At 42.3% G+C, this 72,089-nt stretch overlaps 2 protein-coding genes across 2 annotated transcripts; one reads left to right on the forward strand and one right to left on the reverse strand.

The window, feature by feature from the left end:
* Positions 1–7,091: 7,091 nt before the first annotated feature.
* Positions 7,092–29,326, forward strand: LOC134528686 (putative uncharacterized protein DDB_G0286901). Its single transcript, XM_063362448.1, has 5 exons — positions 7,092–7,163; positions 15,939–18,917; positions 19,521–19,976; positions 23,002–23,140; positions 29,238–29,326. The coding sequence occupies exons 1-5, from the start codon at positions 7,152–7,154 to the stop codon at positions 29,324–29,326; spliced, it is 3,675 nt and encodes a 1,224-aa protein (XP_063218518.1). The 5' UTR covers positions 7,092–7,151.
* Positions 29,327–41,017: 11,691 nt separating this feature from the next.
* LOC134528702 (antifreeze protein Maxi-like) lies at positions 41,018–42,900 on the reverse strand. The gene is made up of 4 exons (XM_063362449.1): positions 42,653–42,900; positions 42,456–42,604; positions 41,868–41,968; positions 41,018–41,197 (listed from the first exon to the last, which is right to left on the reverse strand). The coding sequence occupies exons 1-4, from the start codon at positions 42,898–42,900 to the stop codon at positions 41,018–41,020; spliced, it is 678 nt and encodes a 225-aa protein (XP_063218519.1).
* Between the last annotated feature and the right edge of the window lie 29,189 nt (positions 42,901–72,089).

Genomic DNA, 72,089 nt, shown 5'->3' on the forward strand with positions numbered 1-72,089 from the left:
CTTCACAAAAAATATTAACTGCTCGCATTTGAAAATATCACAAGCGGGCTAAATGAGTGTATGGCTTATTGCGCTAAAATGAACCTCTATAAAATACGCACTACTGGTGAGGCCTTGCAATAATGAAATATTTGTTTACAGAATATATATTTTGACGTGACGTCTAATAAATCGATGAAAGCCGGCTTCACGCACGAAAAAGTTTCCCGTTACGCTGTGTCCCGTTACGCTCATTGTACGCTTGCGCCGCATCTATCTCTCTTCCACTCGATTGGAACAACCATCGAATTGACTTTTTCGAGGCACATTAAACTTGAAATACTCCCATTCGTTTCCTACTTTTCCTATCATCGTCCTATCCTTAACAGAACAACATAGATTGGAAGAAGTTAAATAGCAAACATGTATAAAAGTTATAGTTAAAATAATCTGTTCGTTAAAGTAATAAACATATTTGAATTAATGAGTGCAAATTTTGTTCATAAAAGTATGCATTCATTTCATCAATGTTTTGTTATGACGTTGTGACGTTAAACTATCGTCCGTAAACCGACTTTACAGACAACCAATGATTTTTGAACGTCTTGTTTCCAAATTTACAACTCAGCATGAGGATGCAGCATGACATGTGTGTTGTGGTGGAGCTGGACTCCATCCACCGCACCGGTGGCGGTTGTTACTGGAGACTTGACCCGCCTCAGTGGTTCGTGACGCACCAGAGACATCTGTGCGCGTAGCGGAACACTCGCGTCTGGCGCCGTGGGACAGCGGCCCGGCCGCTCCACTGCGGCGGTCCCGCCCGAGTCCTTGGGAAGCCTTCATTTCACAGACGAGAGAGACACACCCGAAGTTACCCCAAGTTCACGCTCGCTTTTTTTTCCCCGTACCACAACAGGTGTATTTATTTGGGATGAAGCTTACTCATAGGTCATACGCCGTTCTATCTCATTGTATAAACCGGTGTGGCATTAAATTTTGCTGTAGATTACGATAGGTTAGCTACATTATAAATACTTTAAAACATTGTGGATGGTTGGTTATATTAGGTTTTATATATATATATATATATATATATATATATATATATATATATCCACATTAAAAATAGTGTAAAATCATTTTATGGTTGCTTAGCAAATAACTTTTTAATATGTAGCTATCCAGCGCTAGGAAACCGTTTACATGATTTCACAGTATCTTAAATGTAGCTATCCTTACCAAATCAACAGTCCACAGTGTTTTAAAGTATTTATAATGTAGCTAACTTAACCTAATTGACCATCAGTTATCATTAGTTGTCCAAAATAAACATTCACGGACACACGGCAAACGAAAAATATGGCGGCGTACAAATAAATACCGTTTGCCTTGTTTATGGTCTTTCCTTTTATCAAAACCACCATATTTACTTACAAAGAACAAAAAAAAACCGAAGATGCACGATCGGTCGTTTGGCTCTCTCATCTGTGAAAAGAAGGCTTCCCCAAGTTCTTGGATACCGTAACTAGTGGACAGTGATGACACTTGTCACGCGCGTCTGTGCCGGGTTACTCGTTCAACTCCTGAAAACCAGTTTCTGTTGAACAGCTTCTTAAGGATTCTATGACAATGACTCCATAATTAATTGTAAAATCATTGGAAAAACACTGCAAAGTTAGTTGCATTTATACATAAATATGTTACAATGAACTCACTAAAAAACGTATTTTCCTTTTCTCACTCATGTATATGGAGCACTTTCATAAACGTAACATTCAAAGTCTTAATGGGAAAGGGCATCAACCCAGCAAACGACTCGTGGTACGCTTTCTCAATTTACAAGTCACTGTTACCAACTGTGACACATACTCCGCATTTTTTTATCAATGTACCAGTGTTCGTTAATGGCGATGGAACGCCGGAAGTAAAGTTCATGTTATTGTAGTATGTCGCCACACAACTGAAGTCTGCACAACAACCTCTTTCAGCACTCGCTTACTCGCTTTAATTTTACTAAGTTTGAAATCAGTATAGATTGCCGCTGTTTCCTGGACTATCTCCGTTCACATGTTATTAAAAGTTGTAGCTATGACTGTCTCGTTGGGCAAGACAACAAATTTTTGACGTGACAACGTCTGATAAATCGATAAACGCTTGCTGCACGCACAAAAAAGTGTCCAGTTACGCACATTGTTCCGTTAATCTGTGTCCCGTTACGCTCATTGTTCCGTTACGCTGTGTTCCGTTACGCTGTCGGCGAGTGCAGTAATAATAGGTTATGTTACAATTGACTAAAAAATTATGGTGATTCATATAATTGATGATAGATATTTTTTTACAGTTTATTTATATGAAAACATGTTCATAATTATATTTAAACTTTATAGCTAAACGCCAGTTTTTTAAAATAATTACAAGTCATATACGCGTGAACTGTTTCGTCGACTGTTTATAAAGTGAAGTGTTGTTATTACAACAACAATTTCGGCAATAAAGGTTAATTATTCTTGCATTTTAAAAATCTGATTACCAGTATAATTTCAAGTATTTATTCTTTTATTATTAAAATAAAAATGATTTAAATTTATTCATAAAAGTATGCAATAATTTCATCAATGTTTTGTTATGACGTTGTCACGTTAAACTATCGTCCGTAAACCGACTTTACAGACAACCAATTTTTTGGACGTGATTCAAGCGAGGTGGAGGGCTGGGCAATCTCCAAATTCCAAGTCGAGGCGGCTGCGCTGGTGGCTGCTGCAGCGGAGGAGATTCTTGACGGCCTAGCGCTGAGTTGTCTCGTGGTCTCCGGAGGTCAGCTGTCCCCCGTCCCGCCCCTGACTCCCTCTCGCCGAGTCGGGGGCCTTTACACCCGGGATGCCTTCTTTTCACAGACGAGAGAGCCAAACTCCCGATCGTGCATCTTCGGTTTTTTTTTTGTTCATTGTAACTCGTGATAACTAATGGTCAATTGGGTTAGGTTAGCTACATTATAAATATTTTAAAACATTGTGGTCGGGTTGATTTGGTTAGGATAGCTACATACATTAAAGATACTGTGAAATAGAAAAAAAAAAAAAAAAAGGCGAGCATGAACTTCGGGGAACTTCGGGTGTGGCTCTCTCGTCTGTGAACTAAAGGCTTCCATTTTACACCCCCAGACTCCCTACAAGTTGCGAGAACATATTATTCCGGGCAAAGACTCACCACGTCCTCCTGCTATATCTGAACCCGTGAGAGTATTCCAGTTGCACTACTTTGATCTTTCAACTTCCCAAAGCATCTATCCGCAAGACGAGATGACATTTGAAAGTTTTTGGCCTTAGTTGTTCCAATCTGCCTTATGAATGGTTAAAACCATTACCGAGAATAACATTTACCCATTCTGAAATCACCGCCGTGCCAAACAAACCATAATAAAGCCTTGTCGTAGTTTTATGGAATCCGTGTCCGTTTTTGTCCGGACAATAAAAACGGTGGTGGGTGAGATATTACCTTTGCTGACATTCCGCGTGGAATCTTATGTGTCATTTGTGTCAGGACGGTTGTCTGAGCTCGGCACAGCGACATGCAAGCACACTGATGTTGCGAGAACAGTCCGCATCGATCCAGTGACACGTGGAGAACCTGGAAGCCGCTCCGAGGCCGGCCGAGGTCAGCCCAGCCTGCAACCCACCCCCCCCCCCCCTTTTTTTTTTTGACCCATCATGAAGTTCCCGCGCGCGCCGAGTGCTGCGGGTTGCGTCCTCGCGTCGCCAGGAGCAAGCTTCGCAACCACATAACTCTGGTCAACGTAACCCCTGCTGCACCTTGCTGCTGCCACGTGTGTACTAGCAGGTTCTGCCTGGTCTCATTGCTGATTCACGCGGGCGAGTACGACTGTCGTGATACCCACGCCAGTCCACAAGTGTTCACTTCAGCAAGTGTCGACCCAAAACATTTACCACTGAAGATCTATCGCAAGAGATATGAAACTATTTGAATTTTTCAATATGGCGATGACTAATCTCCCCTTTAAAACAAACATTGTGTTCTGAAAAAAATATCTATAAAACCACACAGTTATTAAAATTTTAAACTTTCTATTTGTGTTAACTGTGGTGTTTGTTTAATAAAAAGTTGTGCAGAAAGCTATAATATAACATTTTTAAGAATTAATTTTAATCGGTTAAAGTATAACTTTGAAATTTATAATAACATTAATCAAAAAGAAGTTCTTATTACTATATGCAACCTATATTATCTATTTAATAGTGAAAATATGTAATAAACTTATTTTGGCACAGCCTACAGGCTATATTTTGAAGTAACTACTAATTCTGTTCTATTAAAGTCTACAATAATTTAAGGACTTAATGTATATGGCACATCATGTGTTGTCCAATATTCCAAAATTACAGATGATACATTTTCTCATATTCCATGCAGAGAATTTTATATTATGCCTACTAAGATAATTATGAATCTTTTTGACTTTCAGACACTATTTTTCATCTCTTGCACTCATACGTAGTCGTATAAATGTGTTCTCTCAAATGCGCGTTATTACTTATTAGGTAGATTTTGAAGAAATACCACCTATTGTACCATGGGGCGACTTCCGGAATTTTTTTTATATAGTATATGGTTTCATGGTCCATAGACGCCAAAACAATTGTCAACTCAAAAGTTTATATATATATATATATATATATATATATATATCACAATTTTATGGACACGATAACTGCATCAATTTTTCACATATTATTTCCAACTGATACATAAAATCTAGTAATAAAAAATCTCGGTCTATATCGTTAGTGGGCAATATCTGACCAAAAGGGGTAAAAAGGGGAAGAATTTTTAAAAACATAAAACTTGCTGTAACTCCTATAATATGGAAATTACCATTTTTTTTTGTTTTTTCCCTCACCGGTTTCGAACCAAGGTCATAGGGTTTTTAATAATTTATTTAAATGATTAAGATTTAATTTCATGATTTTTGGAATTTTTCCCGATTTTCTAGCATATAAATTACGCACTTTCAACATGGAGGACGTAACGATAAATGCAGCGATTTAGATACAATTTAAGATGGCGTGAGTGATGTAAGAAATTTTTATTAAGAATTATTTTTGTAGTTTTTTATTAATAAATTACATGTTTACTCTCGCCAGGAATTTAACCGAGGACCGAAATCGATTAAGTAACTAAAAAAATGGAAGTAAGCAATTTTTTGAATTTTTTCAGAAATTTTTCGGAATTTTTTGGTCTAAAATTGAATAATTTAAATTTTATGTTCAAGGTCAAGATCCTGACCTTGGTGGCTTAGAGGCGGGGTGGCCTCTTTTAGAAGTTGTAAGCCATTTTTAGGAATTTGTGTTCTTTCTAAGGCAAAACTCTTCTGAGGTTTTTCTAATTTTGAATTTATGAATTTTTGACGAATAAAACAGAAACTAAAGCGGGAATTATTTTTAGACATTTGAAGTCATTTAGGGTTATTTTTGAGTCAATTTTCAGGAAATTTGAGTCCAAGATGGCCGACGTGACGTGACAATTTAAGCTGGCAGTCAGACTCAAGCCTTGAAGCCAGTCGCTGGAGCCTTCTTTGTAAACTACTTTCTATGAACTGCAACTCTCAGACTAGTGCGCAAGATTTGGAAACAACCAGTACATCCATGGCACTATCTTGTAAAACGAATGAAACTTGTGTACGCAAACAGCACGTGATTTAAGCCAACGTTTAAAGCCAGTCAATTTCAACATAAGACTGTAAAGATAATGCGGTATTTAACCGCTGAATAAGCTTGAAGTGTTCGGGCGTGTCCTAGTCAGTGCATCAGTACTCACTGCTTCCATAGTATCCATTACTGAATAGTAAACCTGTATCGTGGACAGTGGCTAGACGTGTGCTTGTCATAAAGATGTACCTAATCAAATTTTTTGAAAACCTTATAACTTTTATTTTACCATAGACTCTCAAAGTTTCTGATGATTAGCAATTTTTATTTTTTTTTAAAAAAAGCCTAATGTTAAGAGACCGGAAAAATTCGCTCTTTCGATGACCTCTAGGATGGACTCCACAACACCCTACATACTCAGGCAAATGCCATCTGCTCATTGGCTACTGACTCGTGACACCTGTCAACTGGGACACTTGCGATTCGATACTATTTTTGGTTGAAGGTTTTCCATTGGCTCAAAGTCCTTCAGATAAACTGTAAGCCAATCATAGAAGCAATATAAAGGTACAGTTGTTTGGATTCTAGCACATCGTGAAATGAATACGCTAATTTTTCCGGTCTCTACTAACGTTATAAGATTCAGCTGACAAATATCATCATAACCAACATACCCCATTAAACAACTGACTTCCATGACTTCTCTGTAGTGATGCAGGTTACAGATGCGGGTACAGACCACACTGAATCCTTACATTAAGTAGGAAGCGCTCCATGAACCAGAAACCGAAGATTGAAGTGCTGAGTGCACAAGAAATTGTCGAGTGTGTTGCGAGTGCTCGCAGCCCGGGACTTGACACTAGGCCGCGCTCGCCCAAATGTGTACTAGCTTATTGCATAGCGTACATTCGCCCATCTGTGTGCTAGCCTAGTGCACAGTGCACACTCGCCCATCTGTGTGCTAGCCTAGTGCACAGTGCACTATCGCCCATCTGTGTGCTAGCTTAGTGAATTGTTCACACTCGCCCAGCTATGCTCTAGTCTAGCGCATAGTACACACTCGCCCTGCTGTGTACTAGCTTAATGCATATGCTAGACCAGTGCACAGTGCACACTCGCCCAGCTGTGTACTAGCTTAATGCATATTGCACACTCGCCCAGCGGTGTTCTAGCCTAGTGCAAACTCGCCCAGCTATTTGCTAGCCCAGTGCATAGTACACACTCGCCCAGCTGTGCTCTAAACCAGTGCACAGTGCACACTCGCCCTGCTGTGTGCTAGCATAGTACACAGTGCACACTCGCCCGGACTCGCCCGGAGAGCGGCTCGCGTGAGCCCAGGAATGCCTCGTGCCGAGATGAGCACGCACGCGGCAGTGTTTTGTGGAGCGTGGTCCAGCTGGAAAGCGCGACTGGTATATAAGCCCTGCTCTGCCGCGCAGACACGTGTGAGTTCTGCCAGTGCTGAGTGGCGAGTGCTTCGATCCAGCCAGCGACCCCCAGCCGTCCGCCATGAAGGCCGCAGTAAGTCGACACCTGGTGCTCCCGGCTCACGTCATTGGTGCTGGGGTTAGCCAATCAGCGCTCGACCTGGCTCACAGTCCAGACCAGCCTGGAGGTCCGCTCCGGTGTCTGCAGTTAGGGCTTAACGTCGCTCTGCAGCGAGGTCTCAGAGGCTGTGGCATGGACCACACAGGCCAGGGGCCATCCAGACGAGGTCCTCGGTGTCTTACCTCTCGACGCTTCCACCTGAAGACTGGGCTTTAAGCAGCTCGAGGTGTCTCGCCAGTAGTTCAGGATCCGTGCGTGTCCACTCAGTATCAAGACTCGGTAGTACGAGGCATCAGAGTTCTCATTTCGGAATCGCGACTGTTAGGAAACTAGCGGTAAGCTAAGCGACGCCGGCACCATGACGTCTGTGTGGACTCTCTTTAGCGAACCACTGTGGAGATCGTAACAAGCCTCGTTGACCTTCAAAAGGTTCCACGTAACAAACTTGCATAAATAGTACTTTTCTACATGATGACAAAGTTTATAGCCCATTGTGAATTTATTTAGCTTTGAAATATTTGTGCAATGGGAGTGCATGACTTGATGTAAGCTTTTGGACATACGCCATTGCTAAGCACTTTTTCTGTAGAAGATACTAAAAAATACCCAAAAGACAAAAATCACAAATTAAGCAAAAAATTGCTGTTGTCAACAGGATATAAACACCACATAATATTCCATAACAGGAATATGGTCAAAAAACAAAGAGAAACAAAGAAAAATGGACTAACAGAACGAAAAAAAAAACACAAATGATGACAGCACAAAAATATATAAATATATGAATATACAAAAATATATATATTTGTGCTGTCATCATTTGCAGGTGTTTTTTCGTTCTCTTAGTCCATTTTTTTTGTTTCTATTTGTTTGTTGACCATATTCCTGTTATGGAATATTATGTGGTGTTTATATCCTGTTGACAACAGCAATTTTTTGCTTAATTTGTAATTTTGTCTTTTGGGTATTTTTTAGTTTTCTTCTACAGAAAAAGTGCTTAGCAATGGCGTATGTCCAAAAGCTTACATCAAGTCGTGAATTTATTGAAAATCATGTGCAAAAACACAAATTATTACAAGCAAAACAATTTTGGATACTACCCACTTGAGTAATTGGTGTTTTGATTCTTTCTTATGACAACGTATTTTGTTTTAAAAATTATTTTTGCAATATATATAAAAAAAATTCAGGGTAGTATGTATCACGTACCTACACCATCAATGACTAATAAATGTTGTTAACTTATAATTAACTATTTGAAACCGATTGATTTCGAGCAACGCTGTGGTTAAACAATTATAATTACAATCCTAGTGTACAGAAGCTGGAGACTAGTTTTGCTGAAGCCACATTTAATAATTAAACTGTAATTATTTCCCCCTCCCCCCTTTTAGTAATAGGCACATTCCTTGTGTCCGCGCTCGCATGCTTCATTCCTGCCGTCGGCATGGCGAATAAAAACAAGCCAAAGTAACGTTTATGCACAATTATTGTCAAATTTGTTTTAATTCAGTAATAAGTAAATATATATTTTTTGTCATTTTCCACCGACGCCACACTAGGCATACAAACACTTTTTTTTCTTCTTGAAAACCCATTCATTATCTTCTACTGACTGGCGATTCGTCTGAATTCATGAGGGTAGGACTGTGTTTTAATCTAGGGGTCGACATTATTCTTATTTCGATTTGCGACGTTCAATTTATTGAACTTGACGTCTCGTTGAGAGCGAGGCCATTTAAGGCGGAGACCATCAACTAGTCAACTCAAAGAAACTGAGAAAGAACTCGGCCAGAGTTTTTTTTTGTAAGAATCCATTCCTTTATTACGCTGCAGTGTCGGCGAGACACGGAACTGCCTCCTCCTCGATGTGAGTGCGGTGTGTTACCACTGCACCACTTCGCTCGAGCACTTCGCGTTATTCCGCTACTTTGCAATACTGCCACTGCCTCTCTCAGCAGTTGTTCTGGCTCCGAAGGGCGACTCCTCGTAGCTTTAACTCAGTGACTTCAACGCACCATAGAAGAGAAAACTTGTGAAGACAGTTTACATGCGTGATATCAACTGGTGACCTAGAAATTTAAAAAAAAAAAAAAACAGGTCCCTTATATACATTTAAAGGTTAGATTCATAAGTAATATATTTCAAAAATGTATTCTGCTCACAAGTTATGTTTTCTATCTTCCCGCGCTTAATTGTCCCCGATAGACTCTGTGGTCGAACTGCGTGGTAATTAGAGACCGGAAAAATTCGCGTATTAATTTCACGATATCCTAGAATCCAAACAACTGTACCTTTATATTGCTTCTGTGATTGACTCACAGTTTATCTGAAGGACATTCAGCCAATGAAAAACCTTCAACCAAAAAAGTATCGAATCGCAAGCGTCCCAGTTGACAGGTGTCACGAGTCAGTAGCCAAATGGGCAGGTGGCATTAACCTGAGTGTGTAGGGGATTGTGGAGTCTATCCTGGAGGTCATCCAGAGCGCGAAATGTTTCCGGTCTCTAGTGGTAATGAATCACGGAGGACTCAGTCGCACGAGAGGCATGCTCGCGGCGTAGAAGCTGGCGGAGGTCAGACTTTGACCCGGGACGCGAGGTTGGTTGACCTCCCGCTGTCAAGGTCGCGCGCGGACCAATACTAGGGGGGTCGTTACCACAACGCAGAAATACCATAACGCCGAATTTCAAAATTGACCACAACGCCGACAGCTAGAAAACTGCCGTGTACCACAAACGCCGAAATAACAACTGATTGAATTTGTGTGTGTTTCTTAAATGTACTTTAACGCCGAAATACCGCAATCAAACATAACCTTACCTAACCTAACCTAGCCTATCCTAGCCTAGCCTAACCTAACCTAGTCTAACTTAACCTAGTCTAACCTAGTATAACCTAACCTAGTCTAACCTAACCTAACCTTTGTGGCAGTCCTGCAATGACATTTTTCGGCGTAAGTGTATTTCGGCGTTGTGGTAATTCGGCGTTGTGGTGTGCCGGAAATTAGGTATTTCGGAAAGTTTTTTATTGTTATCATAATTTTAAATTATTTTTGGAAATTTTATTTTCCATATAATTTGGTTACAATTGGGTGATTTACACTTTGTTAGGCTGGTGTACTCTACTTAGTTAAACTTTGCTATAGTGGCCCGAGGCACTTTTTCTCAGTTGTGGTCAGTTTGGCATTTCGGCGTTGTGGTGCGTCCCCGTACTTACTCTAGGGTCGCCGGCGCGGCTGAGTGTGTGGCACAGTGGTTCGCTCCCTGCCCGGCCTGCGACCCTAACGCCGCCTGTGCCATCGGCAGCAACTACTTGATCCCGTGTCCGCAGACATCACTTGGGAATAAACATCGCAGGCTTTCCACGGGCCATTGTCTGCAATTTTCTCGACTTCTGGGTGTAGGCCGTGTCAGGTGTAATTTTACCTTGCGACGTTCCGGCAGTCGTTGCAGCTGCCGTCGTCAGCCAGACCTGATGATGGCAGCTGCGATGACTACCGGAACGTCACGAGATAATTGAGTACCTGACACGGCCTACACCCAGAAGTCGAGAAAATGCATCACTTGGGAATTTCAGTGATCCTGGTTCCCTAGATATCACGAGTAGTTCGGAAGGGCGCTTCAAACCTGACCGATTGGCTAAGTTTAACGCCTTATTCATATGGACCGGAAAAATTCGCGGGTTCAATGACCTCTAGGTTGAACTCCATAGTTCTACGTACACTCGGTCAAATGTCACCCACTCATTGGCTGCTGTCTTGTGAGACGTCCCAACGTAGCAGCCTGTGATTCGATAAAGCTTTGGTCAGGTGTTTCTCTCTGGCCCAGAGTCATCCAGGTGAGTTGTGAGCCAATAGCAGAGGCAGCACTGAGGTATAACTATTTGTATTTTAGCCTATCGCGAAATGAATTCTCGAATTTTTCCGGTCTCTACTTATTCATCACTAGCTAATGCCCGACATGCGTTGCAATGCCTCAATCATTGTTTATGTTATTTTTGAAGTAGATACATACATACAGAGCATATATATAATATATATGTATCTGTCTCTAATCTATATATACATACATATCTACTTATATATATATATGTCTCTACAGCAATGAAAATATTGAATATATGGTTTATCTATCTATATTTTTTTATATTTTATGCCTATCACATGTGTGACATAGGTAAATAAAAACACGCCCGTATTCAAATACAATGTTGTGTCAAAATTGCAAAGCAATCGGTTAAGAACTTTCGGAGATTTAAGAGTTCGAACGAACGAACATTTACATTTTTATTTATATAATTTAACTCCTTACTTGAAATCCCTCGGTTGTAACTTGGCTGAGACAACTTTCCAAATATTTTACTCTAATGCGGGCTAGTACAGTCCACCGATGAAGTGAATAAGTAGCTTTAGAAAATAAAATCACTGCCAGAAGCGAACGCCATTTGGTTGTAAAATTGTTTATTTTTGTTCGAAACTTTCTTCGTAAACACGTTTCAATTTCACTGTCGAACGGCTATCCTAAAATTTGTCAGCCACTGTAAAAAAAAAAAAAAAAACCATTCGATAGACCGTTAGCTATAGGAATGTTTAGAAGGTTCCAAAGCAGTTAGCTGCCTCTTACCGCCTGCTTGATGAGTGAATGAGTGACTTTCTCTGCAGTGTTTTTCTGCCGTATCCGAGTGTTTTGCCGCTGGTGAAAGCATGCTTCCAGGACAGCTCCGCTGGTGAAGGCCACAAGGCGGACACTTCACAAGTCCCAGGTGCAAAGTGAGCTTAACTGACATGTGGCAGGTCGTGAGCCAGTTCCATCTAGAGACAACTAGTCATTGAAGTAGCTCGGCTTCTGGGTTGTAGCCGCGTCCTTGGCGAATAATCCACCGACGTTTCGGTTGACATTGCAGTCGCCATCATCAGTAGGTAACTGCTCCCTGATGTCGACCGAAACGTCGGTGAATTATTCGCCAAGGACGCGGCTACAACCCAGAAGCCAAGCTACTTCAGACAGTGGCCGTGAAAGCCTGCGAACCTAACTACATTAAATATAAAATTTACTGCCAATTAGGTTCGACCACCACTGCCTTACGTCAACTATGAATAAAATTTAAATACGAACTTCTACAATAATTTCTTGTTTGAATACTACTGAACCAAATGTTTGCCTGGCCACGAATAAAAATTCAGTAATTAAATTACCTTAATAAATAATATTAAATCATAGTTCACTCTTGCTTTCACCTGTGTAACATATTACTAGTAGACTTGTTTATTATAATAAAAATTGGTTGTCTGTAAAGTCGGTTTACGAAAGATAGTTGAACGTGACGTCATAACAAAACATTGATGAAATGATTGCATACTTTTATGAATAAAATTGAATCTTTTTTTTAATTATCACTATTTTGTATGGATACAAAGGAGTGAAAAGAAATCTTCAATTTAATTGATAAATTTACTTTTATTTGCACTCATTAATTCAAATATGTTTATTACTTTAACGAAGAGATTATTTTAACTATAACTTTTATATGCTATTTAACTTCAAGATCGTCGAGAATGTTTTACGCTTTTTCGCAATTACACATTTAACGACGAAGTTTGTTCGTCGTGAAATTAAACGTAGAATTTAATAAAAATGCCCTTGCAGTTAATAGAATAATTATTAGTAAGTTTAAGAAAGAAATTCGACTTTAATCTCCAGCCCAGAATATTTTACGTTTTTGTGTCTTCCAGTGCTCAAAATGATATTAAATTGTGGCCCCGGGCACGAAATTTTATTTATAATTCATTAATAATAACGCCCCTCTCGATAAACAAAGGAAAATAAGTATTAACGAGTGCCTGATTGCCGCGGAAGCGGCTAGGTACCGCGAATCGTTCTGTTCGCGTCCGTCACCGTAGTTGGCAGCACCGTAGGGGAATAATATATTTCGTTTTTATAATACGATTTTATAACAAATACGCATCCCAATTCACCAAACTTATTTATAATGTGTTACAATATTTTTTAAAAACATTTTGAAAAAGATCCCGGGTAAATTTGAATTATTATGTGTAACTGAAAAACACCATTGTTCGTACAAAAACTTATTTGAAAATTCAACATTACTTTTAAATAACCATACCGATTGTGCTGAAAATCGGTGAACGATCGTTAAATTACATGATATTAATAATTCAAATGACGAAAACATGATTGAAAAGTCAAATAGATGGTTGTTCCAATCGAGTGGAAGAGAGATGCGGCGCAAGCGTACAATGAGCGTAACGTGACACATCGTAGTGGGACAATGTGCGTTACGGGACAGTTTTTCGTGCGTGCAGCCGGCGTTCATCGATTTATTAGATGTTGTCACGTCAAAAATATGTATTATATCTTAAAAGAATAATCATACCTTTAAAACATCCCTTTCTGTAAATTATATTTTATTTTTCTGAAAATTAATCGTCTGGTTATAACTAGTTTCGTTTTTGTTTTAGTCGTCAAGAAAATTATTATTTCAAAACCATTTAATATTTTTGAGTGGCGTATTTTCACGGAGAGTATTTAGCAAATGGACGATCTGAAATGCAAGCTTGTCTGCAAGCTCGTGTTGTCCTGGGGGGGGGGGGGGGGGCGGGTGTGGTGGGTGTGAAATGTGCGGGACACAGATGCTGGTGCAGAGACTGTACCTCGACCATCTAACGAGCTTAGCTCCTCACGACGCGACTGTACGGAGCAAACCAATCACAGGCCAGCGTCGCCTATTGCCGAGCTCCGCGATGTACTGGACATGCTACAGTGTGAAAATTATGCTTTCACTTCCTACTTTGTTAAAACCCAAAAAATAATTTCCTCTTTCACTGGCTGGTAAAAAAAAATAATATATTTTAACGGAAACTTTTAATTCTAGTCTGTTATAGTAGTCACACCGCACAGATCATTCGCATTGTCTCACTGGTTCAAATGGGGGAACCTCTGTGCGCAGCCGTTGGCCTTCAGAACTGTGCCGCGTCTGAACAACTTATATATTCCAGGTCCCGTGGGACCCACGGTGAGGATGGGTGTTAAAGCTCACACCTGCCATGCAAAAGAACCACCATACGGAGTAAACTCGGATTCTGTCCATTAGGAAGTAGGTACTGAGCCCAGGTGCGCGCAGCTCGTAGATCTTGTGAAAAAAGAGGTTGAAATCGGGGAAGGCGCCAGCAAGTGCTGATAAAGTCTCAGGGCTCAGGACACAGCCAACTGTCTGGTCAGCTGAGCGAGGTACGGGGCTGAGGCGGTGACTATGCTGGGTTGATGGTCATTGCCGAAGCTCTAACACCCTCCCGATCAAACAACAGGGAGCGATCCCTCACAGTTCTGTTTTCTTAAAGGCTCTGGAATGTTTATCAAAGCGAACTGGAATGTTTCTCCCACCCTACCCTAATAGGGCGCATATGAGGGAGGGGAACGAGAGAACGCCGGCCGTAACGCAATGAGCCGGTAAGGAGAGGGGTTTCAGAGGCCTCCACGCAGATGGAAAGTGGACGACTGCGAGTGGCCGTGGTCTCCCAGCAGAGCCGACAAGCTCTGGTTGAGGCAGCAGACACGGAGGCTGCCCCCTGCTCTCTCCTGTATCACGCGATCTCCCCGACCAGTCGAGGGCATCAGCGTGGCTTCGTGAGCAGCGCGCACACAGCTCGTGAAATATAACGTTATTGTGACTTTACGAAATGTTCTTTAAGAATCCAAGTGAGTTTTTCCAAACATAGCTGTCCTGTGTAAGAGTCATAATAGTTACTGGATTTTTATTAAAATATCATTAAAAGATATATACTAATTTTAATATGGAGTAAAATAGCTGTTTGCAAAATGTCCTTGCAAGTTCCCGTGTGTTCAAAATCCTTCTAACTGTTTCCGGAATCTCGGATGACACCACCAACCTGCATGACCACAGTGTGAGCTCTGTCAGGACATGTCCCGCCTCGGGACGGTGTGCGTGAGCCGCCGTTTCTCCATATGCTCTAGTGGGAGCGTGTGACAGCGATACCGGGAACTATCATGTTCCCATAACTCGCTATGTGGGAAGTCAATACAAGATTGCGACCCCGTCACTTTGTTCGAATCATCAGAAACGACGGCGGGGCGCGAAGTGTGCGAATTTAAGATTAAAGGTGGCTCACGGTCCAGAAAGTAGTAAAATAGCTGTTTCTCTGTTGCTTGGCTCTAATTTAATTAGTGTAGATGTCAGGCGGTGGGAGGTCACCCTTACTCTTCAGTCAGTTGGCTAACTGATGCATGTGAGTGTCGTGATGTCTGTATTTAGAGGCTTGTAGTATTTTCTGTGTCAAAATGGCCTAGTTAAACTCGTTGTGTGTGTAGTGTAAAGCTCCAAGGCCGCTCTCGACAGTCAGGCTGTTTACATGACTTGTCATTTCTCTGACACGCCCAGCCGAGACCCGGCCAGTCGCACTCGGAGGCATATCATCGTGTAAGTTTTCCGATGTAGGAGAGAGCACAGGTTGGTTAGACATTAAATATCCAGAGTATACTATAGGCTTCGGTCTAATTTTGAATTAGCAGTAACAGTAGATTACGTAGAAATAAATTTATGCTCGGGGAAAACAACTAGCAAGGACTAGTGGAGGAGGTGGGAGAAGGAAAGATATGGGTAACGCCAAGGAATTTGTGTCTCTGGTCGAGCTGTCGCTTATATTAGAGCCCCGCTGGGCCAAAAGGAGTGTTGACGCAATTGGGAGTGAGACGAGGTGTTGTGTCCGCAGGCAGTGTTGGCAGCCCTGGTGGTCGTCGCGGCGGCCGTCCAGGAGCCGGGGGAGGCCACGGGAGACGCGCCCTCCTCCAGCTACAGCAGCGCGGTGGTGCACGACGAGTCCTCCGCCGCGCCGACCACGGAGGGCGAGGGAGTCCTGCCGCAGGACTGGGCCTACAGCCACGTGCACATACAGTTCCCCTCCAAGGACTCGGACAAGCCGCGCGCCCGGGGCAAGAAGCCGCGCAGACGCCCCGAGCAGTCCACGGCCCGGCCGGTCCCCAAGCAGCCAGAGGCCGCGGGCCAGAGCGATGAGTCCTCCCCGGCCACATCCAGGTCCCGGCAGGACGTGGGCGTGTCCTCGGTGAACCTGGGCTACAGCATCGGCGTGGCCCTCACGCCCGAGGACCTGCGGGTGACGTCCTCGAGCCAGACCGCTGGGGCCGGCGACCAGGCCCACCCGAGCGCGCACTCGTACTCCGTCAGCAACCTGGGTCTGGCGCAGCGTCCTCTGGGGGAGGTGATAACTGGGCGTCCTGCAGGGACCCAGGTGCAGGAAGGCTCTGCCAGAGCCGCGCAGCATCAAGGCCCCACCGGGCACCCGCCGGCCCAGCGCAGCGCCCACGACCAGGCCACCGGCCAGTTCAGCCTGAGGAACACCGCCGGCAGGCAGAACTCTGGGAGCAGTGTCAGCAGCGCGCCGTTCCGAAACGATCTTCAAGACGTCCAGCTCCACAGTCAACTCGCGCAGCAGAACCAGAACGGCAACAACAACGCGCTCGGTCACGGGCTTAACGGCGGCTACAATGGTCTGTTCGGCGGCGGCATCCCTGCACATTCTGGAGCTCCTCAAAGCAATGTGCACACCGCGAACAATGCGCCGAACAGTGGTCAAAGCACGCCACAGGCTAAAACTAACAATCATTTGCTCATTCACAATTACAAGAATTTCCAAAGTGGTGTATTAAGCAGAGGCAACCAACTTCAGAACAATTTAGCGCACGGCAAAACACTTTCACAGACCTACCCTAACAATGCAGACAAAATTAAAACTAACTTTCACGGTGTCCAACAGCCTCATAACCACAATAATGCCAATGTCCATAACTTCAGTAATGTCTACAACACTCTGGTCGGAAACAGCAACCATGCTCACAGCCTGAGTCCTAGCAAAACTGTCTACCCGGCGTTTGTTAACAACGTCGAAAACGTCCAGAGGAATGGTCAAAGCGCACAGCAGGTTCTGAACAATAACATTCAAGCACAGAGTGCGGTAAATAGCTACAGGCCGTTCGATGGCTATAGCAAACAAGTTCAAAGCCAAATTCTCGGCAACAAACAGTTGCAATATAACGATAACGGAGAGGCTAATAATCAGCATTCAAACACATTAAATAATTTTAATTCGAACAATTTTCATAATAGGAATCCTGTTAGCTCTGAGAGGTATTTAGAAAACGAGCGAAACCATGCAAACACCGAACATGTAAACAACCCTAACAGCGGGATATTTCATACGACTTTCAACATTCAAAAAAGTCAAGAAAGAAATCCTGACATCTCTACAAGTTCCACAAATGAACAGCTAGCCATCTCCATTCAAAGTAAGCCGGTGAGTTTTGGATCCATGAGTGGTGACAACAGGAACGTTGGCAATATTTCTTGGAGAGATATGGACAGTGGTATGGTTATGAACTCTGAAAATACAGCTCAAAGACACACTCCGTACAATGGTGGAATAATGTCGCTGAGTAGTTTGGCATCAAATCAGGCAATGTTTTATTTGGACAATGGCAAGCAAAACAATAATGTTGTGCATTATACAACTACACAAAACAAAGGATTTAATCATGAAAATGCTTTAGGTAATAGTAATATATTTGATCATAAAGATGCTATGGTAAGCCAAACGCAACAAACAAACAATATTCAACAAAGCACTCACAATCAAATCAATCATAACAGTGCTAGTTCTGGCAATGGTATAACATTACATCAAATCCCTCAATTTAGTAATTTTGATGGTAGATTCAGTGAGTTGACTCCAAATTTAAATTCAGACATCAGGCCACAAACGAATTTTGGCAGTGTGCATACCACAGTCCCACAAGCAACTAACAATCATAATAGTGCCTCTTCTTCGAATAAAGATATATCTGTGTTGAAAGCTACTGTTTTAGGTGTTCCGGGGCATGCAGTTCTCAAGCAAGGTGATGTTCCAGTTTTCAACATTAATGGTCTCCAGCCAAACCCAATATATCTAAACACCGGACTTCTTGGTTATCAAACGTCTCATGGGGGACAAAATTCAAACTCTCCCCAGAATAATGGAAATTTTGCTTCTCTTCCTGGTCTAATATTTCCATTTTCGGGAACATCAGGGTTGATTAATACTAATAGCAACAACATTTTGGCTGCAAGTAACTCTCAGCATCTGGCTTCTCATGTGGTTCCTCTCAGCACTCATGGATCTCAGTCATCTACATCAGTCAGTCACCCTGCAGGTCAGGTGGCTTTGGGTAGACACAACTTGCCACAATCGTATTCAACTGGACAATCATCTTACGTTAGTAACTTCCCGATAAAACTTATTCAAGTTCCACAGTTTGTGAACTCCGGAACCCCCAGTTCGCCAGGAGGAAATGCCAACACTGCAAATTTCCAATTTTTAAACTATCAAAACCTTCTACCAGGAATTGCACAGCAGCAACATATTCAACTAGAGAAGGGTCCGATTCAAGAGGTTCCGACTACCAATAACAATCAAGATTTAAACTCACAGGTCCAAGTAAACAGTCAAAGTCAACTACCAAATATCCAGCTTTTATTTCCACCGCCATTCCAGCAAATTTCCCCTGCTAACCACGACACTCAGAAGAATACAAATGGTGTGAACATTCATCCAAACAATTCGCAACTACGTCTTCAAGGTGTTAACAATCTGGAAGGTCAGCCCCACATTTACCAGGGCAGAGAAAACATTCCGAAGGATGTGAGTTCTCCTCAACATGGACATTTTGTGCAGACAAACCAGCACTTTATTCACAACCATCAGCACACAGCTGATGGAAATAAGCATGTGCATGTCAGCACAGAACAAAGTCACAGTAACCACGGTCAACATCAACCACAACACTCCCAAGAACTAACGTGGAATGACCCAACCCATCTGCAGACGAATCAGCCAACATCGCAACCTGCCCGACATCCCAATCACGAAACTCATAATCAGGGTCAAGACATATCTGGTGGTTCTCATCACGCGTTTACTGGGTTTGTCCCCGGGCACAGAAATGCAGCAGTCAACGGGAACGATGCATCAAGAATTCAGACTCCTCAGATCCATCAAACTACCTCACCAAGAGTATTGTTCGGGGGTTTTCCAAGCAATGCAGGAGTAGCTTCAAGCTTGTTGTCGTTCAATAGAAACGCTGGGTTTTTAAGAGGGTTCAATGGCAGAAGTCTTTTTTCTCTGAAGCCTCAAGCCAAAGATAACGCTAGCCAACAAAAGCTTGTTCATCTGTCTGGTAGCAACCAACCATTCCAACTAGCATCCAGCGATGGACTGAAGATAGAAAGCAGTATTTCACACCAGGTTCCTTTCAGCAACCTGGTGTATTCAGCTGGGGGCCAGCCCGGCTACAACACGGTGTCCGTCCAGAGCGGAGCTCAGACCCAGCAGTACGGTCCTGGTGGGAGCGTGCGGCTTGGCTCAGGGGACGAGTGGCGCGGAGCTGTGGACACTGCCAGCCAGGAGATCAGTTCGAGCAGGCACGTGTCCGGGGACTCCCTCCAGGGGCTGGGGCAGACCCCCGGGGCACTCAGGCACGGTTCCGGGGACTCCCACCAGGGGCTGGGTGAGCTCTACCTGGGGCAGACTCCCGGGGCACTCAGGCACGTGTCCGGGGACTCCCACCAGGGGCTGGGCGCGCTCTACGTGATGTCGCCCCCCGGCGCCCTCAGGCACGGCAGGGGCCGGGGGCAGAGGAAGCTCGGCTCCCAGGCCGTCAAGCCAGTGACGGAGCCCTCGGAGGAGATGGATGGATCCGAGGTCTCTGGGCGGTAGCCAGCTCCACGTGTTCCCCAGCAGTGACGTCTGTGCTCCATGGATCACTTCCACCCCGGGAGATCAACACTGGACATTGAACACAAGGCCTCTCGCCTATCAAATGTTTTATTGTTTTGTTATTACTATTGTTATTGTTTTGTTACTATTGTTATTGTTATCACTTCCTTACAGTTGATTTTAACTTTAAATGAATTCATACAATTTTATTGTTATGTAGTCTTTCTTCTACTGTGCAAAATGTGAGTCAAAGAAGAAATATATGAAGGCTGATTATTGTGTATTATGTCTGAAAGCCTACGACAATGATACCTATTGCATAAAGTAACATAGCAAGAAAATTTTTGTGAGGCTCTAAGTGACACATTGGTACATAACTCTGGATAGTTTTTGAATTTTTCATGTAAACATTTTATTTATTTATTCGCATATCATTTTCCAGAGAATTTTTGAATATATTGTTTGTGTAAATATTACTAGAAATGTGTGATTTACAAATTAATTTTTGTCTTGTGTCCTCATAAATGGCAGAATTAAATGTGTGTGTATATAAAATTCAGGAGGCCGTCTGCCAAAAGATTTTTTTTAATTAAGCCAAGTGGACTCGTAAGCTTTGTCTGGGGTTGCAATGTCCTTGTTGCGTGCCTCTGCTATGGTGAAGGCATAGTGTTTAGGTAAAAATTATTGCTTTAAAGATAATATATTAATTAAAATTTATTTTATATAATTTTATTGCTGATACATGGATATGAATTTTAAATATTAACGTCTAAAAAAAAGATATTAATATGTGATTAGAGGTGAAAGGAAACTTTGAAACTAAAGTTCACACAAGCACCCTGAAAAAAAAGCCAAAAGCACCCGACATAATATGTTTAATGCATAGTTCACATTTCAAAGAGCGCTCCTTCCCATTTGTTACGGTTGCATTGAACACTTTCTCAGTAGATGCAGACCGGTTGAAAGTTTCATCGTTATGTTTATTTTTGTGTTGTTTGTGTTGTTGCTGTTTCTGTTACTGTTAAAATGGAACGATTAAACACGCTATTGAGCTGAAGTGACGTACGTTTGTCTTCCCACAACCACCCCTGCCCATTTAGGGGCACGGCACCTGCAACCCGGCGCACCGCTATGTCATGCGGGTTGCGGGCGTCCAGGCGTCGAACCCGCCTGCCTATCCCGCCAGCACTTGCCTGGAGGTACTTCAATGAACAAGATGAAACTAAGCAGCATGGCTGTCTCGGGATTTCAAGAACAGCGCCTTACAAATGTACATATAATGTTTCACCTCTGCGCCACGTGGCTTTGTCCGGCTGCTTGTAAGAAAATGCAAAACACGCTCCTCTAGTGTATTCTCTCCTCAAGGCAATACACGAGGGAGCGGGAAATTTACTTTCAAAGGCCTATTTTCTAATATATGTAGCGTGCACGAATGTATATTTATGCGTGTTATGTCTTTACATTTATGCTTAATATTTATCTTTGGAAGTTAAAAACCACTTATGAAATACTAGTAAAATGCAGCAATAGGAACAACTCTATATATATATATATAATTTCACTAAACGTCTGTTATACTGCAGCTAAAATTCAATTTTACGCTTAAAAAATTGTTCAAGACATAAAACTATTAGGTTTTTTCCACAACTGTTTACGATATCGATAGTAAAATGCTAAATAGTATCCAGTAGTTTGGCTTCTGGGTTGTAGCCGTGTCCTTGGCAAATAATTCACCGACGTTTCGATCGACATTGCAGTCGCCATCATCAAGTAGCAGTTACCTACTATAAGAAACTGCTCCTTGATGATGGCGACTGCAATGTTGATCGAAAAGTCGGTGAATTATTTGCCAAGCACACGGCTACAACCCAGAAGCCAAGCTACTTCAGACAATGGCCGTGAAAGCCTGCGAACATTATTACATAGTATCCAGTTCAAAACACGTCAAAACAAAATTCTCTCCCTGAAATGAGACAATGTTTTAAGGATAAATTAATTTGTACTTCATAATAGAGTATGAAAATATTTTTATGGAAAGTTATACATTGAAAACGTTTTTGGGGAAATATGACAGTGCTAGTCTACACTGTGTATCACAGAGAAGTCTTCAGAATGGACAAGAGAGATGACTATACAAACACATGGATAACAATCCAAAATCACCAGATGTCAAACGTAAAATTCAAACACCGCACAGAGAATTTCGGGGAATGGATTATTGGGAACAATCTCACAGCACAGGTGAACACAGTGGACTGACAATGACTAGAGACCGGAAAAATTCGCGAATTCATTTCGCGATAGGCTAAAATACAAATAGTTATACCTCAGTGCTGCCTCTTCTATTGGCTCACAACTCACCTGGATGACTCTGGGCCAATGAGAAACACCCGACCAAAGCTTTATAAGAATCACAGGCTACTACGTTGGGACGTCTCGCAAGACAGCAGCCAATGGGTGGGTGACATTTGACCGAGTGTACGTAGAACTATGGAGTTCATGTTGGAGGTCATTGAACCCGCGAATTTTTCCTGTCCCTAACAAAACAGCAAGTAAAGACAAAAATCGACCTTGTACAAACGAACAGAAACGATTATACAGATAACACGAACTACTCAACGACAACAAGGTGACGCTCAGATAATTCATAGGACGAAACATCTGCGACGTTTCGGTAAACCTGCTTCTTCTCCCTTCAACAGACACGTGCTGACTATGCATTTTATCTTTAGTCATCGGCAGATTTTGGGCTTGTTTTCCAGTGTGTTTGCGTGTTCCGCCCATTTTCAGTTCTAGAGGTTTCTCATTGACAATAAGTGTAAACCATGTTTGGTGTGTGTTCGGAATAAACGGTTTAAATCAATCTTCCCCGCATCATGCATCATCATAACTATTTGTATTTTTAGCCTATCGCGAAATGAATTCGCGAATTTTTCCGGTCTCTATGCATCACTCAGAGGAGAAGGCCTAGTTTCCGTGGCGCGCACGCGACTGGCGGTGTGCCGTACAGTCCCCGCTCGGTTGCCCGGGAGTACAGTCCCTGGCAGAGCGGCATTCACCTTCAGCCGCCGCTGCTCTGTCGCGTGAGAACAGCGGCCCGGGCGGCTCGTGCAACAACGGCGCATCTCCCGTCCCAGCAGTCGCAGTTGGTGAGAAGCCTAAGATGTCCATCAATTTCTGTCCCTGCCCGAACACGCCCGAATATTCACCTTCGGCCAACCTCGGGATTTGTTTTTTTTTTTTTTTTTTTGCGCAGGAAAAATGAATTCAAATATTAAAAGTGGTCGGTTAGGTTAGCTACATTAAAACACTTTAAAACACTATGGACGGTTAGTTAGGTTAGTTTAGCTACATTAAAATAAACAGAGAAATATAAATATATATAAATTAACCAGAGGTTTGGCCGAAGGTGAATATTCGGGCGTGTTCGGGCAGGGACAGAACTTGATGTACATCTTAGGCTTCCCTCAGTTGGTGGCCAGCAACCAGAACCATCTCCTCGGCGGTTTTCATACACGTTTACTGTCGGCGCGCCTGCTCTCGTGTGGGAAACATCTCAGCACCCTTTCAAGGCGTCTGGCTCTGCATCGCATGCTTTGCTCATCACTTTCAGCCCAAGGTCACAATACCCGCCCCCAGCTGGGTACTAGAGTGTATAAAATTTTTTTTATCTAAATGCAGAAAAATTTCTCTGCGCAAAAGCTCAATGCTGTTCCAATCCGTGATTAATAATACTAAAATTACAGCTATGCCAAACTGATTCATCCTAGCAGAGAGTGGCGCATTTTGTATTTCTGGCGGCGACTCCAGGAACTGAAGTCCGTTTATAATGTCTAAAATGCCAATTCAAAATACTCGACGAAAAAAATATAAATAAACCAGGCAATAAATAAAACTAATAATAGTAAAACAGATTTTAAAAAATCTGAATTAATTAATACAAAACTTTCTAAAGCTGACTAACACGATGGCTTTCGACCCGCCTCTAACGGCCAATTAAAATATTTGAAAATTAAAAACAAAACTAAATTAAACATTAAAAAAATACCAATGATTTAATAAAAATTTCCGGGCTTACAAAGCTAAAATAAAAAATAAATAATCTAGGGGTAGCAGACATGCTACAGCGTATAGAAGTTTTCATACCCGAAGTCTTAGCCAAAACCGTAATAGAACGTGTTTTTTTTCTGATATACGTACGAGCCGATGTTATCAAGATGGCGGAACCACTTGTAGCAATGTAAGTCCGTATATAGTCCTTTTAGTGAACATCAGGGGGCGTAACTAACGTAATGGCAAGGTCAAAATTCAAGGTCAAGGTCAAATTTCAAGGTCAAGGCCAACGTTCAAGGTCAAGGTCAAAGTTCAAGGTCAATGTCAAAGTTCGAGGTCAAGGTCAAAGTTCAAGGTCAATGACAAAGTTTAATGCCAACAGACGAGGTTAAAGGTATGGAGAACAGAAAATTATATCAACATGTCGCCAGCACACTCTAGCAGACGAAAACAAGATGACGGTCTCCAGCGGACGAAGACAAGATGGCGGACATGACGTCATACCAGCTGACGATGTATACCTTGGTATTGGTGGTAACGATATATACCTTGATATTGGTGGTAGGTCAGTCTGTAGGTGGCTTCTGTGGAGGAAGGATCTGATGTTTTTTTTTTGCTCTTAGCGGTTTCGAACCAAGGACGGGAATCGATATAATCAATCCGTATTCTATTAAGTTAGTTTTATGATGAATTTTGGAATTTTTCCCGATTTTCTAACATAAAAAATACGGATTTACAAGATGGCGTCTAAATTTCAAGATGGCGACCATAACGATAATTGCAACATTAATAGGATCCAATATGGCGGTCGTAACGTAAAGTGTAAGAATGACATGGTACTCAACCAAGATGGCGGGTGTAACGAAATATGCAACATTTATATAATCCAAGATGGCGACCGTAACGATAACTGCAACAGTGGTTTTTAAGATATATATTTAATTCGATTATTTAATTTTTTTAATGATTTTTAAAATTTTTCCCGATTTTCTAACATAAAAATTGTGGATTTTCAAGATGGCGACTGTAACGGAAATTGAAACGGTGACGTCATAAACCAAGATGTTGGTTCTGTCTTGAACAGGTAGTACTATTATTACTTAAAATTAAAACAAAATTTCAAGTCCGAATATGCATGTTATATTTTTATATACCTTATTTAATTCTCAGTGTGGTAATTGTCTCGATAGCCGAGCGGTTAAAGGCGTATGTTTTCCAACCTATAGATCTGAGCTGTGCTGGTTCGAATCACAGCGCTTCCAATGTATTTTGAATAAAAAAATAAATTTAATATGTCGATAAGGACCATAATAGCTCTGGTAGGTAATGAAACATCGACCTTATGTGATGAGACAGAGCGACGCTGGCGCTATCTAGGAACAAACAACCAAAACAAAGTCGATGGTATTCAAGATGGCGACCTCCAGTGGAACAGAAAAAAAATCAAGAGCGCCGCTGGCGCTATCTAGGAACAAACAACAGAAACAAAGTCGACGGTATCCAAGATGGCGTCCTCCAATGGAACAGAAAAAAATCAAGAGCGACGCTGGCGCTATCTAGGAACAAACAACAGAAACAAAGTCGACGGTATCCAAGATGTCTGATCCAATATGGCGGATCCAATATGTCTGCCGGGGTCAAGGTCAAGGTCAAAGGTCAAGGTCACGGTCATCCAAGATGGCCGCCGTGATCTACTTGTTCCGTTACGCTATGTCCAGTTACGTTGTGTTCCGTTACGATGTGTCCCGTTACGCTCATCCAATATGGCCGCCGTGACGTCACAATCCAAGATGGCGGCTCCGACACATACACCACATCCTGCATCCTGTTTCCGGAGCCCCCAAACTACACTACTCATAAGCACGTGCATTTCACACACACAATTTACCTCTATTAACAACTTCACGACACACACCCATGTTCATGTACGAGCAAACCGCACAAAAATTCCCATAGATTGTAACATGCGTTCACTCGTGTTCTTACAGCAACGAATCCCTCGTAACGCCGTAACCAATTGTAAACACAGCAAGTTGCAACTTCGAAATTCATATAAAGCACATTAATTCCATTAGTGCCCTTGTATGCTGAGTCGATTCCCGCATGGTGACTTTTAAGAAACGTAAACGCAACTCAAGTTATGTAACGCTATAGTTTCTCTTACAATTTATCAAAGTCAAATCCAGGGTGATAGCCGCCCAAATGCCTCCAATCACCGACAAGCTCTACGACATCAACTACTATCTGGTGTGTACATACGTCTTCAAAGTCCATACGTAATGCCGTATACTTCAAGTCCCTAGTCGTGCCGCCTGGCCACAAAACTTTAAGTCAGAAGCGGACTTTGAATAATTTGAAACTCCTCCTGCAGAGATACCTTCTGAATATTTTATATCACCTCCAGTACTCAGCGGAATATTCCGTCACCTTACTTAACTTAGTTTGTGACGGTCATAGCAATTCCTGAAGCTCCAGCGATGACGTCACATGGCGAGTCGGAGCATCAGGGCGGCATCGACGCCATCTTCTTCTCGGCAGTCGAGACAGCCTAGAACATTCTGCTACGAACTACTGGTTTCCTCGCGACAATGACGGTCTTCCGATGACGTCATATGGGTTGGTGATATTGGAACTTTTTTTTCTTTAATCACTGTGACACTTTTTTCTTGTGTGTGCAGCTGGTTGCCTATACTACAGGCTCCCGGAGTGCGACGGGTTGCCTACACCAGGCTTCCCAAATTCGGTGGGTTGCCTACACCACAGGCTCCCGGAGTGCGACGGTTGCCTACACCACAGGCTTCCAAGTTCAGTAGGTTGCCTACATCACAGGCTCCTGGAAAGCGACGGTTGCCTACACCTCAGGCTTCAAAATTTGGTGGGTTCCCTAAACCACAGGCTTCCAGAGTTCGGCGGATTACCTATACCACAGGCTTTGACAACGGCAAATCAACCACTAGCGACATAGTAAGGTATTCATTAAAGCAAATTAGGGGGATTCATTTCACAACATGTAATGTATTTTTTTACTCTCCATACAGTATTACTCAGTAACTACTGCCACATTTTTACTATAAGTTACCATTACTCATCCGATACAAAATAAGAATCCTAAGTTTCGACATGTAAAAAATATTTTTACCTTTATTAAATTAGTCTTCCGGCATTTAAACCACCAACCATAATTATGAAAATATATATATTATTACAAACATTACTAGAGATCTCGAAATTTGCAATATTTTCTCGTTCCAGGTTAGATTCCGTAACCTCATTCGTCACCAAACCGGGGTCGTTTGCTCACTGGCTGCTACTTTCTGTCATGTTAACTTGGAATTGTCATTTTTTGGGGTCTAGGCTTTTGGGATACGGTATGATTCGCGATGCAATGACAGGTTTAATCTAAGTTCAGCTTTTCTACGAACAATTAAGGAAGTTTGACATGTCTCTAGCCATAAGTAGAGACCGGAAAAATTCGTGTATTCATTTCACGATATGCTAGAATCCAAACAACTGTACCTTTATATTGCTTCTGTGATTGACTCACAGTTTATATGAAGGACTTTGAGCCAATGAAAAACATTCAACCAAAAAAGTATCGAATCGCAAGCGTCCCAGTTACAGGTGTCACGAGTCAATAGCCAATGAGCAGGTGGCATTTGCCCGAGTGTGTAGGGGGTTGTGGAGTCTATCCTAGAGGTCATCGAAAGTGCGAATTTTTCCGGTCTCTAGCCATAAGGTATGGAGTTAAGTACAGTATACCAATAAACGTTTTAACTTGTGTGTTATTTACATCTATTCTGTAATCGCTCCAGTTAACTTGTTCACCTTGTCTATGTGTGACGTAGACAAGTTGTCACTAGAAGGGGCCGATCACTCCAACAATCTGGGTTCGATGCTTGCTCGTCAAGGTCACTGTCGTATTCATAACTGATATTATATTTTAAAAATTCTGTGTAGAAAGTAAACCGCATTGAACCACGTTTAAATCTTTTATCTAGCTAGATAATAACAATATGTCTGTGTATCTGCGTGTCTTTCGTTCATGTAGCACGGAAGCAGACTATAGCCGTTAAACTAGGTACATGGATTCTTCCATTGTGTGTGTGTGAGGTGGGGAAAGGGGAATAAAGGTGATTCTCTGGCCGCTTGAAATTAACTCCTTTTAAAATTTCGTTTTTGGTATTAATTAAATGTTTCAGCTATTTTAGACAGCATTTTCCAAATTATTTCGTTTATGGTATTAATTAAATGTCTTAGCTATTTTAGACAGCATTTTACTAATTATTTCGTTTTTGGTATTAACAAATTTTCTTAGTTATTTTAGACAGCAATTTCAAAATCATTACGTTTTTGGTATTAATTAAATGTCTTAGCTATTTTAGACAGCATTTTCCTAATCATTTCGTTTTTGGTATTAATTAAATGTCTTAGCTATTTTAGACAGCATTTTCCAAATTATTTCGTGTATGGTATTAATTAAATTTCTTAGCTATTTTAGACAGCATTTTCCTAATTATTTCGTTTTTGGTATTAATTAAATTTCTTAGCTATTTTAGACAGCATTTTCTTAATTATTTCGTTTTTGGTATTAATTAAATTTCTTAGCTATTTTAGACAGCATTTTCTTAATTATTTCGTTTTTGGTATTAATTAAATGTCTTAGCTATTTTAGACAGAATTTTCCTAATTATTTCGTTTTTGGTATTGATTAAATGTCTTAGCTATTTTAGGCAGCATTTTCCTAATTATTTCGTTTTTGGTATTGATTAAATGTCTTAGCTATTTTAGACAGCATTTTCCAAATTATTTCGTTTATGGTATTAATTAAATTTCTTAGCTATTTTAGACAGCATTTTCCTAATTATTTCGTTTTTGGTATTAATTAAATTTCTTAGCTATTTTAGACAGCATTTTCTTAATTATTTCGTTTTTGGTATTAATTAAATGTCTTAGCTATTTTAGACAGCATTTTCCTAATTATTTCGTTTTTGGTATTGATTAAATGTCTTAGCTATTTTAGGCAGCATTTTTCCTAATTATCTCCGCTTCTAAGCATCTTCATACGACGATCTTAACGTCACTATGTACATGAACACGTGTTGTTCATGCAGATGTGCGATGCTTCAGTGTTGTTTGCCCCGCGTGGACAATGGAGCCAGAGCACCTGGCTGCTGATGGTCCGTGTGGCTGCAGCGGCGGTGGTGACGGCGGGAGTTGCGCCCTTGTTGCGCGCGGCGCGCAGAGAGATCCGCCGGCGCTGGAGCGTGAACGCGGCTGTATAAAAGTGTCGGTCAGCTGCGGCGCCGGGACACACTCCAGCAGCGCCCTGATTGGCCGGTCGTCATGAAGTTCCTGGTGAGTACGAGCAGCGAGTACGTAGCCTTCAGGCCACGCCTGAAGTGGCTGCGGCTTCAGGATGAAACCGCCGTGTGTCTAAACAACTGCCGTGGTCTGTCTTCGGAAAGCCGAGGGCGGAATAGTGGTCCCTTTTCCGAGTTTCGCTTTTTTCTTTTTAACTGCATTTTTAGAAGGTGTGATAAATGGCTTAGACGCGTATTTTCAGATTGATTTTCCGGTACAAATTCTTGAAAGCACTCGAGGGACTTGCGTTACACCTTCATCTCCGCCATGTGACGTTACGGTCACCGCTCAAATCTCACGGTTGTCCTAATGCATGACGGGAAGACAGCGCGTCGGTTCGGAGTAGCCAGAAGCACCAGCAAAACCTCGCCGACGCAAATACGCCCCTGACTAGTCCACCCCTTCACCAAAGGATCCGTTATAATTTCAAGACTGCAATTAGTCGTGAAATATTATCCAAAATTTGTTTCGATGTCAACAGAATTTGGTGTATCACCAAAATATTATTTCGGCAGTCAATTGTCTGCGTTTACAAAAAAAAATACGCTATATTTTATGGCAATTATAATTTCTTCGTGTTAAACCTAATGGCTAGAGACCTGCAAAATTCACGGATTCATTCGGTTATAGGCTAGAATCCAAACACATATACCTCTTAGATAATTTTGCTATTGGCTTACTGGTCATCTGGACGAATCTCAACCAGTTATAAACCCTCAACCAAAGAAGGATCGAATCACAGACAAACCAGCTGAGACGACTCATTAGTCGGCAGCCAATGAACTTGCGTTATTTTCCCAAGTGTACAGGGGTATGTGCAGTCTATCCTGAAGGCCATCGAAACCGCGAATTTTTCAGGTCTTTACTAATGGCATTCCAGTCATACAGTGGGCTGGCTGGGCATCATACCGTTAACAGACAGCGCCTCGCTTTGCAACATAAGTCAGTAAAGGCCAATTATGTACTTGTTCAAGCCGAATTAAATTACAAATAATAGGGATAACGTTAGATATACTTTTTTAAACCGATCATTTTGATAAATTTAGCCGAAAATCGGCACCAGAAAATCTATTTTGTATTGTCATTTGTTGAAAAAAAATCATGAAATCTAAAAATATGCGATTGGGGATATGAAATTTTCTTTAGCCTGTAAGTTATACAAACCTTTTCGTTTATCAGTTTTCCTTACCAGGTGTCAAACAACAAAAAAATTTATGTCTTTTCAGAAATCACTCAAAAGAGTCATTTACAAATATTCGCATCTTTACGTTGAAATATATGTGGCTCAACTTTTGGGAAGTAGCTAGCTACATGACGTTATTTAAGCAGTCATAATTTTATCTCCGTGTCCTGGAGTGTCACACCATTAGGTAGACTGAGACATAACCGAACTTTTTCTCATCCGATTCACCAAATCTGTCTTCAAACCTATCATGGCAGTAGTGCACGCATTTTAGTTTGTATACATGGAAACGCCACAGATGTCTAACGTGAGTTAGTTCCGAGAAGGGTAAATATGTAGTTTAGCTGTATTTGCGGAAAACAAATGTTAAAAATCCAAAAATACTTTTTTATATGCTCTTTCACGTCCTCTTATCATTAAATCCGGCGGAGATAAGAAATTCCAAATACTTTAGGAGATATCGCCGTTCTTATTTTGCATACAAGACCTGTGCTATCATTCAACGTCCGTAATGTTTTTATTTTGCCGTGTGTTCGTGAATGCCTAATTAATTAAAATGGTTTATTATGTCAGGTCAGTTACATTATAAATAATTTCAAACTAAGCGGACATTAAAAATAATGTGAATAAATTTTAATGGTTGTTTAGTTTTAAAGTATTTATAATGTAACTGACTTGACAAAACAAACTGGGACAAAGGATGAACAGTAGGAACTCACGTATTTTTTTTTTTACTTATTACTTGCGCAAAAATATACAAATAACAAATAAAACATTAAAATTTTAAACGTTAAAATCTCACCTAAGTTAGAGGCGGGTACAATTCCGTTGCCATTAGTAGAAAATGATGTAGTCGTTCACCTACGTCGCGATAAAAAAAATTCATACTCGTAAACAAGAAACAATATTTATCGCCGCATGAATGCACAGGTATTGTGATGTAAATTAAAAAATTCGATATCTCCTAAAGTATTTGAAATTTCTTATCTCCGCTGGGTTTAATGAAAAGAGGAAGTTAAAGAGCATAGAATAAAAGTATTTTCGAAATTTTAAATTTTTTTATCAAATATCGCCCAAATATGAAAATTAAAAAAATCTATATCTCCTGAATTATTTGGAATTTCTTATCTCCGCCGGGTTTAATGAAAAGAGGAAGTAAAAGAGCATAGAATAAAAGTATTTTCGGATTTTTAACAATTTTTTTTCGCAAATACCGCTACTCTACATATTTACCCCGGGAAGATGTCTTTGCACGGCCAGTGATGGCCGGAGTGGAGATAGTGCGCGACACTGCCCCGCCAGTGACTTGCCATCCGCGCCCTACCAGCGAGGCCACCACTCGTCACACGAGGACATCTCTTGCAACATCACTTCAGCTCGAGATGACGCGAAAATGCCGTCGATGATACCCCACTTCCATCGTTGCACTTCCCCGTTGTCCTCTTAGCTTTACACTTTTGTTACACTCTGATGACTTACATGAATTTCACTTTAAAAAAAATCTACTGAAACAAAATACAGTCAGATTAATTTAAAGGAAAAAAAAAAATTCTCTTTTTTTTTCACTGCAGTGTAAAAGACAAATAAAAGTTGTAGGTTTGATAGGTAAATGAACTATGATTAGAGAACGGAAAAATTCGCAAATTCATTTTGCGATAGGCTAAAATACAAATAGTTATACGTTACACCTCAGTGCTGCCTCTGCTATTGGCTCACAACTCACCTGGATGACTCTGGGCCAATGAGAAACACCCGACCAAAGCTTTATCGAATCACAGGCTGCTACGTTGGGACGTCTCAAAAGACAGCAGCCAATGGGTGGGTGACATTTGACCGAGTGTACGTATAACTATGGAGTTCATACTGGAGGTCATTGAACCCGCGAATTTTTCCGGTCCCTAGCTATGATTTCATCGACAAGGATAAAAGTTAGTATTGAGAAGAAGATGGACACAAGCGCGTGTCGGGACGCAGAGAGAGCAGAGGCTGCAGTGCAGGTGTGCGTGTCGCAGGTCGCAGTGATGCTGCTCGCGGCCGCGACGGCCGGCGCCTCCGGCGGCTGTCTCGAGTCCCTGAGGAGGGCCCAGCGAGCTGCGCCCGAGCGACCGCGGCCCCGGGAGGTGGAGGACCCCGACTGCGACACCACGGCGCCCGTCAGGGAGCACCCCGCGCCCGCTCATGACGGGGAGCAGCAGGGCACGCGGGTGGACACCTCCGTGTTCCCCCAGCAGACCAGCAACAACCCGCCCACCTTCTCTTCCTCCGGGTCCAGCTACGGCGGGCTGGCCTCTTCCCCCGGGTCCAGCTACGGCGGTCTCGCCTCTTCCTCCGGGTCTAACTACGGTGGCCTCGCCTTCTCCCCCGCGTCTAGCTACGGCGGGCTCGCATCTTCCTCCGGGTCGAGCTACGGTGGCCTCGCCTTCTCCCCCGGGTCCGGCTACGGCGGCCTCGCCTTCTTCCCTGGAGGCCAGCAACCCGGCGGTCTCCTCCTGGGGAACACCGTCGTCACCAGGACCCGCCCCGCCCACGCGACCAGGGACAAGACCGGCGCCTCCTCTCTGCAGGCCGGCCAGCTGTACAGTCCGACCCGGCAGCTGTCCTTCTCCAGCTACCTCCAGCCAGCCTTCCAGAACAACTACGGCTTCGCGAGCCCTCTGCAGTCCTTCGGCGGGTTCCCCAGCCTGCAGGCCGCGACCCTCCAGCCGGCGGCGGCCTCCTCCAGCAACAAGGCGCAGTTCCCAAGCCTGTACTACCCCGGGTTCGCCCCGGCCGGCGCCCTGTTCGCCAGCCCGTACGCGGGCAACCTGCTGAGCGGCAACGCCTTCCCTACGCTGACTGTGCGAGGGCTGCAGCCTCCCCCCAGCCTCGCGAGGAGCCAGGCCCGGGTGCGGCCCCAGGACGTGTCCCTCACCACGGCGAGGCCCCGCGCGCCGCCCGTCACGGAGACCCCGCGGCCCGCGGCCGACCCCGAGGAGTCCAGCGACTACAGCCGGGAGAGCGAGTACAGCCACGACGACGACGAGGACGACTCGTCGGAGACGTCGGGCGAGGCGACGGAGGAGCTCCCGAGGACCAGCCAGTCCTCCTACGACGGCGACCCGGAGGATGACGGGCCGGACCGCGCCACGAGCTTCGCCGTCGAGGACATCTTCAAGCCGTCCCCGAAGGACTACTACAGCAGCAGCTTCTTCCACGGCGAGGAGCCCTTCGGCCCGTCGCGGCACCAGCGCAAGAAGTCCTCCGGCGAGGGCAAGAAGGCGCGCGGCAAGTCGAGGGCCGGGTACTCCGGGCCGGGGTACCCGGGTGACTCCGAGGTGCAGCACTCGGAGTACCGGCCGGCGGCCGTCAACAGGGAGATAACCCAGGAGGACAAGAAGCGCGACTACTACAGCTACTCCGTGGTCACGCACAAGCGGACCCGCTGACCGCCGAGGCCGCCCCGCGTGAACTGTTCAGTACAAACTCCCCTGCGCCAGCAGTGATGCCAGCTGGTGAACAGATCAGACATTTATGATGGACGCACGAACCGTTACTTTATCTAGCAGAAGACTTGATAATGGTCTAGTTCGTTCTACGGAATTCTCTCTGCATGTTCTTCACACGCATATTTTGTTAATGGCTGACAACGGCTGGTTACGGTTAATAACAGCATATAACGGCTGGTAACGGTTATAAATGCTGGTAACAGCTAATAAGAGTTGTTAACTGCTGGTAACGGTTAGAAATGATGGTAACGACTGATAACAGCTGTTAACTGCTGGTAACGGTTAGAAATGCTGGTAACGGATGATAACAGCTGTGAACTGCTGGTAACTGTTGGAAACTGCTGATAATGGCTGGTAATGGCTTAAAACTGTTGGTAACGGCTAGAACCTGTTGGTAACGGCTTATAACTATTGGTAACTGCTGGTAACGGCTGATAACAGTTGTTAACTGCTGGTAACGGTTAGAAAATGCTGGTAACGGCTGATAATGGCTGATAACTGCTGATATGGTTATTTCGTGTGTTATCAGAGATTTTTATGTAGTTCAGAATGTTTTATTTGTCAATAACTCGTTTGTATTTTGCTACCATTAGATAGTTTTGTACTTCACCGCGGATCAGTGGTTTGATAATTATGTACAGAAATTTATTTCAATGTTTTATGTTCTTTTGATGTGTAATATCTTAGTTCTCGGCATACGGCAGTTGGTGGGAGTAATTTCGTTAGTACTATGGAAGTCGCTTGGTACGGAAATGTGTAACAACCACGATGCTGCCATGTGTGGTGGATGGCACGAACCGAAGTTCTCAAAGTCAGAAGGAAACTTTAAAATACTAACTTTTTAATGCATTTTAACAAGATGCGCAGTATTTTAATAAAATTCATTTTCAAAAATCAGGTCCAAATCCGAGGTTAAGTATTTTTTTAGATTTTTTCCCCCTTCTTTTATTGGAGCCGTTTCATTAAATAGTTGAAAATTTTCAGTCTGCTAAACAAATGATTCAATAGTTGACGTAACTGTTCCAATGGCTAATTCTAGCGGAGGGTGTGGAAGCTATGTGTAATTCCCGTATAGAAATGTAGTTAAAAACACATTTTGCGTATTTTTATCACGCTCGGTATTATTTTAAAGAATTATACGTTACTTTCGTGTCCGAGTTTCGTATTATGAGGTATTTGCCACATGAGAACACACGTATTTGCTTGTTACCGAGGTTAGAGGCTACACATTAACAACTAGTTGACATTATATATATATATATATATATATATATATATATATATATATGAAAAGACTGTTAGTAGGCTGCAAACCACATTTAAATTCATGAAATTTCACTGAAACCAAACATTCGTGGTTAAGTTTGAGTTACCAAAAGCTTGCAATCATGTACATATCCTTACACTTGTTTGTGGTTAGAATTTCATAGAAGAAATGTATTTTTTTTATGTGTGTGTAAAAATTTATACGAAAATAAAGCAAAAACATAAGAGTGTATTTGATTCAGTTAATCGTTGTTGGAAGAAACACTGTTCTCCTTTTAGTTATTATTTTTGGTATTTTTGTAATTTAGTGAGTGATCCGACTGGCAAAGTAATTATTTTTATTTGTAGGTTTGTTATTGCTTAAAATATTAATTTGCTTTATTTTACTTCAAAATATTTTGATACTAAATAAGAGGGTATAATTTTTATAATTTTGTAAAAAAAAAAAAAAGAAGATAAATCAAAGCATTTAGTTCTTGATATTTAATTTCACAGTTTAATAGACTTGAATATATATGTACAAATATCACAGTTTATATTTCTTATTTTTTATAAATGCTGATAATGTTATGGATTCTTTAACACATTACAAGAGAAACAAATTTTAATACGTATGCCTACCCTTCTAACATACAAAGTTTATTTTATGTAAAATTTCAGATGTTTAGATATTAGTTTCTCAATCACGTATTTAAGTAATAAAATGAATTTTCAATAAAATTATAAACATCAATTTTAATGCATTTACACATAAGCTATAGATAATAATAAAATTACACCCCTAAGATTGAAGTATATTTTACAATATGTATTGGGTATTAATATTACAAACATGCAATCTGTTGGTTTTTCATTTCCCTGTGTATGCCAAGCAAAACCTGTTAATCTTTGGAGTTATTCTGTTGTCGCTGTAAGCACAAAACATAGGGATATCCATAAGGTTAAAAACTAACAAAATAGCGTGATGTTACGCTATCACGATGATAATTGCATATTCCAGTAATTTCAGCAACTTGCCAGAATAATAATAGCGGAACCAAAGCAGCATGCATGTTGTCACGTATATGACATACTAGCTGTGCTAGCGACTTCGTCCGCGTGGAATAGTGTCTTTGGGGAGCATTTTTAATTATTTAGGCTAATTATTTTACAAATAAGACACATACTATAAATACTTTAATGAGCTATTTGCAGTGAAACACTGCAAATAGCTTATTAAATTATTTAAATATATAAGTACATAAAGTATAAAGTATTAATATGAGTTTATTTAAGTACATTTTATAAACTACGTTTTTTTGTTTTCCCATCTTTTGCCAAAGCATAAAGATTTTGCGGATTTGATACACGTGAGCATGCCACATAGAGTTGCCCATGGGAAAAACATTTTTTTTTTAAATGAACTCCTGCAACTTAAATCTCCTATTCCCTATTGTTATTTTACACCCTTGAGGGTAAAACTTTTACAAACTTTGAATGTCATATTTATTTATATCGAATCAACAGCCTAAAAAATCAGTTTCATGCTTCTAGTTCTAAAAATGACGATACTTCCATAGAACTTTTCCTCCCCCCCCCCTTTTTCAAACCCTTACAACCCTTTTTTGGCATTAAAAATTAGCCTTTGTCCTTTCTCGGGCTCTAGACTATCTGTGTACCCAATTTCATTTAAATCGGTTCAGTAGTTTTGGCGTGAAAGTGCGACAGACAGACAGAGTTACTTTCGCATTTATAATATTATTAAGGATTTATTCAACATTAAACACATAATGCATCAACTCAAAAACTGTAGTTGACTTGCATATATATGCCGCAATAGAAGACAACCTAAATTTCTTACCACCATATTTTATATACTTTTTTAACTGAGTGTATTCACATTGGTCATACTCCTTACTAATGTATAAATGTGAAGATTAGAACGTTTGGAAGTTAGTAACTCTATCACGTTTTTACTACTAAACCGATTTATATCTTTACGAAATTCCACTTCTAGTGTGGTAAACGTGGGATAGTTCTGTTTCATAACTAAAAAATCATAGGAGTTGAGATTTTAGATATTTATTTATTTTAATTGCCAGCCAACAAACAATGTGTAAAAAAACGTCTAGCACTATACATCTAAAAAAACATAGGTACCAATAAAAAAATTTCAAAGCAGTCATGAGGACTGTCGACAGAAGTGAAAACTTAAAACTATAAACGAACAGTTGTTATTTTTGGATATCCAAATTAATTTTTGATAAAAACCACAGACTATTTCGCAATTTTTACGAAAAAATATTCTCACACAACAAATTTGTTTAATAACGTTAGTAAAATAACTCCTAAATTACTATAAAATACGCATCGTATAGTAATTGTAAGTACTTAAAAAATCATTCTTAATTTATAGGTTATATTCTACAAAGACTCCGTTTTCATCGTTATTCAAACTATATATCTATATGAGAATATTAATATATTTTATACTAACTTTTTACTGCATACACACATTCGATTCACATATGCACAGCACTGATGTACAGGGACTGAAGACGCGTATTAATAAGATATGTATTGGTATATGTCGTGTGCATTACTTGTCGACCTGTGTTATGTGTACTGGCTGCGCGCGCACCCCTGAGTGTATATATGTGTATATATATATATATATATATTCACAGCTGACGTCACGTGACCATATAGATGACGACTGTACGTGAATTTACTCCCTTTCCAAACCTTCCTATAGAAGTTTTCACTTCAATAAATACAGAAACATACACAAAAATAGAGGGGAAATACGTATAAAGACAAACATAGCAAATAACAAATATGAACAATATATGAACACAATGTATTCATAATAAAAGCAAAACTACCAACTCTGTTTTTCTAATTTATGAACCTCAACGTCTAAGGGAGTGAAAAGGGTTTAATACTAAAAACATCAAATACAATTCCATCAATATTTTGTTAAGATATTAATAATAGGCCTAAACATAATTAACATACCAATTTTCTTTGGATTTTCTTAAATTCATTGCCAAATAAGGTGAAAATTGGGTGAGTGGGTGGGTTATTTGTTAAAGAGAAAAATGCATACCCCTTTACCTACTAAAAGCTAAGATAAGAAAGTTAAAATAAGTTACATGATAAATAGTAGTGTGATATTAGCTACATTTTTCGTTAAGAGAAAAAAAAAGTGTAAGGTTGGTAAAAAAATTAAAAATATCCTCAAAACTAATCACGCGGGAGGTAAGATGATTGGCATGAATATTAACTATACAAAAATCACCAACTCACTTTTAAAACTATCTGAAATTCCACCCTTAAGGGCTTTAATTTGTTTTGATAGCAATATTATACTTCGAGATATTATCAATCTGCGGTTAAAATTTTGGTTACCTGTGTTAAATAAACTTACCAAAAATCAAAATTTATTTATAATTTTCCGCAATTACATCCGTTAGGAGATTAAACGGGGGTAGATTTGGTTGCATAAAGAAAAAAAATGCATAACACCGAATCTACTTGTGCAAGAAGATAAGAAGTTGAGCATTTATAATAACACTAGCTGCCCGACCCGGCTTCGCACGGCTATACTAATGGAATAAAATTAAGCCACATCTCCCATTTACAGTAATGGTAAATAAAAAAAATTCAGTGAAAATTTATTAAAATGCTGTATAATGTACCGGAGAGAAAATGAATAACACCGATGGTTTCCCGACTCGTGCACGCAACGTACAACTGATGTACCCGTACTTCGCTACGGCAGTCTACAGGCAGATCACTCTTGCGCCGCTCATTATACATGCCCCTCCTTGTGGGTACGCCACTGCCGCACGATGCCCGTTGCCATGGAGACGCAGAAGGCATAAACAATGCAAAATCCTGTTCTCATGCAGACAAAGTACCCACTGTTGCCTGGTTTTAACCACCCATGGGATCTAATTTTCGGAAAATATCATCCTGCGTAACATAAGGAACATTACTGTGAAGTTTCAAGTCTGTAAAATATATATACTTGAAAAAAAGGGCAATAAAAAAACAAATTAAACACAGAGAGAGGAAAAAAAACAATAGTTTAGGTTTGCGATTTAAAGTGATAAAAAGTATTTAAATACTAATTGAACTCTTATCAGGGTACTGATTGCTTCGTTGTTAATATCACACGGGTGTTTTTTACTTGTATGGGAAAATTAAGGATGATAAGGCATCTAGTGCGTGGCAACAATGTTAATAGGCAATAGGAAATAAACTTCTAGCGCCTGCGGCATTGTCAACACACACTTCGTACGTGTACTGCATGTTGTATCTAACCCCATTTGATTTTAAATTGATATTTTAGTAAGGATACCTAATGTTATTGATAATATAATATAGCTTATAGCCTTCCTCGATAAATGTACTATCCAACACTGAAAGAATTTTTCACATCGGACCAGTGGTTCCTGAGATTAGCGCGTTCAAACAAACAAACAAACAAACTCTTCAGCTTTATAATATTAGTATAGATTCATAAGAACAAAACATTGAACTACGGTGGTGAAAAATGGGTGTAAATTTTTCTAATCGAATAGAAATATCACATACCTGAATCTAATCAGACAAAATTTTTTAAGAGATTCGATAGGAATGCTGTGTGTAGCAAGAATACCCGACTGCGCTATTTCCAAAAATTTAATTTTCTAAGAGAGTAAAATTTTTTGTAAGTTTTGCTTTATATTTAAAAAATAAAATCTCCGACGCTAATAAATAGAGCGGAGAGTTATATTTTGAATACGAATAACAACAATGCAAAACTGCTGGCCCCATTTAACCCAATACTCCGACCATATGTTGCCCGAGGACGAATAGTTTTTTTAAGAAAGCACAGTGGCGTGCAGCGGTGAGGACATCTGCTACGTGCTGAGTTTCAGCCCAGATAAATCCAACACAAGCTATTTTCCACCCGAGCTAATTCCAATGGGGAGCCTTCCTTTCACAGAACGAGATAGCCAAAACCCGAAGTTCCCCGAAGTTCATGCTCGCTTTTCTTTTTTCCGTATCTTTAATGTAGCTATCCTAACCAAATCAACCGACCACAATGTTTTAAAAGTATTTATAATGTAGCTAACCTAACCTAATCGACCATTAGTATCCTTTTATCAACACATTTACAATGAATAAAAAAAACAACCGAAGATACACGATCGGCAGAGACCGGAAAAATTCGCGTATTCATTTCACGATATGCTAGAATCGAAACAATTGTACCTTTATATTGCTTCTGTGATTGGCTTATACAGTTTATCTGAAGGACTTTGAGCCAATTGAAAACCTTCAACCAAAAAAGTATCGAACCGCAAGCGTCCCAGTTGACAGGTGTCACGAGTCAATAGCCAATGAGCAGGTGGCATTTGCCTGAGTAGGTACGGGGTTGTGGAGTCTATCCTAGAGGTCATCGAAAGCGCGAAGAATTTTTCCGGTCTCTACGAATAGTCCTTTAAAGAAAGCACAGTGGCGTGCAGCAGTGAGGACATCTGCTGCGTGCAGACTTGCAGGCCAGATAATTCCAATCCAAGCAGTGTGGGGGGTGTATAATTTCAGGGAGCCGGGGGGCGGAAGAGTCCCGCGGCCGGACAGTCGTGAGGGGGTGCGGCGTGGACCGTCATTACCGTCGAGGAAGGAGCGGAGCTCAGCGACTGTGGTCACGAGGACCGCTGTATAAGTACCGGCGCGACGGGAGCCGAGGCAGCAGCCAGCCCGCCGGCCCCGTCAGAGACCGCCTCCTCCAGCTCTCCCTCGCCTGAAGATGCAGGTCCCAGTGGTGAGTACAAGCCGTCAGACACCTCGCTCTGTGCCGCGACCCTCGCAGACTGCTGTATGTCCTGCCAGCACACGCAACTCTCCGTCTGCTACTCCCGCAAACACGTTTGTTGCTTTTTCCACGAGGTAAATTTCTTGGAGTCCCAGTTGTGGAAGTCATTACAAGGCAGAGAGCTCTGTGAAAATTTTGCCAACGGTACTAATGCTCTGCCTTTGCAATTTCACAAGTGGACATCGATGGAAACCCGAGTTTCCAAGGGCTATCCTCGTAAAAAAAAAAGTACAAAATTAAAATTTCAAACAGTACATGGCTCGCGTGTATTGTGAACTGGTTAAATGTTGTGCTGTCCTTTGATTCGCTCATCCCTCTTAGTGTAACTACATCCGCTGGCTGGATGCCAGGGTTCTAGTGTCCGACACACGCGCCACTATCTGGCCCACACCGCATGCAGCAGTGTGCGTCGGCTGGTGCTGGCTTGTTCCCCCGTGTGTCTCTGCGCTGACCAGTGTGATGCCCCTCCGCGCCCCGGACCGTCAGCCTCCAGCTCTTGCAACACTCTGCCCTGATCGGCTCGTGGGTTTTAAAAGATTACAAAAGATATTGACGGACTGGAATGTCGCTCGCGTGTCCAATGTTCGAAACGTACAGTGCGTGGTACGAAGTGGAAGATGCCTGGCGGTCTCCGGGCTCGGGGTGACTCCAGGAGGGGGGGGGGAGTCACCCTCCCGCACGGCGGACAGGACGCGCCTGGTCGCCGCGGCGCCCTGCGGAGCGTCCAGACGCCAGCTCCCGGCCCCGATGTCTGGGACAGCCTCGCGCAGTCTCGCGTCTGCTGCGCACGCGTCCACTCCAAATAAGTTCATTCCGTCAGCGACACATTCCTCGCCAAAAACTGCAGTTGGTAACTCTTCGGAAGACGAACCAAATCAGTTTTGATTCTATTCTCAAAATAAATGGACGTCACAGTAAATCAGTCTCCTTTCGTTTCTGAAATGATTACTAGGGACAGAAAAAATTCGCGGACCCAATGACCTGCAGGATGAACTCCATAGCTATACGTACACTCGGTCAAATGTCACCCACTCATTGGCTGCTGTCTTGTGAGACGTCCCAACGTAGCAGCCTGTAATTTTTATAAAGCTTTGGTCGGGTGTTTCTCATTGGCCCAGAGTCATCCAGGTGAGTTGTGAGCCAATAGCAGAGGCAGCACTGAGGTGTAACTCTTTTGTATTTTAGCCTGTCGCGAAATGAATTCGCGAATTTTTCCGGTCTCTAATGCTTACGAGTGTTTGTTTGATCTGGAGAGGTCCGCTGGCTACCTGCGTGAGCGTGCTGGTCGCTGTTGCAGACTAGCCTGGTGCTCGCGATGGCCTGCCTCGGCCTGTGCCGGCCCGCCTCCACCGGGCCGGAGGGCAAGCGGCCCGCCAAGAGGGGCATCGCCGGCCCCTGGGCCGCCCCCGCGCCCTGGCTCGACGACCCCGCCGCCTCCGCCCTGCTCGCCGCCAAGTCCGCCTACCTGGCCGCCGCCCGGCCGCCGCCCCACACGCTCGCCTTCCCTGCCGCCGCCGCCGCCAACGCGGCCGACGTGGCGAGCGCCGCCGCCGCGGCCAAGGAGGCCGCCGCCGCCGCCATAGCCGCCCGCCAGAAGCTGGCCGCCGCCAAGGAGGCGGTGCACGCCCAGCAGCGCATCACCGCCGCCCGGGAGGCGGCCGCCGCCGCCGCCATCCACAGGACCGAGACGGCGGCCGCCGCGGCGGCGGCCATCCAGCGCTCGGAGACGGCGGCGCAGGCGGAGGCGGCGGTGCACCGGGCCGCGGCCACGGCGGCGGCGGCGCAGGCGGCGGCCAACGCGGCGGCGGCGGCGGCCGCGCACCCGCCCCCGGCCCACGCCTACGGCAAGCAGTTCGACTGGGCGCCGTGGGGCTAACCGCCGCGGTGAGTGTCCTCCGCCTCCACGGCTCCCGTGCACTCGTCTCATAGAGCTGAATCTCCGTAGCAACTACTCCGTACTTTGCCTTCCGAGTTCTGTTCCCAGAGTAAACACACGCATGGAAGAAATAAGTGAGTGTCTTGCAAGAGTCTCAACAAGTACTTGATTGTTTTTCTGGTACACGGATATTATTTTCGTGGATTCAAAATCAAAGTCATTAAACTTAGAACCTGTCAAATGACTAATATCCCTGGATAATTAGTAACCAGCGTTCTTTGTAAAATGAAGGTGAATTTTTTTTAACAGCGTAGCAAATAGTTCGCACAAAACTGTTCATTATTCCAGAATAGTTTTTAATTCAGAAACTCTTGTATGTCTTGACCTAACCTGCCTTGTTGAACTATTTGTTTGATGCTCATTTATAATTTTTTATGAAGAGAACAATTCTGAAATTAAAATATACAATTTATTTTTAATGCGTCAGCGAAATCGCATAAAGTTCTTCTATTGTGTGACTGCAACGTAATTATTCAGGCCAATGTTTTATATTATGAATTTTTACCTGTTTATTTGCAAATAGCACATAACTTTTAGCATTTACCTGGCTACAATATTTGCTACAAAACACAATATGCCTATATTGTGGAACATCAGTAGAAAAAAGGAATTGTATGAAAATGCAGTAGCCAAAAATGGTGTTTAAAGTCGAGCCTCAAGAAACTTTCCTCATAGATTTGATTTTTATATTTTATCGTCGAGTGAAAATCGCTATAACGGGTATTCTTCAACATAATGTTTAGGCATGAATATTCTGGTATAGATCCTGGAACAGATAGATAGGTTTCCTGGCGTTCGGCAAATATTGCCTGGTGTCGAACCACAGACATCGTGGGTACTGTCTACGCACCAGCGTCGTCGACAGTAGCCTTTCAATGCGAGTAAAATGTTTCAAAGAGCTTTTTTTAAAAATCATCAACTGAGTTTTGTTCTGTTACTAATCTCACATAATCAATGCCAATTATTCGTGTCTATGTTTTCCAGGACTGTGAGAAGTCAACAGCTCGGGATCCACCTGGAACGACAGTGATTTGCGAAGGAAAAGGCTCTCTCTATCTTGTATTTCTGTAAACATGTTTATACGTGAAATAAACACCTTAATTCACTACTCACACCAAAACCAATGAACCTTTTCATTTAAACAACACCTTTATTTTACCTGTGCAGTTCATTTACAAATGCATTTTCACTACCGTCCATAAGTCAATTTTGACGAAGTCAATAAAAACTGTCATGCACAACAATGCCATCATAATTATTGAAATGTTAGAAACGTAAGTTATTGAAACATGGATGGCAGTACTCAGGCCTGAGCGCTGGTAGTGAAGTGGCGCTACTGACATGAGTAGCGACAAGAGTAGTGCCCTGCAGCATCGACTGACAGCTTGTCCCTCCAAGGGATTGCCGAATTCTGTCGGCAGGCCCCACGTAAGGGCGTCAAATCAAGTAGCGGTAAATTCTGTAACAACTGTCCCAAATAAGGGCACCGACTTGTGTGGTGCTGGATATCAGTGTAGTTGTTGAATCAAGCTGGACAACAATATTACTATGACTTTCAGTTTGGTTAAATTGTAAGGTCCCCAAAGATTCAGATTAGCACTTAGCCATTTAAAGTATTAACTACATTAAAAAATATTTAAGAACTCTTCTTTAAGAAATGTTTTTCTTCTTCAATTTATTTCAAGATTTTATAATATCTCTTGAAACAAATTCATGTTGACGCAATATTTTATTTTATGATCCTATAGTATGTATTTATATGATTCTTCTGTTATACATAAATAACATACAGCTTCACTTGACAAACAAACAAGTCGATCCGTTCTTTCGAATACTGCGAAGACAAGTGTGACATGTTGTTTCACAGGAATATCTAGATAATAAGTACATCCGAGGAAAAAGACAAAAGACCACTAGACTTCAGAAGCCAAGAATTAGCCAGTGACAGTTCACGAAAGTCTACCTTCTAGGAAAAATAAATGAGAAAAACAAGGTGGAAAAAAAATGGTAACTATTGATTTTAAAAATAAATACCGTTGCACACTGGAGTTAGGAATCGTCAGGAAACGGCATTCTGTGACGTAGTAGAAGTCAATTTTTTTACCTCAACATCGCTATATTGTCGCATTGGGGAAACGGTGCTAGACCAAGTCTGAAGATGGTTAGTAAGTGCGAATTATAATCTCCGTCGTTAAAAATAGTCACTGCCATAAAATTACAGTCTTTTAAAACTGGTTCCACAATGCAAACACTAAACTTCAGCCAAAGTTTTGGGCGTCCATCCAATATGGAGCAGATCATTTGCTGAAAAAAATTGGTTGTCTGTAAAGTCAGTTTACGGACGATAGTTTAACGTGACAACGTCATAACAAAACATTGATGAAATGATTGCATACTTTATGAATAAAATTTAATCATTTTTATTTTAATAATAAAAGAAAAAATACTTGAAATTATACTGGTAATCAGATTTTTAAAATGCAATAATAATTAACCTTTGTTGACAAAATTGTTGTTGAAATAAGCATTGAAAACCAAATTAACTTTTCCCTTCACTTTATAAACAGTCGAGTGGAAGAGAGATAGATGCGGCGCAAGCGTACAATGAGCGTAACGGGACACAGCGTAACGGAACAATGTACGTAACGGGACACTTTTTCGTGCGTGCAGCCGGCGTTCATCGATTTATTAGACGTTGTCACGTCAAAAGAAGACTTCGCCCGGCTACCAGGTGACCATGCAGACGTGGCCACCACCTACCTACACTAACATTTAAAAAAAAAAAAAAACTAAAAGTCAGTCATTGGGACTTTCGACAGAAGTGAAAACTTAAAATTCTGTTTTTAAATGTGTCATATGAAATCATTTCTACGTCAAATGAACGCAAGAAAATTATTTTGGTATTATATCACTAGCATGTCGGTGACGCGAACACATAAGTTTTCCCCCTACAAATAATAACTTTAAAACTAGAAGATATAAAGTTTTTTTAATAGAAAGAATAAAAAATTATTAACTTAAATCTACAAATAATCAACATTATCTCTAATAAATCAATAACCTGACATTTGAAGAAATTCACATCGTAAATAAATAAAAAAAGAACAAAACATAACCTCAACTTAACTACCTACTAAAAAATATCCAATACTCGCAATATGTACCACACAATAAAGTTAAAATTTCCTTGGAAAATAAAGATAAAATTAATGATTGTATCTTTAAAAATATAATCAATTAAGTTTTATCATTGAAATATAAAAAAGTTAACACGTCACGTGACCATGTCGATGACGACTTACATGAATTTACTCCCTATCCAAACCTTCCTATAGAAGTTTTCACTTCAATAATTTCACTAACATTAAAAACTGAGTTTTAAATATGAAATTTTAAATGGTTTAAAAAACAGCACTGACCTGAAACACAGAACATCCCATCATTCACTGTGATGAGTTAGAATTGTTGGAATGTCTAGCTGTTGTGTGGAACATCTCTACTTGTAGTGGCCAGATGCAGTTCTGTGGCGCAGTGCCTACACAGCGTCGGGAAGCCTTCTTTTCACAGACGAGAGAGCCAAACGCCCAATCGTGCATCTTCGGGGTTTTTTTTTTTTTTGTTCATTGTAACTCATGATAACTAATAGTCAATTAGGTTAGGTTAGCTACATTATAAATACTTTAAAACATTGTGGATGGTTCATTTGGTTAGGATAGCTACATTAAAGATACTGTGCAATCATGTAAACGTTTTCCTAGCCCTGTATATGTACATATTAAAAAGTTATTTGCTAAGCAACCATAAAATGATTTTACAGTATTTTTAATGTAGCTACACTTAACCTAATATAACCAACCGTCCACAATGTTTGAAAGTATTTATAATGTAGCTAACCTATCCTAATCGACCGCAAAATTTAATGCCACGCCAGTTTGTACAATGAGAAGGAACTGAAAAAAAAAAAAAAGCTAGCATGAACTTCGGGTAACTTCGGGTGTGGCTCTCTCGTCTGTGAAAAGAAGGCTTCCCACACAGGCGTCAGTATTCTTTGTTGTCCAGTTCTGGTACTGGCAGGTCGAGAGAGCGCTGTCTGTTGCTTCATTTCGTGTGAGAAGAAGTTGAAGTTGAAGAAACTCTACTGCAGCTTATACACAGGACATAATTCTGCTGTTTCTGTGAAAGATTTTGTCTTTCGCAGTTTGGACCTTGTACATATGGAAAGAAACATCGTGGATGCAAAGATATTTAGAAACCATGATTGCTTTGTAGCTCATTTCCACCAGATCTCACTTCGTCATTTCGATACACTTTTTCACAGCTCTTTTACGCACACACAACGATGTGGAAAATAGCAATCAATACACAAAATTGGGTATCTCTGCATATTCCGTATTGCATGTGCTCTAAAACGCATTTAACAAACGTAGAAGTATATAAAAATAATAACCAAGGTTGGTCAGCAACGTGTATCGTGGTTCTTATCACATCGACTCTGCACCACGGAGGTATAGTGGCCACCATGTCTCAAGATTGTGACATTTCAGGAGGGCAAGTTCTCGTTTTGTTTCGACTTATTTTATTTTCAGGTTTCTTTGCTAGAAGTGGGAATTGGTTTTAAAAAAACTGTAACTTTAACACATTATTCATAAATTTTATTTTCAGACAAAAATAATGTTTTCGAAGTAATAAACTAAGTTATTCATTTTATTTTGGGAGGATGGGGGATGAAATAGTGTTGCAGGCTATTGTATGTAAAAATTGCACTTCGGCATAATTTTTTTTTTTTTTTTTTTCCTAACCTAACTAAAAACTAAGTGTGTTTGGGAGGGGTCCGGGTTAGGGAGGGACCTAAGTGCGTCTCAGGCCGAAGCCTATCACGCCTTAGTCATGCTGGAAATAGCCATGCAGGGAGAGGGTCACATGCATCGTGTGCTAGGAGGGGATTGGCCAGCCATGGCAGCGATTGTTGCCATGACTAACTCCCCTCACTCTTATCTCTAGTCTAAGCTACTAGTTAAGTTGGGCCCAGGTAAAACCTGCATAGACACAGGGAAAACCCTGGGCACTTTCATGCGGGATGCAAGTTTGCATGCATTAGTGTAGGAGAGTACAGGAGATAGAGGATGGTCTGAATGAAGAGTTGGCCAGAGTAGAAAGAGTCTACCATGCGGGGGTTGGGCACTTGGACTTGATGTCCGCCTTGATTTTTGATTTTGTCCAGGACTGGAATTCGCTGGCCAGGGACGCTGGGGCCCCTGGCGGTGAGGGTAACACGAACCACTCACATCCACTCCAGACAGCAGCACCTATAACTAAAAGAGAGAAAATTAAACATCCTACAGACTAGACTATTTTTAGTAAATGCATGTTGCGCGGGCTAACATGCCTTGATGTGTGGTGTAACGCATGTGTGGGCATTTAATGTTTTATTTACGTTAAGTATCCGCGAGCTGTGACATGGGCTTTACTCCGGAGAAACTATAGCTTCAGGTCGCCTGTCGCCTGTCAATGGCTGTCGGCACTTAGAGAAATTAGTTCGTCCGTCATTGCTTAACCCATTATCACAGCATCTACGCATCAATAGCTACGAATAATTAATTTAAATAGTGTGCCCGCAAGTTGATGTGTCGGGACAAACTCTGGAGAGGACATAGCTTCAGATCGCCTGTCGCCAGCAAAAGGCAGTCGGTCGGTTAGAGAAATTGCCCACTCCTTCATTGCGAATCCCTAGCAGCAACTACCTACGCTTTAATTATCTACGAAGTTGTGTGCGTGTAGTATTAACTGTGATGTGTTACTAAGCATAACTAAAACTAGTTTTTTTTTTTTTTTTTTAACATATATCATGCAACACAATTGCAACATAATATAGGCTAATATTTTATACTTACGTCTATTCACTAGTTATAGTGGAAGAACTGTCGGCGTATGGGTTTAAGGCGAATGGTGAAGGAGCATTCGTATTTATTTTTATTAAGTGAGGTTTTATATGCAGCCTGTTTGGTTATTTAGCATTTATAAATTAAATAATAAGTGTTACTCGCGTAGGAAATTTTTTCCGTGCAGACAGGGCTGGGTTCCGTGCGCGTGAGCCTGTGCGCGACGTGATTGGCCAGCGGGCCTGCCAATCACAGAGCAGCTAGGGCGGCCTGTGCGCCAGGATTGAGATAGGCATTTTGTATTTGCGATAAAATTCCGGGTCGCGATCTCCGAGAGAGGAAATATACATATTTGCGCTCAGGTGACTTTTATCATAGAATTTCTGTGCAGTCCTGACATAATAGTCTTTCAAGAGTTCGAGTTTAAGCTCCCTGTGCATAGCCCTGACGGGGCAGTACACAGGCGCATCGGTCGCGATACGAATGCTCTTGTTCTGTATTCGCTGCAACTTTTTTAAATGGCTCTCAGCCGCAGTTGCCCACACTGGTGCTGCATATGTTATGATTGGCTTAATGAGCGCGTTATATATTATTAAGCCATTTTTAACAGAGCTCCCGAGTCGTCTGCTCATGACTGGATAGAGTGTCATGAGTCTTGCGAAAGCTGCCTTTCTTTTGAATTCTATGTGATCACGCCATAGGAGTTTTCTATCCATGTGTACTCCTAGATATTTAACTACGTTTTTATGTGGTATTATTGCGTCAAAGAGTGTGAGGCGTGGTCTATTTTCTAAGTCCGGTAGATGTTTGCGCGTGAACACTATGGCTTCTGACTTTGTCGGATTTACTTTAATTCGCCATTTTGTGCACCAGTTTTCAAACAGATTTAATGCAGTTTGCAACCTTTCGGCAGCCAAATTTAAGTTCCTAGACCTACTAAACAGAACTGTGTCATCAGCATAAAGTCCTAATTGGACATATCTATGTTCAGGCCTAGGCATGTCGTAAATGAAAATATTGAATAATACAGGTCCTAGGATACTGCCTTGCGGGACTCCTGCTTTGATTTGTTTGACGTCTGACTGAGCCCCTTCAGTCGTGACTCTAAATGATCTACCGCTTAAATACGAGGCTAGTAGTTTTATATAACAGTCGGGAAAGCCTGTTTGATAAAGTTTATATATTAATCCTGCATGAAATACTTTATCAAATGCTTTTTCTACATCTATAAATGTTGCTATACTGAATTGATTCCAAGTGAATGTATCAACTATTTGTTCAGTCATTCGCACTAGTTGATGTGTTGTGGAATGCTCGCTACGGAAACCAAATTGCTCATCAGGTAGTACATTATTATTTTTAATGTGGGTGTTGAGTCTCTGAAGGATAATATACTCAGCCACCTTTGATAGTATATTTAGTAAACTAATAGGTCTATAGTTTTGTGGGAGCGTTTTATCTTTACCAGGTTTTTGAAAAACAATTACGTTCGCTTCTTTCCATTGCGAAGGGAAGTATTGTAAATGAAATATAGCATTTATTAGGGCTGCCAGATACTCAATAATTTCTTCTGGCAGCTGCTTAAGTACAATGGCCTGGATGCCATCATTTCCAGGGGCCTTACGAGGTTTCATGCGCTTAATGGCTTGTTTAACTTCCTGCGACTGAGTTAAATAAGGCTCTGTGGTTAGGGGTTGTTTTAATTTTAATCTAATTTCCCTATAGATTTCGGCAGTAAATCGCGGGTCGCAGGGCTCGAGATTCGGGGTGAAAGCTTGTTCGAGTGTATTCGCGAATGCTTGAGCTTTATCTATCGGGGTGAAGGCAACACCAGTGGGGGTCTGCAGTGGAGGAATTTTTTCTATTTTGTTGAGAAACCGCTTTGTCATATTCCAGGTGCTATTATCTTGCACCTGGAGTTTCGAGACTTTGTCGTCCCATTGGCTACTCCTCCATAGAGTAATTTCCTCGGAAATTACTCTTTGTAGTTCATTAATGCGCCGTTTGGTATCTCGTTGTCGATGCCTGCTAAACTCGCGCCTTAGTCTATTTTTCTGAGAAATTAAGTTGCGAATATACGCCGGCAGTTCGTCCTGCTTAAAATTAACCTCTTTTTCTGGAATGCACGAGTTTATTGCAAGCTGTATTTGTTCTGTAAGTTCAATTACTGCTGAATCTATATTTTCTTTAGTTTCGAAGTTGGCAGCATCGGCTGCAGGTAAGTTGTCAATTAGTCTGGTCTGAAAACCTCTCCAGTCTGCTTTTTTATAGTCTCTGACTGTTCTCGGCGGATTGATGTCAGTATCCGCGTCATCGAGTATTAAGTGAACTGGGAAGTGATCAGACGACATTTCGTGAACGACTTTGAGTTCGAAACCCGTGTGAACTCGCTTGTTTAGTACTATGTCTAATATGTCGGGGGTTTGCCTTATTGCTCCACTATCATGTGTTGGCTCTGAGGGAGCATATATTTGGTAATTTTTACTTGACTCGTGCCTTCGCAACACGAAACCATTGGCCGTGTTGCGTCGGCAGTTCCAGTCGCTATGCTTAGCATTAATGTCTCCAACTGCTAGGAACGAAGGAGCTGATTGGTATAAGATATCTAAGTCTAATTCTGTCAGTGTCCTGCCCGGTTTTGCATACATAGAAATTAGTATTATGTTTTGATTATTTATTTTTAGCTTTATGGCTATTGCTTCCAGTTCATTAAATACAGGTAATTGAAATTCTGAGTGCTGTATGCTTCTGTGGACCACTAAGGCAACCCCCCCGCCTCTAGTATCGCGGTCGCGCCTATATATAATATAGTTTAATATCGTGAGGCGATCAGTTGGTTTTAAATGAGTTTCATTAATGGCCGCGATTTTAATATTGTTTTTAATCAAGTGGTCTGTAAACTCTATTATTTTATTTTTAATTCCTCGTGCATTCCAGTAAAGGATGGTGCTTAGTCTATTGTCGTCGGGGTTGGAGTCAACGACAGGGCCTAAATTACGATTGTTGGCCATTGAAGCTGGCCGCTAGGGTAGTCACGAAGCCCATGGTGGCTTGTACTTTGTCCTGAAGGGACATGGCCGGGTTGCACCAGATGGCCATCAGTTGGCACATCGGCTCTAGGACCTGGGCCAGGTTCGGATCCTGGGCGAAGGTTTTAGATTGCTGGACAACCTTCAGGAATTCACTAGGGCCAGGGGCTGGCTTTATACGGGGCTCGGCTGCAGTGGAGCAGTTGGCTGCACTGTTTGTGCCTGCTCTACCTGCATGTCGGTGGCTGCGGGCGCTGCCCGTGTGATTGGCTGCTCTGGAGCCTTGGGAGGGGGGGGGAGGGGGCCGTGTCGCGGGCTGTTCCTGCCTCGGGGCCGGCTGTTCCACTGGGGGCTGTCTCCCTTTGCCATTCTTGTGCCCCGTTAGGTTTTTCTTCGGGGGTCTTTGTGTTTGGGGCTGGCCTCTAGGCCTCCACGGGTTGGCAACGACTGGGTACTCAGTTTCATACCTGTCGGCCAAAACTGTGTACTGATTGTACTGTTGTGGGGCGGGGTAGCTGGGGGCTCTCCACGCCTGTCTGGGGGGCTGGGGCTGGCACCCAGAGGGGCCCGCGTGTTGCGGGGGAGGGGGGACTGGAGCTGCTGCTGCAGCTCGCCTATTGTCGCGCATTGCGCGCTTAGATTGTAGCTCGCGTTCCTTCCTTTCTTGCTGCGGGAGGTGACGCCAGTTTTCTCTCTTAAAGGCCATGCAGCCTCTATAGTTCGCAGAGTGCGGGCCGTCGCAGCGCGCGCACTTCATCTGTTTTTTGTCCCCTCCCTGGGGGCACACCTCAGTTTTGTGGCCCTGGCTACACCAGCGACACACAGGGGAGGCTCTGCAGCCTTTGCCAGAGTGGCCAAATCGCTGACAGTTCCCACATTGTAGTGGGCCCTTAGGGTGCCTGTAGTCCTCAACTCTGATGTTGAGGCCACCGAAGGACTTGATGGCGTAGACCTTGTCTGTGTTAATGGCCTTCGGGAGTTCAACCACTAATTTGTTTATTGGTTGCCTGGTCTGCCTATTGGTCAGGAACCAAAAATTTTGTACTGGGAGTCCCATTCTTTGGAACTCCCCCTGAATGAAAGCCTTGTCCATGCTGCTGTGGACGCGGCAGAAAACGAATTTATTTGGGATCTCGTCCCGCTGTAGTAGCACGGAGTGCTGCACTCCGGCCGCTTCTAGGGCCTTCACTGCCCTGTGGTACTCTGTGACTGTGGCGGTGTGTACCATTAGCTGGTCGTGCCCTCTACTTATGCACGACCACTTTTCTAGCAGGGCTGCATCTAATGCAGCTTTTATGACCGGGTAGCTATGTGCCTGGTCGACAAAAACAAACAGGGGTTTAACCTGCATCTTTTTGGGTGCCTGAGGGGCTGGTTCAGCTGAGGCAGGGCTCGAACCTGCACTCGTGCTGGGGGCCGGCAGGCTCGCCGGGTCTTGAGTCCGGCGTGCCGGGGTTTTACGCGCGCGCGCGCCCTGCTTGTTGTAAGCCGGGTTCGTGAGAGGGGGGCGAATCCTGCTTGTTTCCCCTGTTTTCGTTTTTTTGTTAGCGACGACAGTGAAGCCGTCGTCGCTAGACATCTCTGCCTCATCTTCACTGGGCAGAGGCACATTCATGTGCTCCTGTTCTGCGTCCCTTTCCTCGTGGTCTGGCATCCTGCAGCAGCACTTCTCACCCACTGACCAACAAAACCCGGACTAGTCCGGGTTTGCGGCTAGGCTGTAGGGGCAGCTACTCCCCGGGCGATTAGTGCGCTCACTCTATTTGCTAACACCTGTACCGCCTGCGCACTCTGGGTGCACAGGCTACCTTTCAATAAATTCACTGGGTAGCACTGAAAAGTGCTACACACAGCTTCAGTAGTGGAGCTCCTCTTCACGCGTCCGTCCTCGGCCAGGGCTCAAGGCAAAACTCCCCTTCGGCATAATGGTATGAGCGCTATTTACAAATACAAAAAAAAAAAACATCATGGACATAGTGTCAACTATACTTCATAAAAAATGTACGTAGGATGACGACCATGTGTTCTTTAAATGGGGAAGATTGTTTCAATCAATGATAGTTTGCACTCTGTCGGTGATGTAACGAATGTCAATTTTTTGAAGCATTCTCGAATGCGAATATTCTGTTTTCCAGTGCTGGGTTAGTACGAATGGTTGGCGCGACTGCCGCTCACCCTAGCGTCACCCGCCGGTACTAAAGTTGAAGCCCACACACAGTTATCCAGTTATCACCGTTCGCATCTTATTCCGGGAATTGCCGAACTGATCCGAAATAGGCCGATCATTTGTTTATTTAACGACAGATCGAAAAAAAAAATGTAACAAGTGAATTTTGAGGTTAGAGTGTGATTATTGATTTGCTAAGATGATTAAATAAAATTTCAGTGAAATATAGAGTTATTTTACACTTTCCGACGCTGAACGAGCTAGATCCAAGTTGTGTAACAATATTCGCGAAAAGGAAGAAATACAACGGCTATGAAAAATCATTTAAAGACTTTGCATAAAACAGAATTTTGTAAATAGAAAAAATGTGAAAAAGTAAAAATAAAAAAGTTGCAGTTAGGAAATTTATTTTAGTATCGTCTTGCCAACAAAGTACAAAAATGACATTAAACAGATGTCGCTTCAGGAGTGGTCGAAAAAAAAGAAAGTAAAAGACGTAAAAAAGCTTTTCTGATAAAAATGCTAAGAAATACATATTCTTTTGTCTTATTTAATACTATTTTAACATTTAACGAATATATGATTTTTTTTCTGACAATCTTATTTGCAAAATATTCTCATGAATGTGGCGAATGTGGATGCGAATGTCAAGAAAAATACGAATTTGAAAACTCGTTACATCATTACATGGGAAGCCTAAGATGTACATCAAGCATCTCTGTGTATTCATCTATCTTTGCTCATTCTTAGTGTTATCTCTATAACATTTCTCTATGTAATGATGAGAACCCTAAGATGTACATCAAGTTCTGTCCCTGCCCGAACATGCCCGAATTATCACCTTCGGCCAACCTCGAGTTTATTAATATATATTTATATTTCTCTGTTTATTTTAATGTAGCTATACTATCCTAACTAACCATCCATAGTGTTTTAAAGTGTTTTAATGTAGCTTACCTAAGCGACCACTTTTAATATTTGAATTAATTTTTCCTGCGCAAAAATAAAACAAATCCCGAGGTTGGCCAAAGGTGAATATTCGGGCGTGTTCGGGCAGGGACAGAACTTGATGTACATCTTAGGCGTCCCCATCACTACATAGAGAAATGTAATAGAGATAACACTAAGAATGAGCGAAGATAGATGAATACACAAAGACACAAAGCCAAAATCAGCCTGTGATTATTTCCAACTGAACTCTCATCGGCTGATGTAGGGTTTTCCCTGCCAAACAGCGACGGCGTGTGTCCAGCATGGTGACTCAGTTGGCGCACAAAACAAGGAGATGACAGGTGGACAGAGGCGGGAGCGGCCAGATGTGCGTGGCTCGCCAAGAGGCACGCATCGCGCGCCGGGGAAAGTGCGTGCATTATTCATGCTGTCTGCGGAGTGAGGCATCACTTCCCCCTGGAGTCGCTCTGCCCTGTCACCACGTGACCTGTCGGGCTGCCGCAACCACCACGGCCGTTGGGACTGCCTTGTGCCTGATGATGGCGACTACACTGTCTACCGAAACCTCGTAAAATGGCCACGAAAGCCTGCAATCCTTAAGTTCTGAATTTAAGTATCTGTCATGGATAGGGACAGGAAAAATTCGCGGGTTCAATGACCTCCAGTATGAACTCCATAGCTATACGTTCACTCGGGCAGATGTCATCCACTCATTGGCTGCTGTCTTGTGAGACGTCCCAACGTAGCAACCTTTGATTCTTATAAAGCTTTGGTCGGGTGTTTCTCATTGGCCCTGAGTCATCCAGGTGAGTTGTGAGCCAATAGCAGAGGCAGCACTGAGGTATAACTATTTGTATTTTAGCCTATCGCGAGATGAATTCGCGAATTTTTCCGGTCTCTAGTCATGGGTAGAGACCTGAAAAATTCGTGGATTCATTTCGTGATAGTCTAGAATCCAAAAACGTTTGCCTTTTTACTGCATCAGTGATTGGGCCACAGTTTATCTTAATGATACTCGGCCAATGAAAAACCTTAAACAAAAGAAGTATCGAATCACTAGCGTCCCAGTTAACAGGTGTTAAGAGTCAGTAGCCAATGAGCAGATGTAATTTTCCCGAGTGCATAGAGGATCATGGAGTATATCCTACAGGTCATTGAAATCGCGAATTTTTCCGGTCTCTAGTCATGGGTGTGTGAGTGTCAGTGATGCGGGATGTTAGTGCGACACTCGCTGGTGCTTCTAGCGCGATGTCGCCTCTAAGCGCAAGGCTCTGGACTGGCGCGCAGTCTTCTCGTCGTGCATTAGGACAACAATGAGATTTGAGTGGAAGCCATAACATTATACGGTGGATAAACAAAGATAAATGTGCAATGCAAGTTCTTTGAGTTTTTTCAAGAATCTGTACAGTGTACGTGTACACGTCCCACAGTTAGGACGACACTTTTTGTAAAGGTTTAACCTTTTCTTACTTTAAACATAACCTTAAAATAACAAACAAAATTGTGCTCTGATATTTTGACTTGTGTATAAGTTATACTAGCTACAATGAAAATCATAGCTTTCTCCAAACAAGCATATATGAAATATTATTTTATTATTACCCGGTATTAAGTTTTCTTAACTACTCCAACAATATTTAAAATAAATATACATTACTAACTTCCATGTTGCCAGTAAGTTGCACACACTTTATCAAAAGTTTTTAGATGCGTAATTTTTGCCAAACTAAATTAAATTATAAATCTCATGGTATTTTAAGCCAGCTCACTCAATCGATAGAGTTTGAAATTCTGTAGCTCTGGACTACTGAACTTGGCAGTTGTGTAAAAGAAATTATGAAGTTTAGTAAATTGAAACACACTTTCCAAATGCACGACGTTTTTAGCAGCAACACACGTCTTTAATAAACGAAATAAACGGTATAAGAGTCACTCCAAAGTTATGATGTAGCCATACCTGAACTGTAGCCTTAGTAACGTCTGGCCAAACATTCGTGAATAATTTAATTCACGAATGAAAATGATTATTTCCAGACGTATTAATATTCCATCTTCGTCTTCACACACAGTTCCACGAGATGTAGCAAGCAATAAAACTGACGAAATCACCAAATCTAGTCGCACACATTAGCGTCTCGTGACTCCATCGTCACTAGGCTTTAACACTCTTTTTTCTTCCTTTTTCGCCTCGGCCAAACACAATTCAGAAAATTAGCGTTTCTTAATTAATAATAGTCAATCAAATTGTAATTTTTAAACATGTTAATTGTTGTCTCTTGGCGTCCTAGTCGCGGCTACTGTTTATTTTGGTAATTGTCCCGGCAACGCACGAAAATAAATGCCGGCCTAGAGTATCAACGTACAAATAAATAAATACCGCACACGCAGTTGAGGCGGTAAAAAACGTAAACAAATAAAGAAAAACATTACTCTGTACTGTGTATCAGTACAACAGTATGTTTCATGCGCCATAATTATTCTGAAAACACGCGTTTTAGCCATTTTCACACTTCAAAGAATACAGTTTCAAAACGAAACACAGAAACAGAACTACTCATCCGCCCTTTGTGTATTCTTAAATGCTTTTCATAAACAGAATAGTTCTTTTTGACGTGAAAACGTCTAATAAATCAATGAACGTCAGCTGCACGCACGAAAAAGTGTCTCGTTACGCACATTGTTCCGTTACGCTGTGTTCCGTTACACTCATTGTTCCGTTGCGCTGTGTCCCGTTACGCTCATTGTACGCTTGCGCCGCACCGACAGAAGTGAAAACATAAAACTTTGTTTATAAGTGTGTAATATGAAATAATTTATACGCCAAATGTACGTAAGAAAATGAATCTGATTACTATTATAATTTCAAGTATTTATTATCTTATTATTAAAATAAAAATGATTCAATTTTATTCATAAAAGTATGCAATCATTTCATCAATGTATTGTTATGACGTTGTCACGTTAAACTATCGTTCGTAAACCGACTTTACAGACAACCAATGTTTATTTTTTTTTTTTCCGGGAACCACCACGGAAATGACAACGAACTGAAAGAGGGCGTTTATGAATCGTTCAACAACTTTGCGGTAAACTGAGTATGCAGAAGGTGATACGCTAGGACAAATATATCAGTTTGTATGGCGACTACGTAGAAATATATGTATATCTTAAGTATCATATGTGATGCAAAATAAGTTTTGTTTCATTATCTTGTAATGAAAATATCTATAGGAACGAAGGTTCTTGACTTTTGGGATGACACTCGTGTGTGATTGGACAGATGTTATTCAACCTTATGTTGGCAATATTTCATTCAGCACTTATTGCCTCTTCAAGATAGAAGCCTACTTGGGGGTATACTTGAATAGTTAATTTATGTAATATATTTCTTTATACAATTCTTTCCTGAACCATAAAATGATTTTTCGGGGTTATTGCTAGGTATTCTTAATTCCCAATAATTATATTTTATACTTTATATAATAAATGTATATAATTAAATTATAAATATTTCAATAAATCTTCTAGCGAGTGGAATATAGAGCTTCCCAGGATTAATACGTGTTATATATATTAAAACTAATTAAATTATTATAGAATATAAATTGATAGAGAAATTCCACGATAAATGATATCTACAGAGTCAATATTCCTCCTCTTCCTCATCCACTTCAACTTCATCTTCTGTATCTTCACTGTCTTCTTCGTTGCCATATCCATCTTGTGGGTCATCTTCACCGTGTGATTGGACAGTTTACCCGTGGACAGTCCGGTCGACACGTGACCCAGAGACTGCAGGGCTCAGCCAATGAATGATCAGATCCCTGCCACGTCTCCTCAGCGCTAACATTCGTCTGGCAGTCAGGGCATTGTTGCACATTTCTCACGCGTGGTTTCATTTCTCGCGAAGAGTTTTTTTTTTTTCCCCTTGTTTTCAGAGGCGTGTTCGTGAGACAAGGCTATGCTTTGTAACAGGTCACCGCAGCGAAAGCCATAAACCTGGTGAGTCAGAGACCTGCGTCGGAAGAGAAGGAGGATATCGCTGAAGCGTGTGAAAGTCGCGCCGTGTGCGAGACGAAGGTGCGGCCCTTGGTCGGAGGACTCCCTGGCACACGCTCGCCATTTCAGGCGACACTGTTACACGGCGTGCTGAATGTTCGTGCGAGTACGTATGTTATAAAGCATTTTCTGTTTCTTTTATTTCGTAATAACCTACTACATAGCTAGGCCGCCTCTTAAGGGCTCCGCCTACCCGGGCACACATACTGTGCGCAGACCTTCAGGAAAAACAACGCGACTTCAAAACTACTCAAGATATCTGAGTGGGGCCTGTTTACGAAAAGCATTTAAGAGTTCGCTGAGGGCAGAAAAGTACTTTTTATGTAGGATTAAGTTTTTAAACTGTACTTTTAGAAGAGTTAAAATTTCTAAAACGCGTGTTATCAGAGTAATTTTTAGACGTAAAACAGCCGGTACAGATTCTTGAAAGCACTTAAGGGACTTGCATTACACCTTTACCTTCATTTCTCGGCCATATAATGTTACGGTCACCGCTCAAATTTCACAGTTATCATGTGACGACGAGAAGACAGCGCGCCAGTTCAGAGCCTTGCGCTTAGAGGCTATATCTCGCTAGAAGCACCAGCGAGCGTCGCGCTTATCATCCCGCCTCACTAACACACTTACACCCCTGACGTGGCGGGGCCCTTAAGAGGAGAAGCCAGCAACAGAGAAAACTTCTTGTAATAGGAGGTTTTAGATCATATTTTTTTATCGTTAATATGAAAAGATTACCTTGGTTCAGGTAAAAAGGACTTATTAATATACTTTTTGAGTTTGTATGGGCTAAATGGGTTTATTAATGATATCGATATAGCCGTATACATGTTTTAAAACTAATTTTATTCTGAACCTCAATAACTTGACCACAGATAAAAGTATTAGTTCAAGCCAACCATCGTCTACTAGAGGCACTCCGTTAAGCTACATGTTGTGCCTTAATTCAGTACAACTCACAATAATACATTATAAAGAGATTATGTTCTAAAATATTTTATGTCAAATATTGTATTTGTTTTTCGCCCGTAGGCCTGTAGCAGAACCGTGATGACCCTGAAATATCTTTTTTGAACCTACGCCATTGCTTTTTAGGACTGTATAAGTCATGGAGAAACCTCAATGCGTGTTCATAATTTTTGTCCTTTATTGATGTTTCTCTGTGTCATACAGTGTAACCAGCAATGACTTACATTCAAAAAAGAAATTATTTTACCAATCTTCCCTAATGCAAGAACCATTCAGAGAACATGGCGACCCTAACTTCATTCAGCTCCCCGAGAATAGAACGAGGGAGATAAGAAGTGTGAATCATGCAGTGGAAACTGAAACCATGTTTTGCGCGACATCTGTTGAGTGGGCCCATAACTACTAGCAAAAAAAAAAGTACGGACGGGTTAAACCCAACGTATTAGTTTTAAAATATTAATTTAACTACTTGACGATTAATTGCTTCATAACAGAGATTTAAATTGTGCGAGAAATTCTTTATGTGGTTTTGTAATATTTAAAAGAAATAATTTACTATATAAATTAGTATGAAAATAAATTTTTTATTATCCTATATCACAAAATATGTGGTTAACAAAATATAGTGAATAAAGTTTCACTGGTTTGTTTGCCTTATAAATACCTCATGCATTACTTCTCACAGTCAGTGAAGCTATGTTATTAATTTATTGTGAAAGCTACACTCTAGCGGGTGGGCTCGGAACTACTTCAAATAGCCAGGTCTCAGATGTCCCGAGGATGCTCGGTCGGTCGGCGGTCGTCTCTCGGGGCGCGCGCATCTCTCTCGCGGGCTGTTGGCTGGGAGTTCCCTGCGACCTATTGGGTAACCGAAGGCTGGCAGTTCGTGTGGGATTTGTGTGCGTGCTGGGGGCGGCCTAGCAGCGCCAACTGCTACCGACCGCGTCCCGCGGGTGGCGGATACGGGAGCCCAGCTCGAGAGTTGCAATCTCGCTGGGGTGGCTGTGAATAACCAATAGCAGTCCTAAGACCAATGGCCGGCCTGTGGAGTCATTATTACGGCTATCGGGGTGAAAGGTAGCCTGAATGTAGCTCGGCGCGTGGCAGGAAGCAGCTTCGTCAGCGAAGGCACCGCAGGGGAGCTCGATGTTCTGAAAAAATGCGAAGTGTAGACGAACTGCGGGCTGGAACTTGCGGAGCTGTGAACTGCTGCGTGCGCAACGGAATTGAAATGCATCGGAACTCTGAAGGAAGACATCAGGAACCTTCAGCTGGGGCTGCTGTAGGTGTGGCAGCAGTAGCCTCGAGCGGCGCGACCTTCAACCGTCTCGGGGATTTTGGGTGGCGAGGTTGGTTCCCTCCCCCCACCCTGGCTTGAAAAGTACTGCTGTTGACCTGAAGAAGGAAGATGAAGATGGCGCAACGTCAGGCTGCCTTTCGCTCCGTGCGCCCGCAGTTCGAGCCGTTTTACTGGCTCGTCTGCCCACTCTGTCTTAACTGTGGCTGCCTGGGCAGCTGTGGCTGGGCTGACGAGTGAAGTCGCCCGCCCCTGGGGACGCATGCGCCCCTGGTTAATAATAACCCAGGAGTTTCCAACCTTTAAATGCGGGCCGCAAGGCCCAAGCACCCAACTCCAGCATGGTTGATTTTTCAACCCATCCAACTCTTCTTACCTGGACCCTTCTTCCCTCTTGTCCAGTAGTTACCTGCTTGCTTAATGCATGATAATTGATCCCCGCATGACCCGGCCCAGGGTTGTTCCTGTGTCTATGCAGGTTTTAGCTGGGTCACACCTAGCTAGCTTTTAAGCTAGGTGACCAATGGGGCATCAGTCATGACGCTAATTGCAGCCATGGCTGGCCAGTAAACCCCAACACGCACACGATTGCACGCGCCCTTGTCCTGCATGGTTCGATACCCGCATGGTAGAGTGTATAGGCTTCGGCCTGAGACACACCTAGGTCCTCCCCTAACCTGGACCCTCCCCTACACACTTAGAATTAACTTAGGCTAGGAAATAAAAAATTGGATGCTCGGCCCCTCGCTCTGCCATAGAACCGTACACCCCCTTCCCCAACCCCGGAGAAACAAGTGCCACGCATGCGCGCGCAGCCTTCCCCCTCCACACACACACACTGGGCGGACAACATGGCGCCCGGCTGCCAGCTGATCGAGCCGCCTGGCCGGTTGTCGGCCTCGCGGGAACCAGAAGCAGTCCGCCTCGTGGCCGCAGGTCGCCGGCATCTGAGCGGAGCAGGCGGCCCGCCCCTGTGCTAGCTCCCGCTGCGGCACGACTAGACAGCACGTCGCCTCCGCCACATGCTCGTGCTCATGCCACGGACTTGCGACATTGCGGACTTACTTGCGTGCTTAAGATACCATGCCGGTTCCATGTTCGGCCTGTTCAAACAGTATTAGCCAGCCGAACAGGTTGTGTATATTTATTCTTTAAGAAATTAACTTTACTGGAAAAGCAATATATGAACGGAATAAGTATTTTTTAACTCTTAAAGAGTCCCACAAGAATTTTCAGCAGTTTGCTTTGTTATTCAACCTTTGTTTCTAAGTTATGATCGGTATGCATGCGCATAAACATATTGATAGCATTAATTTGTATTCAATTTATTAACAAAAATCAAATATAGAAAGAAAATGATTATACATTTATACTTAAATATTATATCAAATATAACCTACAAAATGTTTTTTTTTCTTCAATACGGCGATGTTTTTTTAACTCGAAGTACGCGAATAGTATACAGATTCGTTTACTTGCACACTTGTATACTTCACTTCCAGTGCGGACAGCCCTTGTGATGCCACTTCTGGGGACATGTGAGAATATACTTGTTCGAATCCCGCAGAGAGAGGATCGCCCGGTTGTGTTGGGTGGCGTGGAGCTCGTAACTCTCAGGGGAGACCGTCAATTGTCAAAAATAATAGCCCCTTAAAAAATCTCCTTTAAATATTTTTAATGTATTGAAAATGCATAATAAAAACTATGGTTTATATTATTATTAAGATTATTTAATATTTACAAATTTACATACCCTGCAGTAGTAGAAAAATTGTTTACAAAACAACTGAATTGCCATCACAGGGTGGATATGGACAGGGGTAATTTTTTTTATACCTCAAGAATTATTTCCCCTGGTTGTGGGGACTATGGGTTGGCAGGAGGGGGGGGGTTCTCCCCCATAGATACTCCCTGGACCACCACTGGGTCTGCAAGTATTCGATGCGCCCTCCAGGGTGGCATGTAGAGACCATAGAGTCGAGATGGACTGAGAACATAACCTCCTCCTTCATCCCTCCTCCCATAGAACTTAAATCAGAACATTTTGGAAGGGCACACGCAATGTGACAATGTCCCCTCACGGTGGCTATGGACAGTCTAAGTGAATGAATAACTAGTGACTGGAAAAAATCGCGAGTTCGATGACCTGTAGGATAGACTCCACAATCCCCTACGCACTCAGGCAAATGCCACTTGCTCATTGGCTTTTGACTCGTGACACCTGCCAACTGGGACGCTTGCGTTTCGATACTTTCTTGGTTGAAGGTTTTCCATTGTCTGAAAGTCCTTCATATAAACTGTGAGTCAATCACAGAAGCAATATAAAAGTACAGTTAGTAGTATATAATAGGGGCGTCTGGGACAGGCGCAGGCGCGAGGAGCGAGGAGACGGTCCGCCATCTTGGATTGTGACGTCACGGCGGCCATCTTGTATGAGTGTAACGGGACACAGCGTAACGGGACAAGTTTGACCTTGACCTTTGACCCTCAAAATCCGCCAAAATTGGGCAAAAATTGCCCAAAATTCCACAAAATTCGTCAAAATTTACATTTCTGTGAAAAAAATTCCGCCAAAAATTCTCAAAAAATTCCACAATTTAAAAATCAGGATTTCGAAAATCCTCAAAAGTCGTTTTGTCCTAGAAAGAACCCAAATTCCTAAAAGCGGCTTAAAACTCCTAAGAGCTAGCCGCTCTAAGCCGCAGAGGTCATGACCTTGAAAATTAGGATGCCATGACAGCCATTTTGAATGATGACGTCACCGTTACAATTTCCGTTACGGCCGCCATCTTTAACTTTTTTATTTATTATCCGATTTAAACGAAATTTTTTTTAAAATTTATAAAAAAATTCACTTAATAAAAATTTAATAAAATATTAATAAAAAAATTACTTTTACGACACGGAGCTCGGAGCCCTCGGTTCGAACCCGGTGAGGGCAAAAAAATAAAAATGGCGACCGATCCTTCCCCCCGTGGTGACTTTTGGCAGACTGACTCCCACCACTTTTTTTCAAAGCATATATATCGTCACCTAGTATGACATCATGTCCGCCATCTTGTCTTCGTTGCTGGAGACCACCATCTTGTTTTCGTCGGCGAGAGTGCACTGACGCCATGTTAGTTTAGTTCTTATCCGCTAGAGTGCAGTAATCATTTAGTACTGTGACACCCACCATCTTGAAATTTGGCCGCCATCTTGGAATCGTGTAATTATTTAGCTAAAAATTCGGGAAAAGTTCCAAAATTCATTAAATAAATCACTCATTAACTTACATATTGATTCGATCGATTCCTGTCCTCGGTTCGATACCCGATCGATGCAATAAAGTTTAATTTTATGTAAAAAATAATAATTTCAATAAACCATGTTCAACATTCGTAAAGAGACTTTAAATCATCTACTACCATCATCCTATCAGACAACAAGACCACCATATTGGAAATTCGTAATTGTAATGCTAGAGATTCGGGAAAAAGTTCAAAAATCATTAAATAAATTTGTAATCCATATAATGATTGATTGGATCGACTTAGGTCCTTGGTTCAATCCCTGGCCGATACAAAACAACTTTAATTTAAAAAAATACTAAAAAAGTGTTAGGTTTGAGAAAATAAAAACACCACAAGTTCTTTTAAAAAAATTTTATTACATAAATTCAATACACTACTACAAGTACAAAAAAAAAACACTGACAAATTACTAAAGCCTTTTGGATTCCTCGATTCAAACAGTCTTCTTATTGTACGGACTAAGCCTTTTACATGACTTTAAATGTCTATCCGATCCGGTCATCACCGCAGCCAGAGACGGACTGAAGTTCATATCACTTATATAGTCTCATTAGCCGGTACAACACATGAGTCAAATCAATAACCATGTTCATTATACGTCTCGGAGCATTTTTTATAATGACGATGTAAGCTATCGAGACGTGAAATTAGTTTATTGCACTTATTGCACTGAAATTGTATTCTTTGAACATTATAAGAACAACCGCTTCTTTCATGTCTGCGAGCATTTGAGGTGATAGTAAATGATACACCACAGTATTTGCACTGATGCGAAGTACGCTCTTCATTAATTGAAGTATTCAATGCTGATGAAACTTCAGCTAATGGTGGAACAGCACATATCGAAGTCTCCTCCAGTGTTGTCAGAGGCGTTGCCAACGGGATCTGCTCCAACATCGTCGGCGCCGACGTCATGGTTCCCGTAGTCGATGGTACATCCTCCATCGAGTACGACGTTAAAGTCGGCAAAGATGCCATCGAAGTCTCAAGAACAAGCAATTACACGTCTTATGCACCAGAAGAAACAAACTAGGTGATCCGTACACCGTCGACGTCAGTAACAAAACTGAGCGTCCTGCTGTCTAGGACTCGCTTATATACATGCACCGTATGGAATAATACGCTAGTCAAACCAAGAACATTTTACTAAAAAAATAGAGTCAAAACAACATTAAAAAAATAGAAGCACCATCAAAAAAAGGAAGCACACTTGGAAGCACCGTCAAAAAAGGAAAAAAAAAATGGAAGCACCGACTACGAAAAGGCAGCACATTTGGAAGCACCGACTACTTAAAGGCAGCACATTTGGCAGCACCGACAACGAAAAGGCAGCACATTTGGCAGCACCGACAACGAAAAGGCAGCACATTTGGAAGCACCGACAACGCAAAGGCAGCACATTTGGAAGCACCGACTACTTAAAGGCAGCACATTTGGAAGCACCGACAACGAAAAGGCAGCACATTTGGCAGCACCGACTACTTAAAGGCAGCACATTTGGAAGCACCGACAACGCAAAGGCAGCACATTTGGAAGCACCGACAACGAAAAGACAGCACATTTGGCAGCACCGACAACGAAAAGACAGCACATTTGGAAGCACCGACAACGAAAAGGCAGCACATTTGGAAGCACCGACAACACAAAGGCAGCACATTTGGAAGCACCGACTACGAAAAGGCAGCACATTTGGAAGCACCGCCTACGAAAAGGCAGCACATTTGGAAGCACCGACAACGAAAAGGCAGCACATTTGGAAGCACCGACAACGAAAAGGCAGCACATTTGGAAGCACCGACTACGAAAAGGCAACACATTTGGAAGCACCGACAACGAAAAGGCAGCACATTTGGAAGCACCGACAACGAAAAGGCAGCACATTTGGAAGCACCATCATCGAAAAGGCAGCACATTTGGAAGCACCGACTACGAAAAGGCAGCACATTTGGAAGCACCGACTACGAAAAGACAGCACATTTGGAAGCACCGACAACGAAAAGGCAGCACATTTGGAAGCACCGACAACGCAAAGGCAGCACATTTGGAAGCACCGACTACGAAAAGGCAGCACATTTGGAAGCACCGCCTACGAAAAGGCAGCACATTTGGAAGCACCGACAACGAAAAGGCAGCACATTTGGAAGCACCGACAACGAAAAGGCAGCACATTTGGAAGCACCGACTACGAAAAGGCAACACATTTGGAAGCACCGACAACGAAAAGGCAGCACATTTGGAAACACCGACAACGCAAAGGCAGCACATTTGGAAGCACCGACTACGAAAAGGCAGCACATTTGGAAGCACCGCCTACGAAAAGGCAGCACATTTGGAAGCACCGACAACGAAAAGGCAGCACATTTGGAAGCACCGACAACGAAAAGGCAGCACATTTGGAAGCACCGACTACGAAAAGGCAACACATTTGGAAGCACCGACAACGAAAAGGCAGCACATTTGGAAGCACCGCCTACGAAAAGGCAGCACATTTGGAAGCACCGACAACGAAAAGGCAGCACATTTGGAAGCACCGACAACGAAAAGGCAGCACATTTGGAAGCACCGACTACGAAAAGGCAGCACATTTGGAAGCACCGACAACGAAAAGGCAGCACATTTGGAAGCACCGACAACGAAAAGGCAGCACATTTGGAAGCACCATCATCGAAAAGGCAGCACATTTGGAAGCTCCATCAACAAAAAAAAAGGCAACAAGGAAGCACAAGTTACAGTGTTGTCAGAGGCGTTGCCAACGGGATCTGCTCCAACATCGTCGGCGCCGACGTCATGGTTCCCGTAGTCGATGGTACATCCTCCATCGAGTACGACGTTAAAGTCGGCAAAGATGCCATCGAAGTCTCAAGAACAAGCAATTACACGTCTTATGCACCAGAAGAAACAAACTAGGTGATCCGTACACCGTCGACGTCAGTAACAAAACTGAGCGTCCTGCTGTCTAGGACTCGCTTATATACATGCACCGTATGGAATAATACGCTAGTCAAACCAAGAACATTTTACTAAAAAAATAGAGTCAAAACAACATTAAAAAAATAGAAGCACCATCAAAAAAAGGAAGCACACTTGGAAGCACCGTCAAAAAAGGAAAAAAAAATTGGAAGCACCGACTACGAAAAGGCAGCACATTTGGAAGCACCGACTACTTAAAGGCAGCACATTTGGCAGCACCGACAACGAAAAGGCAGCACATTTGGCAGCACCGACAACGAAAAGGCAGCACATTTGGAAGCACCGACAACGCAAAGGCAGCACATTTGGAAGCACCGACAACGAAAAGGCAGCACATTTGGAAGCACCGACAACGAAAAGGCAGCACATTTGGCAGCACCGACTACTTAAAGGCAGCACATTTGGAAGCACCGACAACGAAAAGGCAGCACATTTGGAAGCACCGACAACGAAAAGGCAGCACATTTGGAAGCACCGACAACGAAAAGGCAGCACATTTGGAAGCACCGACAACGAAAAGGCAGCACATTTGGAAGCACCATCATCGAAAAGGCAGCACATTTGGAAGCTCCATCAACAAAAAAAAAGGCAACAAGGAAGCACAAGTTACGAGATCTAAGTCTTAGAAATCAGAATACAAGAAATAAAAACATTAAATTCTTATAATTTAAATTGTTTATTTTATTGCTTTACATTATACAAATGCAAGTAAAACAAGCCATTATTGTATGTAGCCAGCATTCCTCAGTTCCTTGAGTATGAAGGATATTTCTTTGATGCACGAATAGTTTCCTGCACAAAGCGAACCATGTAGAAGTCTTAACCGGTCAACCAATATGTTTGGATCTTTCCATGATGTGTAATCAATCTCTTCTACCACCATCTTCCTTGCACCTTTATAAATATTATGATCTCTGGTGTCTTCCGTTTTACCACCAACCTCAGGGTAACTTTCATGTTTGAGACGGTGATCATCACAAGCTTGATCAGATTTATTTAATATATCACGTCGTTTCCACCGTTTCGGTCTCAGGACACCGCCACATTCTTCGATTTTGGCAGCTTTAGGTGCTTCATCATAGTCTATGTCTTTGTCAACAGCCTCAGAGTCACTGTAACAATCACCGTAGAAGGAATCGTCTTCACCCAATTTTCCGTAATATTTCGATGTTGATGATGTTGAAGCGTCTTCATCGTCTTCATGCTTCCTTTTTAGGAGTCCATCATTTTTACAAAGTAGGAAAGATCTACTTGAATTCGGCTGGAATGGCCAGTTGAGCAGTTTACTTGTACGCTAGGCTAGCATTATTTCCATAACATGCACGATGCAAGCTTGACAGCTTGTCATTGCCGTCTGGGACTGGCAGGCTGGTTCCTAATGTCACTCACCGCGTCGCCGTCGAAGGCGGAGGCGAGGGTGCCCAGCATGAAGCTCTGCGCCGCCGTGAACACGAACAGGAAGATGAAGTTGAACGGCACCTTGCGCCGCACGCTGTCGCAGCACGCCATGGCGAGGATGGTCACGAACACGACGATAAGCGCGATCCACCACAGCTGCGGGGTGCGCAGCACAAACTGCTTCGTGGGCTCGTGGAAGGTGAAGAGTGTGACGACGGCGAAGGACAATAGCAGCTGGACCATCAGGATCGAGTACACCTTCCTGCGGGCACCGGCTCCCTTGCACCCCTCGCGCTGCCGCCAGCACAACACTACAGTTATAGAGTGAGGTGGACTTGCATTCCAGAGGAATGCCCGGTTTGGCCATCCTGGTTTCGGTTTACAATGGTTTCCAATGTCCAGGAAAATGCTGTTATGGTCCCTTACTACTGGTCCCAACTTATCTTGAACATATGTATCGTGCATTTCTCTCTCTAATGATTTTGTTGTAGACGAAACGTTAAGCCTAAGGGGGGGAAACACTTCAGACTATTCGCTGTTTTAAACCAACCTTTGATTTTAAAAAAATCACTCTCGTTAACTAGGAATGAGCTTAATAAAAGCTACGTCAGGTTGGTAGCAATTCAGGATAGTTCACTGAAGGCTGATTTTTTGTTTTGTTGATGTCTATTATAGTACGATTTAGCGTAAACAACAATATCCCTATGTTTCTAGGAAAAAACAGTTGTGTCTTGCTCAGCACATTCCTCACTGCAATGTTAAGACAAATGGTTGAGGAGTGCTATAGCAAGACTCCGAAAATGTTCATTAAAATTATTAACTTGGTTGTATGTTTCTTGACTTCAATAACTTCCCTCATTATTTAATATTGACATAATACATCATTGTCCGGCTTGAAAACTGTTTATGGGATTCTATTGTCATAAAAAAATTCAAAAATTTATTGAATGTTTTATAAATAAAGCTTAGTTTGGACTTACCAAATAGTAACCATAATTGAATCGGCACATGCTAAAAGGGCCTCAGTCACAAAAAAAATGGCAAAGTGAGTCAAACATGATAATCGCATGTTATAGGATAGCTTCAACAAACTATCTATGCTGAAAGGTATTGAGTCACGCGCGCGGGTTGGCTAATATTAGCTAGGGAAGTTCTTAACGTACGCTAAAAAGGGTTGCTTAGAGACAGATTTATTGGTTTTTCTCAAAACTGGGTTTGCTTGGACTGAGGCCCTTTTAGCATGTGCTTATTCAATTATGGTTACTATTTGGTAAGTCCAAACTAAGCTTTATTTATAAAACATTCAATAAATTTTTGAATTTTTTTATGACAATAGAATCCCATAAACAGTTTTCAAGCCGGACAATGATGTATTATGTCAATATTAAATAATGAGGGAAGTTATTGAAGTCAAGAAACATACAACCAAGTTAATAATTTTAATGAACATTTTCGGAGTCTTGCTATAGCACTCCTCAACCATTTGTCTTAACATTGCAGTGAGGAATGTGCTGAGCAAGACACAACTGTTTTTTCCTAGAAACATAGGGATATTGTTGTTTACGCTAAATCGTACTATAATAGACATCAACAAAACAAAAAATCAGCCTTCAGTGAACTATCCTGAATTGCTACCAACCTGACGTAGCTTTTATTAAGCTCATTCCTAGTTAACGAGAGTGATTTTTTTAAAATCAAAGGTTGGTTTAAAACAGCGAATAGTCTGAAGTGTTTCCCCCCCTTAGGCTTAACGTTTCGTCTACAACAAAATCATTAGAGAGAGAAATGCACGATACATATGTTCAAGATAAGTTGGGACCAGTAGTAAGGGACCATAACAGCATTTTCCTGGACATTGGAAACCATTGTAAACCGAAACCAGGATGGCCAAACCGGGCATTCCTCTGGAATGCAAGTCCACCTCACTCTATAACTGTAGTGTTGTGCTGGCGGCAGCGCGAGGGGTGCAAGGGAGCCGGTGCCCGCAGGAAGGTGTACTCGATCCTGATGGTCCAGCTGCTATTGTCCTTCGCCATCGTCACACTCTTCACCTTCCACGAGCCCACGAAGCAGTTTGTGCTGCGCACCCCGCAGCTGTGGTGGATCGCGCTTATCGTCGTGTTCGTGACCATCCTCGCCATGGCGTGCTGCGACAGCGTGCGGCGCAAGGTGCCGTTCAACTTCATCTTCCTGTTCGTGTTCACGGCGGCGCAGAGCTTCATGCTGGGCACCCTCGCCTCCGCCTTCGACGGCGACGCGGTGAGTGACATTAGGAACCAGCCTGCCAGTCCCAGACGGCAATGACAAGCTGTCAAGCTTGCATCGTGCATGTTATGGAAATAATGCTAGCCTAGCGTACAAGTAAACTGCTCAACTGGCCATTCCAGCCGAATTCAAGTAGATCTTTCCTACTTTGTAAAAATGATGGACTCCTAAAAAGGAAGCATGAAGACGATGAAGACGCTTCAACATCATCAACATCGAAATATTACGGAAAATTGGGTAAAGACGATTCCTTCTACGGTGATTGTTACAGTGACTCTGAGGCTGTTGACAAAGACATAGACTATGATGAAGCACCTAAAGCTGCCAAGATCGAAGAATGTGGCGGTGTCCTGAGACCGAAACGGTGGAAACGACGTGATATATTAAATAAATCTGATCAAGCTTGTGATGATCACCGTCTCAAACATGAAAGTTACCCTGAGGTTGGTGGTAAAACGGAAGACACCAGAGATCATAATATTTATAAAGGTGCAAGGAAGATGGTGGTAGAAGAGATTGATTACACATCATGGAAAGATCCAAACATATTGGTTGACCGGTTAAGACTTCTACATGGTTCGCTTTGTGCAGGAAACTATTCGTGCATCAAAGAAATATCCTTCATACTCAAGGAACTGAGGAATGCTGGCTACATACAATAATGGCTTGTTTTACTTGCATTTGTATAATGT

The sequence above is a fragment of the Bacillus rossius genome, chromosome 1 (genome assembly GCF_032445375.1).
Source record: "Bacillus rossius redtenbacheri isolate Brsri chromosome 1, Brsri_v3, whole genome shotgun sequence".
NCBI lineage: Eukaryota > Metazoa > Arthropoda > Insecta > Phasmatodea > Bacillidae > Bacillus > Bacillus rossius.

Excerpts from the sequence above, each read along its gene's own strand:
- LOC134528686 (XM_063362448.1), top strand. Across the intron at positions 18,918-19,520 it reads GAGAAAACATTCCGAAGGAT|GTTCCTTTCAGCAACCTGGT; the intron begins GTGAGTTCTCCT and ends ATTTCACACCAG. Across the intron at positions 19,977-23,001 it reads AGGAGATGGATGGATCCGAG|TCCCCGCTCGGTTGCCCGGG; the intron begins GTCTCTGGGCGG and ends TGTGCCGTACAG.
- LOC134528702 (XM_063362449.1), bottom strand. The coding sequence starts at position 42,900 with ATGGCCGCCGCCGCGGCGGCCGCCGTCTCGGTCCTGTGGATGGCGGCG. Across the intron at positions 42,605-42,652 it reads GGCGGCCGGGCGGCGGCCAG|CCAGGGCGCGGGGGCGGCCC; the intron begins GTAGGCGGACTT and ends GGGGTCGTCGAG. Across the intron at positions 41,198-41,867 it reads CCAGGCGCGTCCTGTCCGCC|GACATACAGCAGTCTGCGAG; the intron begins GTGCGGGAGGGT and ends GTGTGCTGGCAG.